At 40.6% G+C, this 72,089-nt stretch overlaps 1 protein-coding gene, 1 long non-coding RNA gene and 1 pseudogene across 5 annotated transcripts in view; 2 read left to right on the top strand and 1 right to left on the bottom strand.

Annotated features, from left to right (window-relative positions):
- Positions 1-13,778, bottom strand: part of LOC143853885 (uncharacterized) — a 22,323-nt pseudogene extending 8,545 nt beyond the window's left edge. The window contains exons 1-2 of the transcript XR_013237297.1: positions 13,686-13,778; positions 11,293-11,342 (exon numbers count right to left, since the gene is read on the bottom strand). The product of XR_013237297.1 is annotated as an uncharacterized LOC143853885 (transcript). The remainder of the gene's footprint in view (positions 1-11,292; positions 11,343-13,685) is intronic.
- Positions 13,779-18,690: 4,912 nt separating this feature from the next.
- Positions 18,691-71,149, top strand: QQT1 (P-loop containing nucleoside triphosphate hydrolases superfamily protein). Of its 3 annotated transcripts, none has more exons than XR_013237686.1 (11): positions 18,691-19,069; positions 21,692-21,816; positions 40,990-41,034; positions 41,156-41,235; positions 41,392-41,466; positions 57,226-57,329; positions 57,699-57,855; positions 57,969-58,056; positions 69,958-70,030; positions 70,168-70,947; positions 71,120-71,149. XR_013237686.1 is itself a non-coding variant. In XM_077365248.1 (11 exons), exons 2-11 carry the CDS (start codon positions 21,725-21,727, stop codon positions 70,856-70,858), a joined length of 900 nt encoding a protein of 299 aa, XP_077221363.1. In that variant the 5' UTR covers positions 18,693-19,069; positions 21,692-21,724; the 3' UTR covers positions 70,859-71,149. The 3 variants fall into 3 exon arrangements, 2 of the variants coding, with proteins under 2 accessions (XP_077221361.1, XP_077221363.1); XM_077365248.1 differs by having other exon boundaries at positions 18,693-19,069; positions 70,168-70,298; positions 70,804-71,149; XM_077365246.1 differs by having other exon boundaries at positions 70,168-71,149.
- Positions 65,860-69,107, top strand: LOC143854600 (uncharacterized). The gene is made up of 2 exons (XR_013237552.1): positions 65,860-67,445; positions 68,139-69,107. It is a non-coding gene; the product is annotated as an uncharacterized LOC143854600 (long non-coding RNA).
- Positions 71,150-72,089: the final 940 nt, after the last annotated feature.

The following is a 72,089-nucleotide window of genomic DNA, read 5'->3' as shown; positions in this document are numbered from 1 at the left end:
TCACCCCCTCGTGCATTACTTTGTAAAGGAAATTGCAGAAAACTAAAAGAAAGGCGGAGGGATTTATATCATAAGTTCTGAGGCAACGTGAGCCAGAGAACTTGTGATGTCACCACCTCGTACCTTTCTTTGTAAAGAAATTTATAGAAAAGTAAAAGAAAGGCGGATGGATTTATATCATAAGTTCTGAGGCAACGTGAGACGGAGAACTTGTGATGTCACCACCTCGTACCTTACTTTGTAAAAAAAATTGCAGAATAGTAAAAGAAAGGCGGAGGGATTTATATCATAAGTTCTGAGGCAACGTGAACTGGAGAACTTGTGATGTCACCACCTCGTACCTTACTTTGTAAAGGAAATTACATTGAAGCAGTTAAATAAATGTAATTTTGCCAGTAGATGATCGGGCATCGTAACTGCGCTTGTTTGGAAGGGAGGAGCTCAGAAGTTGCCGAGATTTCGACGACGTAACGGCATTGTTTTGAAGTCAAGGCCTTTGAAATTGTTGAGATTTCAACAGCGTAACGACGTTAGGTGGCCGAAAGGACTTTGAATTTGTCAAAATTTAGGTAGAACAACGACGCTACTTTGAAAAGTTGTTCGCAGTTCTGCGAATTTCGGCATAACAACGGCGTAAAATAAAAAAAAGTCACTCTGAACCTTCAGAATTCGGCCGAGTGCCGACGCCCGGCGTGAGCTACCTAGAGTTTCTCTACTTTCTCTCTTCTAGAAACAGAATAGACTAGGGTTTTTATCTGAAATTGGGCAGGGGTTCGGGATAACAGAAAAGGGGGGGTGAAAATATCACCAGAGGGGGTGTTAAAACCAAAACAAGGGGAGAGAGAGAGAATTTGTGTGTAAAAACACTTAACAGGCTAATTTAATCAATTTAATTTAGGGTTGGAAAATGATAAAGAAATAAACAAGATAACCCTAAAACCCTACTCGAGTGTGTAGGGTCAACTTGAGCTTGGAATGCCATTCAAGTTGCCTACGTACCCAAGCCTCACTAGGATCAAAGTCGACGTAGTTCGGTGCACCTAAACTAAGCTACTTATACCTAACTCATCTATGACACCGATATAGACTAGACTCAACTGTTTCAACAGTTTATGAGAAATTAATTAATTCAAGTTGATTAAGTTTTATTATCTTAGAACTCCATCTAAGATGCTAAATGATCCTATCTAAATGCAAGACACTCCCTAGACCAATGCTGGTGGGTCCTACATCCTAGGTTATCTAGACATGTCCTATAGGAAAAAGGGGTTAACTAATGAAACCTAATCTATGGCTCAGTTGCTATCAACAGCATCCAGTCGTGATGAGGCTAACTGGACTCCTAACTCTAGGACACCCTAAAACCTAGAACTCAACGAGACGTAAGTGTTCCTAAATGGGGCTCTAGTTCGGTTTTGAAATAGTTGCCTTGTAAATCAGCCTAAAGATCAATTGAAACCCTAATTCATTGAACATCTTATTTTTCTTATGTAAAATGATTTTTCTTCCACCAAGTTTGGATTTCCAATGTTCCTTTGATTTAATTAAAATTCATAAACTATATCCTCGCAAAAAACCTTTGGTTTTAAACTAGTTGCTTTGAAAATCGACTAAAAACCCGATTAAAACCATAATTCATTAAACATGTTATTTTCTTCATGTAAAATGATTTTTCTTCCACTAAAATCAATAATAACATGAATTGGCCCATCATGAATCATATTATAATCATGCAAAATAAAATCTTATGAATTTTCTAGAAAAACATGGAAGAACAAGAAAGGAATACTCCTAAACATGTTACTAGTTTTTATCCAAAAAAAGTTTAGGGCACTAACCTTTGATCGCAAATCCAGGGTCTCTAGGGCTTGTAATCCGAGATATACGCTTTGTCAAGCCCTTTCATACGCAAAAAGAAAACCCAAAGTTGTCGAAGAGAAGAGCCGCTTCGAATAACAATTAAGAAGAGATGAAAGAGTTGGATTTGTATCACTTGAATTTTGAGAAATATTGTAAATTCCTCCCCAAAGAAGTGGACGAATTTTCTTGGAGACAGTAAGGGTTGGACGAATTTCCAAGAGAGCTTCAAAGGTTGATTTTAAATCTTTTTTGTAGAAAAAGCTAGGGCAAAAAACAAGTATAGCAACTTCCCATGTGAGAGTTGTCATTCTTGTTTTCTTTCTAATTCTCTCCACTAGCTTGCTTTTCCCTCTTGTTTCTTAATTGTTTGTGTTTCTAAATTCATCATGAGAAGCTATCTTAATGTCCAAGACAATCTATATTGTATAAAAGAAGGCCTCTCATGACTTTTCTGTAAACTTTTTCATAAGAAAGCATCTTTTTCATAGATTCTTTTGGAGATTCCCGTCCAAAAAGCACTTCCAAACTTTAAAGCCCAGTTTTGACCTATTTAGGATAAGAATCACGAAAAGTTGTAAACTACAAAGTTGTAGCCTTTTGAAAGATCTTTCCAACGCATATTTGTACTTTAAATTTGACCAATCAGTTAAAGAGTTATGACAATTTTAATCGGCTGGAATTTCCATTCAAATGGCACTGTCTGATTTTAAAGCTCGTTATTGACTTATTTCGTAGAAGAATCACGAGAAGTTGTAAACTATAAAGTTATAGCCGTTCTCGAGATGTTCCCAACAAGTACAAGTATGGATTTTTTGGACAAGTGGTTAAAAAGTTATGGTCATTTTAGTGATTTGATCATATTAGCCCTTTTCTCTTTTTCATCTTTTATTTTTATCAACCAAATCTATTCAATATAGGGGAAGCCCATCATGTGGGCCGACCCACACATGTGACCGAACCACACATGTGGTTCCCACATGGGTTTAGCCCATGGGCTTTTGTATTGCGAGCCTTTTTAAGTGTATTATGTATCAAACCAACTCTTTTGAATTTATAATGATGGGCCCATACTATGTAATGCACATGGTGGGTCCCACACACATGGCCAAACCTCTCTCATCCCTTGAAAAAATCATTTTTGCCCATATAGGCCCAATTCACCCATCTCACATCAAAAGTGACCAAAATACCCTTAACCGGAATATCCTTTAAGGATGAAGTTAAAAATGGCAAGTAGGTAACGAAGATTTCAAAAATAGAAAGTATTGAAATTCACTTGAAACGAAGGACAACATCAACCACGAGAGACCTTCGAGATTTGTGAACCAACATTAAAACACTTAAAATGAGACGAAATTCACTCTAAAATGCAAGAATGCCTAACCTAATGCCGATGACTGACTTGAGATTTAACAGATCAATCAAACCTTTTGCTTTTTAAAGGGTAGCAAAATGGGGATGTCTACATTGCCAAACAGTGTAAATCTATCATGTTTAGCGTATATGTTGAACTTCTTCATTTTATTTTCCGTTTCCGTCAAACCATAGATCCATGTTGCACAGCTCGTAGGCTGAATCTATGGCCCCACATTTTGAGTCCATGCCAAAGTGACTTATAGCAATTGAAGTTAACAACCAATCCTTCATGACATTACAATGGCTGATGATGCACAACCAATAGGCTCAATCAATGGAGCAACATTTCGAGTCCATGTCTGAGTTTGCAACACGTAAACCTAGACTAAGTTGAATTTCCATCCAAGGAAAAATGTCAATGACTCCCCTATGAAAGAGACATTCCAAAGCCAAAAAAGTAATTGTGAAATTGAGCCATAACCTATCTGCCATCACTCTCTTTCTATTTAAAAATCAGTAAGTTGTCAAGCAAACTCTCATTCTCTATAGAAACATAGAAAATGAAAATCCAGCCAGCTGAGCAAACGCAAGAGCAAACAGAAAGAAGCTTTGAACCCAAACCACTTCATCAATACTTTCATGTAGAAACCACATTCCGTAGCGCACTCTTCGTCTGTCTCAATGCATTGTCAGGTAATAAATAGAGTTTACGAGAGAATTGACGCATTTGTGTTCTTCGTTCCCTATTTCTTCACATTAGCATTTTAGGTATGCTTTCTGTTCAAATTATATAGTGTAAAAATAGAGTTTTCAGGAGAATTGATTTATAGAGAGATAGAGGAGGAGGTTAGGGAGAGAGTAGAAGTTACGAGAGAGAGGGGAGAGATATGGAGATAAGAAGGCCATCTTTGCAAAAGATGTCTTCCCATTGACAGTTGGAGATGGATGGAAGCCATGAAATAATATGTTCTCGGTTTTTTAAGATGTTTTTGAAGGAAATGGTGAGATGGATGGAGCAGAGGACAAGAGAGAAGACAAGGAAGAACAACTTTATTTCCATGGCCATTGCCATTAACACTCAACAGAGAGAGGTGGGTCTTTTTCTTTTTTCTAAGGAAATCTCTGTTGAGGATGTGTTTAGGCAAAAACAGTCGGCTTATTTTTTTGCCGGTTAAGAAAAGATGGGAAGTGTGAAGTGTAAGGTGCATGGAGGCTGTGAACAATGTTAGATGGAGCTACGACTAACGATCTTGGACATCCATTAATTGAAATTTGTGGCGTACTATTTTATTTTGATCCAACCAATAAAAGCAATCAACTCTTTTTTGTTGGTCCTACCTTGGTTAGATGATCCTAGCCCTTGATTTATTGAATGGATCACTTCAAGATAGTTGACTAGATTAAAGGCTCATGATTAGGCGCACATCCTCATGTCGGACCCATTGGAGATCATTAGGATTGATCCTAACAGTGATTGTGAAAGATCCCACATCGGAAAGGGAGGAAAAGTTACTAGGCTATATATGTGGATTTCTCCTCTCCCTATGTCGACGTGTTTTCAGCATCTCCAAGGGGCGGGCCCCGCGGAGTGGGTCGGGCACGGTTATTGCTGCTAGAAAACAAAACCGAGGAGAGTAGATGACCCAGAACCAGACAATATCTACACAGTGGGGTCGGGGCGTGACATAATGGTATCAAAACGGGACCTCCCATCCAGTACGGTGTGCCAGCGAGGACACTGGGCCCTAAGAGAGGTAGATTGAAAGATCCCACATCGGAAAGGGAGGAAAAAGTTACTGGGAGATATATGTGGATTTCTCCTCTCCCTATGTAGACGCGTTTTCAGCATCTCCAAGGGGCGGGCCCAGCGGAGTGGGTCGGGCATGGTTAGTGCTGCCAAGTTCAAGAGGAAAAAGGTGGTAGAACAAAAGTCTAACCTAAATGTTCAGAAGAAGACTTTCAAGAAGGAAAACTGCTACAACTGTGGAAAGCCTGGCCACTATGCTAGTGCTTGCAAGGCACCGAAGAAAGAGTCTATGGCTGTAGTGGAGAATTTTGTGGCAATGGTGTCAAAGGCTGTGGATCCCTCTAAAGTTTCGGACTGGTGGCTAGACACGGGTGCTACATTTCATGTCTGTGCCAACAAGTCCCCATTCTCTACCTACACTGCACGATAAGAATCAATGGCTATGGCAGATCGGTCTTCTGCTGCTGTTCTCGGGGTCAGAACTGTGGTAGTGGAGCTCACATCTGGCAAAACTCTTACACCGAAAGATGTGAAGCATGTTCCTTCAATCGCCAAGAATCTGGTATCAGGGAGTCTTCTTTGTGATACTGGAATGCGCTTGGATTTTCAAGGAGGTAAGGCGGTGCTATCCTTTAAGAATTTGTACTATGGAAATGCATACAAGACTAATGGTATGTTTAAGATGAGCGTTGTGACTCATGCCCCTAAATTAATAAGGGAATGAAGTTTCTACTTACTCCTCTGAGTTGTGGCACAATAGGCTTGGTCATGTTAACTATAGAAAGTTGCATGACATGTGTAAGCTAGGTCTTCTACCCAACTGTGGGGGTGAGAAACCATGCAAATGTGAGGTTTGTGCGCAGGCCAAGATCACAAGGAAGCCTTTCCCCAGTGTCACTAGGAGTACAGAGGTGTTGGACCTAATTCACTCTAACACATGTGACTTCAAAAGTTTTGTTTCAAGAGGTGGCATGAAGTACTTTATTACCTTCATCGACGACCGGACAAGGTTCTGTCATGTCTATCTACTGAAGTCCAAAGATGAGGCTTTCGATAAGTTCGTCGAGTTTCTAACTCGAGTCGAGAAGCAGTTGGGATGTTCAGTGAAAAGACTTCGAAGCGACAGAGGAGGTGAATACCGCTCTAAAGATGTTGAGACGCACTTCAAAGAACATGAGATTGTCGCTGAAACGACCTTATTCTCCTCAGTCAAATGGGATAGCAGAAAGGAAGAACCGGACTTTGACCGAGATGGTGAATTCTATGCTTCGGACGTCTGGACTTCCAACCTGATATTGGGGTGAGACGCCATCTTGAACAGAGTTCCTTATGCCAAGATGTAGATCTCTTCGCATGAACTCTGGTTGGAGTATCCACCATATTTGGGAATGCTCAAAGTGTGGGGGTGTCTGGCTTATGTTCGAGTGCCAAATGTTAGAAGGCCAAAACTTGCAGCCAATGCAAATAAGTGCCTTTATAGCAGAGTTGACAAAGGCAAATTTCTCTCAACATAGTTCAACATGAAGGATCTTGGAGATGCTGACACAATCCTTGGGATTAAGATCTTAAGGACTAAGTTTGGGATTGTTCAATCTCAATCTCATTGCATAGAAAAGATGCTGAAGAAGTATGGCTACTTCGACTTACCAGAGCTGTATGTGCCGTATGATTACAACAAGAAGCTTGGACCCAACACTGGTGGGACGATCAGACAGTTGGAATACTCGAGGGTGATTGGCAGTCTGATGTATGCCATGAGCTGTACAAGACCGGATATAGCCTTTGCTGTTGGGATGCTGAGTCGGTTTACTAGTAATCCGGGAAAGACACATTGGGATGCAATTCAGAGACTAATGAGATATCTGATAGCTACCCTTAGTTATGGATTACTATATTCTAGATATCCGGTAGTGGTCGAAGGTTTTTCAGATGCTAGTTCGTGTTCAGAGCCGGATGAGTGCAGATCGACATGTGGATTTGTTTTCACCCTGGGTGGTGCAGCTGTGCCGTGGAAGTCTAAAAAACAGACTATGATAGCACATTCATCCATGGAATCTGAGTTCTTTGCCCTTGCAAGCGCATGAGATGTGGCAGAGTGGCTCAGAGATCTCCTGTTGGATCTTCCGTTACAGAAGGAGCAGCTGACTGCGATCACAGTGTATTGTGACAATCAGGCTGCTAGTGCTGTTGCCGAGAACTCGTTATTCAACGGAAGAAAGTGGACAATTCGGGTGCATCACATCTATTTATCTAATTTTATGAGTCGAGGAATCATTGCAGTGATCAATGTTCGATTATTAGAGAATGTTGCTGATCCTATGACAAAAGGTCTGAAAAGGAAGTTGGTCCTGTAGACATCCTCCAGAATGGGACTTATGTCCATTTGAGGTATGGTTATTTACATTTGAATTATGGTAATTTGCATTTGGGAATGGTCATTTGTGCTTATATCTACCATTGTAATGTCATTTATGGTTCAAAGACTTGTCTACTAAATTATGGCATTCATGGTTCAAAGAATAAAGCACAAATAGACTGATTCATGGTTGCTTGCATTTGTTGCAAAGTAGACTGTTTGCATGTGTTGCAAATCATATTATGTGCATGTGTTGCACAAATGATTAAGTGCATGTGTTGCACAAGGGTCAAATTGCATGTGTTGCAAAAAGGACTATATGCATTTGTTGCAAAAAGGACTATATGCATGTGTTGCAAAAATAGTATCTTACTTGTCGGAATGGGTCTAATGCCTCGGTAATCTATTTGTATTTGTATTTACTATTAAACTATATTAGTGGTTCAAAGCTTAGTTTACCATCAAATATAGTTCATGGATCAAAGAATGAAATACAATTGGATTTGTTTTGGTGCACTTTAATATAAATTGTTTGAGACTATTCCTATGTTAGTGCACTTAACCTGTCGGAGTAGAGGATGATTGTAAGCCTTAATGAGCCCAAAGCACTTTGTGTGCGTGATGCCCGGCAGGTGCATGCCCTGAGGGACTCACCTTGTATGGGATATCACCTCTTATGTAGTCTGAGGAGCCAAGATTGCTAGAGCCCATGCAGAAACATGAATGAGTTGGCATTAGTGCCTTAATGAGTTCTGAGTATTTTGTATACTCTAAGGAGCTCACCTATGTGCGGGTGGAGATTTGCCATCTCCTATGTAGTCTGAAAGATTGCTAGAGCCCACACAGAAACCTGTCATAGTAAAGAGGTTGGCTTTTAAGCCTTAATGTGGTCCGAAGTACTTCGGGTACGGGGTGTTGGACATGAACACACTAAAGGACACACCTATGTTAGGGTGGAGACTGTGTGTCTTCTATGGAGCTAGCATACTCTTAGAGCCCTCACAGAACCAGGACGAGCACTTTGTGTTTGCTATTTGTTTAAGGCAAGTTTGTGAGTAGTGTGATAGTTCAAGGTTTGGTCCACTATGCACATAAACTCTGGATCTAGTCATGTGTGATTACTGAAAAGTAGAAAGGTGCTGGTTCAAGGCTAATTCCACCATGTACTTACACTACAATTCAGATAATCTATTTGAAAATTCAAGTCTTCGGACATTTTCATTATGCACAATGTAACTAGTGCTCTCTAATACTTGGTTAATAAGTTTGAAACTTGTGGGGGATTGTTGGATTTTGTTCCAATTAATCAGTTTCAAATTATCAAAATAAATTAATGAGGCTTTAATGGTTACTTTTCATAGTCATGGATGTGGACCCCGATCCGGGAGAGAGGTGAGGGACGAGCCCCCAGCGGCCTCTAGGATCATCCACGTGTGAAGGAGAGCTCTACCAAGGAACTCTCGAAATGGATGCCACCCTCATAGAATAGCACGAGTGGCGATATAAAAGAGATACCTTTCGATTCGGGAACAAGTCCGGATTCGAAACGTACCTAAACAAACTCAGAGTCGTCATCCACGGTATACGGCCATGGATCCTTTAAACAAAAATATGCTCTGTATACCATGGATAACGAGAAATATATATGGGTTCGTGCCTGATTACGAATGGAGAAGGTCTGAGAGCACCCCCAATTCGTCCGAGTGCAAGCACTTGGTCTCTTATGCCATTTATTAATAAATTTAAAGAGTTTCGGGCAAAAATCATATGAAATAGGAACAATTCTCAGGAATCGTCTACCTAAGCATGCATTTCCTGAGGATAAAGAAATAAACATACACAAAATGAAATGAAAAAAATGTGTCACCTAAGCAACGCTAGGTTATAAGTGACATGCCTAATGGGGGTCTAAGTTCTGGTGGACATACACATGCAAGCTACAGCTAAAGGTATAGTATCAATACAAGAAAGTAAGAAAACACATCAAAACATAAAACACAAATCAATCTTATATATGACAGGAAAAGACATCCTAACTCTAATGCGACTTGACTCGGACCAAGATGGCCGTCCATCCTAGCTGCTCTACGTATCCTGGCCTCGGGAAAAATCGGAGTCAACGTAGTTCGAATGACCTATTCTAAACTACGATGCCTAACCATCTAGAACCGTTATCCTAGACTCGATCCACTAGACTCGACTGATTTTTAAAGCTTTTTACACAATTGTTTAAATTCATGTGAATTGTAATTTTTAGGACTCTCTATATGCCCTAACTAATGCAAGTTGATTAGCCTTAAGCTAATGCAGGTGGGCCCTATATCCTATGTGTAACTAGGCTGTGCATCTTAAGGAAAACAATAGGATGACTATATGCTTCCTAGTCTAGCCATCAGTTCGATTAAATGTCTAACCGATCGACTCGAGGCCTCCTAACTCTAGGGACACTCACACGACAGGACACACCATATCAATACAAATCAAAATAAACCCTCTAACTCTAAAACACATCAAACAGCTACGACAGACTCCTAACTTTAAATGAAGATCTTTTGAAAAAGGTTTTGAAGAAGCTTTGTATTTTTTTGAAGATTTGAAATGTTTATTTTTAAAGGTTTGGCTGGACTTGGGATGTGGTTCCCAAGCTGCACTACGTACCTCGTGGAAGAGGATCAAGCCAACGTAGTTCGGAACGAACTCTCAAACTACGCTTCTAAAAGAAACACTCAACACTTTAGATTTTTTTTTAAGAGTTTTTGATGCTTTCAAATGTTTTTGATATTTTTAAAGTTTTCAAATGTTTTTGAGTTTCAAATTTCTAATGTTTTTGGATTTTAAAGCTTTTCCAATGCTCTGAATCTTTAAATGCTTTCACTCCTACTGGGAACACGCAAGCATAACCACAAACTAGGGCAAAGCCCTGAAGCAAAAGGGGAAACCCCGAATAAGCAACGAGTGTCAAAGACACACAAATAAACCACAAACAAGTAAAGAAGCATCCCAAGAACAGAGAAAACAATCTAAGACCCCAAGCAGGGAAGGCTCTATATGACTGAGTTAGTCTCTAATGGAAAAACTCCTAACTAATAACACTGGGGGGGAGTACAAATGAGTCAGAGACTCTCTAATAACACTATCAAATCAAAGACTCGCTCTAAAAGAGGAGGCCACTCTAACATGAGGCTAGGTAAGCCTCCTAAAGGGGAAACTCTCTATATGAGACAAGGCTTGTCTCTGAGACACAAATGACGTAAACAAGGGATGAGACTGGGCAAGTCTCCTATATACAAAGGAGGCGTATGCTATTTGGACTAAGCAAGTCCCCTAAGGATGGGCTTGGGCTAGCGCCTTCATCGCCCTAATCTGAGAGGGTGATTTTTGAAAACTCATGGAAAGATCAAATGCTGGAGACAATCCAAAACTCTGATGAAAATCACGCATACGGGAAGAGGCTCAGAAACGAGACTCAGATATCAACACAAAACCTGAGGGGAGAGCAGGAGAAGAAGAGAAGAGTGGGGCTCTGAGCGCGCGGGCTAATGTCCTTATAGAAACATGGGGATATAGACATCGATTTTCAAGAAAAGAGACATTTCCATCAAATATAGGCTAAGAGCCTCAAATCCAAACCAAACTAAAGTGAAGAATTAAACCCCTCCTCACAGATCAAAGACCAAAAGCAAAATGAAACTTGTCCCAGAAGTATATCCGAGAATCATATATTCAACAACGGATGCGACTTTACCATTACCCCAAAGACCAAGTTCTATTATTCTTCTTTTTCAATTAGAAATAAGATCAAACAAACCTTGCTACTGACTTTGCATTAAGATAAAAAATGAAGGGCAAATTTCCAATAGAAATCAAGATGAAGAGCAACAAGTTAGGGAATCAAAGAACAGTGAAGCAAGCCATGGCTAACACAATTCATTCGAATGAACTAAATCAAAAGATAAAGTAAGCTGGCGATTACCTCTTCTTGGGTGTGATACAGTGATGAACGATGGCTGGCCGGCGATGAAGCTATCGGAAATGAGCTGCCGGAGATCGCGGATATCACCAGAATTGGTAGAAAATTGCTGGAAATGATGCTCGAATGCGATAAAATTTGATTGAACTGTCAGCGAAACCCTTTTCTCTTTTTATTTTATTTTCTCTCTATGTTGGAAACCTCCAAAATGAAATGAAACCCCCCCTAAAATCTGCGCCAGAATGGAGCAATAGCAATCCGGCTCATTCCGATCATACGCTGAAAATGGGAGAAGTATAAAGGTAGGTGGATTGAGGACTTGATGATGATGGAGATTAGGACGGTCAGATTCCGGCAAGATTCCTGCCTGAATAAATGGAGGTTGATGCTGGAAAGGGGGTTTTGATGTCTGTGGTGGAGTGGGTTTGGGTGGAGGCCGGAATCCATGGAGATGGTGGTCGGAGGTGAAGAATTGAGATGATCGGAGATGATGGTGGAAATGGGCAAAGGCTGGATCGAAGGGGATGGCCGAAGGTATTGAATAGGGTTTAATCGGTGTTGAAGTGAGGTAGCAGACGAGCTTTGGTTGTCGAAAACGGCCGGCTAGATGGTCGGAGAAAGGGAATCCGAGACCCAAACTCTGCAACTTCTCCTCTTCTCTCCCTGCTCTTTAAGTGAAGAAGAAAAACCCTCTGTGAATGACAATGATGGAGGTGGGTGATGATGATGGTAGCAATGGGGGATATGAGTTCTGGAAAGATGAGGAGAGGGTTTGGGGATAATGGTGGTAGAGGTGGAAGAAGATGGAAGAGGGTTTGAAGAAATTAGGAAGGGATCTTAGTGGTGGGGAAGGTGAAGAGCAGAGAACGGTGGTGGGTGATGGTGGCTGCAAAAAGAAATGGGTTGAGATGGGTTTCAAGCGGTATTGAAATAGGGTTATGGTGGAGACAAAAATGGAAGGGTGGCTGGAGGTTGAAGATGGTGGTGCCGGATTGTGGGTTCGATGGTGGCTCAAGGTGGTCGGATTCCGGTCAGGGTGGCCGAGGAAGATGATAGAGTAAAGGGATTTTGTGGAGGTGGTAAAGGGTAGTCGGATTTACGGTTTTCTCACTGGAGAAGACGAAGATTGGAGGTGGTGGAAGGAGGTGGCGATTGGGGTAGAGGTGGTGGCTGAGGCTGTGAAGGTGGTTGGGTGTGGCTTCGATGGAGGCGATCGGAGATGGGGATGGAGGTCGGAGGTGGGGAAGAAGAAAAAGAAGAAGAGGCCGGAGATGGCACGGCCGGAGATGGTGAAGATGGCGGCTCCTCCCCTTCTCTCTTCCTCCTTTGCTCCAAAATGAGGCGCCTCCCCTCCCTTTTCCAGAAAATGGGTTCTCCCCCTCAAACCCTAATTCTTTTTCTCTTTTAAAGAGGAAATGATGAATTCGTACCCCCTCTCTTCTCCTAAGACAGCCCATTCTAGTGCATTTTTAATACCCTTTATCACACAGGGGGGTGCCTCGGGTAAGACATGGGCATAAAATTATTTTCCCTCTACATGCTCCTAACCCTATGATTTGATCCAATGGCCCATAACGATTGCTTGCAAAGGAAGCAACATAAATTTCCAAGAATGCCCTCTTGTACATGGGAAATGACATTTTTCACCTCCGCCCTTCTGAACTTGCACCACGGCACTGCCTTAGCTCGTTCACTAGGTAAATGTGCACGGATCTTGACAAAATTTCATAGGGACCCTGGTGGGACCCTAAGCTAGCCTAAGGTGCAATTTGGGGCCCTAACATACTGATTTGAAAAAGTTAAGCACAAAACACGGAGGTATAGGGCACGGTCAAAATGGGGTGTCTACAATGGATAAGTGAATGAGTTGTAGCAATGAATCTATGTAATGGCTCACATTAATAGGTTCATGAAAGCTTTGACTTTTTGTGAGCAACTCTTCACATTCCATGAACCTTTGGATTAGCCATTAATTCATGGTTTTGAGTACCCCCATTAGTGATGACTCTTGGGATTAATTAGAGATTCATGTATGACTCATAATAGACTTTGAATCTACGAAGAGTCATCTAGAATTCTATGAATCCATTAATTGTCACATTAAATGGGTGTATCTCTTCAAGGAGTCCCTTAGTTTTTCAATGAGACCTTTGGGTTGCTATTTGAACTATATATATAGAGCCCTCATTTTAGCATCCAAGGAAATGAAAAGGAGACTACTCAAGAACCGCAAGAGAAATAGAAAGTATTCAATAGAGAGCTTGCCTTATAGGATTATTGAGTGGTGCATTACAACAATCCATTCTCCTGCTGTTCCTCGAGGTGGTTCGGTCATGTGATCCTTGCATTGGAGTAGGGCCGAATAACACTTTAAGGTGGGGCGTTCAAGGACGTACGGCAGTATCGCAATCAAGATCGTTATTAATCCATCCTTCATTCAAGTCAGTATAATTATATATTTTTGCACTGTTTTTCATTAGTAGATCCATTGTTTTCACCCGCTTGCTCCAACAGTCTCCACATATAGGAGCAAATATTAAAAAAAAAAAACATACTGTGGATCCTACATGTTCAAAGATCTAAAACATGAAATTGTTGGCCCCACCAAGGAGTTGTGGTGTGTGTGTGTGTGTGTGTGTGTGTGTGTGTGTGTGTGTGTGTGTGTGAGAGAGAGAGAGAGAGAGAGAGAGACGTTTTTTTTTTCTTGGGGGGGGGGGGGCATAGTTAGCAAAAACGTGATTTGGCAATAAAACGGGATAGCAAAAATTTTTGGTTAAAAAAAAAAACAGAAACACAAAAAAAATACATTTAAAAATTTGAAATTTACAAACTATAGTAAGGGTAAACTTGGAAAGTTGGCTAAAAAACGTGTTTAATACATTTAAAACGTCTTCTCCTTCACTCGAAAAGTTTTAAACGGCAACCCATTAAAATGAGTCCCAAACAGCAATTTTTAAAGAAAAAAAGCCATTTTTGCTAACTATGAGAGAGAGAGAGATAGAGAGAGAGAGAGAGTAAAGTTAGCAAAACGTGTTTCGGCAATAAAATGGGATGGCAAAAATTCGATTTTAATATGGTTTTGGTTAAAAAAAAACGTAGTAAAAAAACAGAAAGACAAAAAAAAAATACATTTAAAATTTTGAAAATTTCAAATTATAGTAAGGGTAAAGTTGGAAAGTTGGCAAAAAAACATGTTTAATACATTTAAAACTTTTTCCTCTTCACCCGAAAAATTTTAAACGGCAACCCATTAAAATGAGTTTTAAATGGCATTTTTTGAAGAAAAAAAGACATTTTTGCTAACTATGACTATGAGAGAGAGAGAGAGAGAGAGGTTATACTGGCTGTACCGATTGCAGCTTCACAAGCCAGTAAAAGGGGGGTTGTTAGAGGGTGCATAGGAGCTAGACGAATTGGAGATTTTCAATGGTGGGCATCCGGGACTGTAACATTTCACCATGCTCCAGTATTCGCTATCTTTGGTGGTCCACTCTGTGACGGCTTTCACTCTCTATAGGTTGTCCCTTCCATGACTCGAACACCGGACGAGGCTGCTGCTCTGATACCAAATGTTAGGTCCCTAACCAACACGCCAAAAGCTCCAGATCATGGTACGCATAAGGCAAGGCCTTTTAATATTGTCCCATACTAGGTTGGGTCTCACACCAATCCCATACCTAGGCTAGGCCCCACTTAGGACTGTAACGGGCAGGAACTAGCCGAACCGGGGATTTTTGGTGGTGTTCAGGAGACGAACCGAAGATTTTCAGTGGACAGGAGATGAACTAGGGATTTCTGGTCGTGGGTTGGAGAGAGAGAGAGAGAGAGAGAGAGAGAGAGAGAGAGAGAGAGAGGAGAATGAAACGTGCTAAGAATCAAGAATACCACCTCTTGGGCAACTTTCGTAATCCACCCAATAATCTCACCCTAATTCCGCAGGGAGACTCCATTCTGATAATTATTAGTAATCCAAATGCATGAAATTGTGGAAACAGAATGGGATACCTATTCTTATTCCGAATTTCGGCAATCTAGACGTGCCCCCTTCGATTTTTGTGGCTAGGTGGCTAGGAGGCTTGTCATTGGCTTTGCTTATATGTCTTTTATCATAGATAAAAGTTTGGAGGCCCACCCCAGGGCCGCATTCCTTTCCGGGTTAAAAAAACAGGAAAATTACATATACACCCCCTGTGGTTTGGCCATTTCCGCTTTAAACCCTGTGGTTTGGAAGTTACCAACGACGCCCCCTCAACTTTTCGTGGGTTTTTTAACGTGACAGAGTGGACGGAAAAGGGGAAATGACTGTTAAGCCCTCGTCTTCCCCAAACTGAGAGTAGGGTTTTCGTACTTTAAAATTGAAAATTAGGGTTTGATTCAAACCCTTGTGTATTTATCGACATAAACCCTCGATTTAGGAGTTTTATATGTCTTCATTCGCATCAGTATCATGATTTGCACATAAACCCTAATATTTCAGGGATTTTTTTGTTTTTATCATTATTTTTTTCTTGAAATGTGGGTTCGATTTAGCCATGGAGTGGGCTTTCATTGTTTGTGGGGGAGGCGACGGCGGCGGGAAATGGCGTAACCCTAATCCCTTTGCAAATGGCTTAAAACCAGTGATAAAGGGCATTTTTGTCTTCAAAATATTAACCATGGTTAGTTTTACTCTTTCCCTCAGGTTAAACTAACGGACCGTCAACGGAGGGGGTCTACTTTAAAATGTCAGAAAGTTGAAGGGGTGTATTTGGCAACTTCAAAACCACAGGGTTTAAAGCGGAAAATGGCCAAACCACAGGGGGTCTATCTGTAATTTTCCCTAAAAAAAACCTAGCCAGACTGCTGATACAAACTTTCTAGCTAGGTTACTTCCAAAATATAGGCCTGATTGACATATTTATTTGTTAGAAATACTCATTTATTACAACACAGACACTGCACACACTACATTTTATTTATCGTCATATTAACTATCTAAAATCCATGCATCAAATTTTAATTGATACACTACATTATTCATTTCAATTAATTAGGTCCGGTGATATTGGCATTACCATGTTTTGATAGTTTCACTAACTCATCTTGCTTTTTATTATTTAAAATGCAATCGTTATTACTGGGCCCAAAAAGCTCTCAAAAGCCAATTAAAACAGAAAAATCAAGCTAATTTTGTGCAATTTTTAAAACACGGTAGTGTCAATATCTATAGCCTTTATTAATCACATCATTACAGGGATGTTTTAGAAATTAGCTTCTAAAACGGTAAAGGGTGTGTTTGGATTTCCAGGAATCGGGACTCGGTATTGTAAATTAACAAACAAGAAAATGTAAGAGACTAGCACTCTACAATTGTGTATCATTCATATAAAAACCCGAGAATGTATGAAATATTTATTGAAAACTTGATTCCATTCTGGCGTTGGTCTAACAAAATGCTATAATCAAATTTACGATTGATTCCGTAGATAAATTCCAGGCTTACCGCTTACACAAACACTAGAATTGGAATCATTGTCCGTTTACAAGGGAAATTGGATTGGAATGTGATACCGATTTGTGATTCCCGTAATCCAAACGCACCATTCTTAATGATGTTTTGCAAGAATTTAGGGGCAAAAATATGATGGGAAGTGATTATTTTGCCTTTTTTTCTTCCCCTGCCACCCCCTTGTAGTGTATTTAGCTACGTTTGGTTGCCATAATTTTTTTGATTCTTGGGACTTTTGTGGAATTTCCACAGGAAACCCACGTTTGGTTGGTGGGCCCAAAATAATCCCAGGAACCAAAATAACCCCGCACGAAACCCCGGGAAGGAAAAAAAAATACTCCCAGGAACCAAAAATAAGCTTGCAGAAGAATTGTTTTCTTTCCAACATTTCAAGCAACCAAACAAAGCATTTTTTTTCCCACCATAGTCCGGTCAACCAAAATGGGATTTTTATTTTACTGGGATACTTCCAGGGAGTTTTCTTCCCACCAATCTCCCAGGGAATTTTTTGTTCCGCAAAAATCCCAAGAAATAAGAAAATTCCGGCAACCAAACGGAGCCACGACAACGGGCCCATGCGGATTTAATCAATAGTCACGATTAAAGGCCTCTTCATTTTCGACTTTGAGTAATGCTTATATTTTCTCCCGGCTAATGATGAATTCGCACCCCTGTAATGTGAATTGACGCGTTAAAAAGCGCTAAAAGGCTCCCACGGGTAGGGCTGGCAACGGGGCGGGTCGGGGCCGGATGTTGGGGTCCCCTACTCCTTCCCCTCTGCGGGGAATTTCCCCCCTCCCCACTGCGGGGATGGTGGGGAATCCCCCTCCCCTCCCCACGGGGAATATCTAATCCCCATCCCCTCCCCTTCCTCGTCCCGCATCTTTCGGGGACAATCACTTTACTTTCTCATTTTACTGAGAGTAGCCACACAACCCACATAGGCTAAGATTTTGTCTTATTCATTTTATTAACCTGGGGACAAAGGTGGTTGCTCTCAGATTCATTTAATTGATCACTAGTCCTTAGCAGATCCCTAATTCCCAATCCCACTTGCGAAAAAGTACTGTACGTGCCACACCATAGGAATATCCAAACCGTCCATTTGATGGGCACACCATACTACCATAGGCATAGGATGATCCAAACCTTCCACTTGATGGGCACATGTAGGATGATCCAAACTGTCCATTTGATGGGCCACAACGTAAATAGGTTGTGGCCCAAAAATCATTTCCATAGGATAATCCCAACCCTCTGATCTATAGAGGAATTGCATATTATGGTACCTTCTACAGATCAGAGGGTTGCAATCATCCTATGTAAATGATTTTTGGGCCGCAATCTATTTACGTTGTGGCCCATCAAATGGATGGTTTGGATGATCTATAGTGTGGCCTGTAAAGTACTTTTAAATTGTAGCCTATCAAATGGACAGTTTGGACCATCCTATGGCGTAGCCCGTACATTACTTTTTGAAAAATAATGGACTATACGAGCGCACACCATATAAAATCTCATCACTCATCAGAGAGATGTTGCCTTTATTTGGGGAGGGAGATTTCAAAAAATTTAATGTTGCCTTACAGTGATGGTTCGAGGGAGAGATTTTAGGGATTTCTAAGGGTAATATACTAATATAATGAGGGACAATGCACAATGGATTATGGGTAAAAGAAAACATAAAAAGCTATGTCAGGGACAAAACTGTATTAATGGAAATTATGAAAATTTTGGGAGAATCTTGTAGATATGTTTTGATCCAAGGGGTTTCTAGTAGTTTTCCCAAAAAAAAAAAAAACACTTAAAAAAATATAAGAAAAAAATGGCATTAATGTGGGGCGGGGCGGGGCTAACTCCATCCCCTTATCCTCCCCTTCCCTGCACCGGGGAATTTTTTAAATCCCCTTCCCCACTCAAATCGGGGAATCCCCTCCCCAAGCGGGGCGGATCCCCGCTTTTCCGGGTGAAATTGCCAGCCTTACCCACGGGCGCATACTCTCCTTTCAAATGGTGCGAATTATCGTACGGGGTGTGCGAATTTATCATTGCCCTTTCTCCCAATAACAAAGCAAATAGCTAAGAAGCGAAGTGTGTAGAATATTTAAGAAGTTTACGAAACTCTCGCCGTGAAATTATTGATAAAAGATTACTGTTTCTTTGTATAGATTTCTCTGCTATACAAAGAAATTCGCAGTGTGTTGAGTTGAATTCTTTCCCAAGTTCAGTCACATCTTCATTGAAGAAGAAACTATTCAGTTAAACTCTTAAGCTGTATTGAATCATCTCAAGGTATGTCCCCTTAGGGTTTTTTTTTTTGGTTTTGAATAAAATTTTATATGGGAAACTGCTTCTCAACTAGGTAATCTTAATGCCCATATAAAAAAAATGCCTACAAAACTGTCTTGTTGAAGACGCACAAGACCTGTTTGACAAAAAGCCTGAACTAGATCTCTTCTTAAATTTTATAATTTCACTGCTAGGCAACTTCCTAAAACGTGAATAGGAAAAGATGGTTGGGGTAATAAACATGAATGAGTTTTGGGGTTTCCCAAATGTTGCTGAGTTGGAAACCATAGTCTATGGTTCATTCATTCATTTCATATTGCATATTCAGATTTTATAATTGTATTATGTAAAAAAAAGAGACAACATAAATATAAACTTTGAAAATGAATGATTTATATTGTCAATAGGGAGGGGTCTTATGGCTAACTGACTGTGGAGGACTGTTAGGTTTTCTTGAAGGCGTAGGGGTGCCAGTAGAGTGGCTCAATGATAGGCTGCTTTGCTTTTTATAGGCAACAAGATTTGAACAAAAACGGTTACCGAATTTTATTCAGGGATTGAGCCTATAACACTATAGCTTAATGGTCTAGGGTTTGTTCTTCGACTTAGAGCTCGGAGGTTCAATCTCGGCTTATCCACAAAAAAAAAAAAAAAAAAAAAAAAAACAAGCATCTGAACAGGAGAATACTTTTGATCATTAAAAAAAAAAAACAAAAAAAACTGGGAGAATACTTTTCCAGGATTTTTTTTCCCTTTTTATGTTTATTGTATCAAACAGCTAAATAAGTTTTCTCGAAAAATGATGCAAAGGAAAAAATTCTTCATAGGAAAAACTTTTGTTTGTGGAAAGATCTTTCCCGTCAACCAAGGTTTTAAATTTCGGCCGAAACGTGTCGTTTTGGCCAAAATATTTCAGTTTTGGGTCGAAATGAAATTTACAGGAAATAGATTTTTACAAGATTTCGGCGAAATTTCCACCTGTGGCCGAAACCGAAACCGAAATTTAAAACCTTGCTGTCAACTAAACAGCCTGATAGGTTGGTTTGAAAAAGATTATTTCCCCCACAAGCACTGTACTGTGAACAATTTGTTTAGTGGAAATATGGTCATTCTCCAAGAATTCGGTTCATTGCTGCTGCTTCTACCATGATCGGATGGTCCTAAACCCTCTATCAAGGCCAATAAAGTAGGCATTCTCTTTGGATTTTGGGAAAACATTCAGCTATCATTATTTCTTCCTTGATCTTGCCATGATATCCATTTGACATCGGACTTCGATACGCTATGTTGCATGGTGGTGGCCATCAAATTGGTCCCTATTGCCAGTCACATGCCCTCCACAATTAGTCTGAATCGAAGGGGATTTGCTCAACACAATTCGATGGACTAAAGAAGATTCTTGTCATTTGTGGAGATTGAGAAGCTACTTTCGAGAAGCGAAAGAAATTGGTGTGTTGAAGAGTGTTCCTTACCATTCAAAAAAAAGAAAAAGAAAGAGTGTTCCTTCACTCATATTCATTTAAGGCTGATATTTTAGCAAATTTTGGAGTTTATTGTACAAAGTTAGTTGTGTGACAATTTATGCCTGAAATGCAGTTTTTTTTCCTTTTCCCTTTTTTTTTGTTCTTGTTGGTTTTTGGCCAGGTCCCTTTCACTTTTCTTTTAAATAAAATTTCGGTTCCAGAAAATAGACAAAATCTTCTTAGTCCCCAATTGTGGAAAATCCTTTAAAATCCAAAGGTAGCATGATGCACCTATAAAGCATGACCTCTTACGGATTGCTTAACACCTCTTCTAAACACGGGTTACTTTATCTATACGCTTGAAACAACCACTTGAGGATTTGAAACATGCTAAAACTCATAATTTTTGTTGTAGTCGTCGACTCGTCGCCATCATCATCATCATCATCTATTCCTCTTTGTAATTTACACATCATTCTGATATCATTTGATGAAACCATTGTTTAAAAGTTTAGACTCAGTTTAAACCAAGCTAATGAAAATTTTTTACTCTCCCAAGTGAGTTTCTGATTTATATGGTTGGGAAAATTCTGGACTCGGACTAGAACTCAGCCAAAGTAAATTTGAGTAGACTCAGGAGAGTTGAAGATAGACTCAGAATTTTTTTACAAAGTGGATTAAACTGTTAGAACCATCCAATTGGTGATTGTTACGGCATGACCTTTATCCATCATGGATGTCACAATATGGTTGGCTAGGGTCATCCAACAGTACAACCACATGCATGCGTAGTAGTTTACAATGCCGCATTTGTCACAGAGAATTAGGAAAGAATCTTCATTTCAGCACGCTTAAAAAAATATCCCATATAAATAGGGCATCCAATTGGAACTCGACAATATTAGTTGTATACTTGTATATAATCTTTTTAGCAAGGTATCCGAACAACGTACAATATCCCTAATGATATATGATGCACATCCATTTAATTTTCTAACATTGTTCATATATGATGGAATGCAAGTTATTGTTTTTAATTCAAGCAGGATCAAAATATTTTTATTTAGCAATCATATGAACTCTATGCAAGTTATCTGTGAAACCATGATTTGGCTTGATTATTGTTAACCTTTTGCAATAACTTTGAATTTGTTAAATACAGAGGTAGTAGGGGTTTCGAAGATATAGAAGAAGGATGGTCTTCGGTCAAGTAGTTATTGGTCCCCCAGGCTCGGGAAAAACAACTTATTGCAATGGCATGTCACAATTCCTCAAACTCATTGGAAGGTAGTTATTAGTGCCAGTTTTTTGTTTCTTTGAAATGGTTATTTCTCTCGATAGTTGCTTTTACTATTAGGACTGTAAGAAGGACACCATATTCTGTTTCAATATGTGTGTCATAACTTTCTTATGCACTTTTTAAAATGTGATCTAGTTGCATTGTTAGAATTTCGTGCATCTGAAGGTTCTTGCTCTTGACCCCAGGGGTGTTACATTGATTTTTTTTTTTTGGTGTATATGGGTGGGGTGGGGTGCTGAGGGAGTCTAGTTGGCATTGTTATTTCTCTCGATAATTGCTTTTACTTATTGTTAGGACTGTAAGAAGGGCAACATATTTGTTTCAATATGTATGTCATGACTTTCTTATGCATTTTTAAAATGTGATCTAGTTGCATTGTTAGAAGCTTGTGCATCTGATGGTTCTTGCTCTTGGCCCTAGGGGTGTCACATGGCTTGTGTGTGTGTGTGTGTGTGTGTGTGTGTTAGTTACACAAAATTGCAATTTCCTACATTGGTCGAAGGAGATGCGTAGAGGGTGGGACTTGAGTCACCATGCTAACTCCTTGGGGCGAATCGACCTTGTGACCGACTAAGTCTTGATTCTTGTTTATATTTTCCAACTGTTAACCGTGTACAAGACAAAGTGAAGAGTGGAAGCAACACTCAAAGAGAAACTATATTTTTAGAAAAATATTATCATATATGCCTTTTAGCTTCTAATTTTGTTTGAGTTATTCTTACTCAATCTACTGATTAATAGAGTCCAATTTTTTAATTGTTTTAAAAGTTAATTATTTTATTTATTTTTGTTAGAAAATCTTCTAAAATTTCATCATTTTATACCATTTCAAAGAAATAAAAATAAAAAATAAAATTCCATCACTATTGTACTCCCCCATTATAAAATTAGTAATGTACTGTTTTCCCCCCTACATTTTGTGTTTATTTGAAGCCTATGTATGCATATATGGTTTTATACATTTCAGTTTAGAGTGCACCTTATTGTTCTAAACATGTGAGACAACACATGTCGTTACATGTTTGATCTCGTTAAACCATTATGGATGGTTATCTTGTTTATGTGATGGTTTCTAAATGTGTATTTGTGCATATTCTAGCATTCCCTGAAATTTTATCTTAAGTTTTCATCATTTGCATGGATTTTCATAAACTTACATGCTTTTATAGGATTTCCACCAAAATTTATAGCCGAAACCGACATGTTTCTATTTTTGCGCCGGCCGACATGCATACCAAAACTGACATTTAAAACCTTGGATGAATCAGTTGGGACAATTAGAAGATCAAGAGTAGAAACAATAGTAGGAGGCAAGGATGGATCATGCCTAGGATCAACGATTCAGATAACAGAGGAGCATGGGTGTCGATACATTTGTCTCCTTTTTTTTGGGAATGAGATTATCCCGCAAATACAAATATAATGGATCTAGATTACAACTTATCTATAGAGGGATCATGATTTTAGACAAAAGATACACATCCAAACACACGTAGGACAATAATAGAAGATGAACAACCAACATTAAGGCAAGTAACATGAGATTTATAATTTAACATAGAAGAAGGCAAACATTTAATCAAATAGCGAGCAACAAGGACAACATTGCATCAAAAACATTTATGTATCTGCATCTCTGTTAGGAGAGAATTGGTGACTTGAAGTAAGTGGCGGTGCTTCCTCTCGGCTACACTATTCCGCTGAGGGGTGCAGTGACATGAAGATTAAAATTCTTTGCCATTATCCTGGAAATATAATTGAAGATCATGAGCACAAAATATTCACCTCCATTATTAGCATGGAATATTTTAATAGTACATTGAACTTGTGTTTGGGCCCAAAGGTTTTATCTGATTGTGAACTTTTGAACTATCTTTCATCAAGTAGATCCAAGTCATATGGGGAGCATCATAAATGAATGAACTATAGTAACGATTACCAACACACGAAGTAATGGAAGCAGGTCCCCAAACATCAGAATTAAACTAACCAAAGTGGATTAATACATCTATCATTGAAACTCTTAGGATATGTAGATTCATGATACTTAGCAACTCACAATTTTGACATTTAAAGTTATCACAAGGAACAAAATTAAAACTTGGAATCAAAGACCTAATAATACTAGACAATGTCAGATGTCCAACGCGACTTTGCCATGACGAAGGTCATCTTTATTTAACTCGCTATCAGTTGTCAGATAGAAAGCAGGTTGGTAGATAAGTCTCTACATGTAAACTAGATAGGAGGGGTATGTGAAGAGGAAACATGTGTAGTTCCCTTACAAGAACTCTTAGTAAGGGTACAATTGGCTAGTCTACCATTACAAATAGATTTCAAACTATCAAGAGAAGAAAACAACTGTAACGTACCAAACATATGATGATTGGCTATTGATGTCATTCTAAAAAAAGCTATTGAGCCAATCACCTAGGGGATCTGAGATGGAGAATGAATAATATGGAGATTCGTTGAAGTACCTTATGAGGCAAGAGAGGCGGTGCGGTCTATGGAGTACCCTAGAGGCGGTTTGTCTTCTGGACAATATAATTATCTGCATGGGCCACTTGATTTATATCACCTTTTGTAGATGACTGAGGAGCTTCAGGCTCTGTAGTATTCTGTAAAGTCCTGCCTATGGATGAATCTGAAGAAGCACCATTGGCCATAGATGATGGCTAATCTTGGAGATCCCTACACCATCCCGTGGAGTGATTGCTCGTATCACTATGGAAGCACCTTTTTTTTTCACTTACTGTTCTTCCTCTACCTTTGCCACCATCCCAAATATAGCTGGTATTCCCTCTGCCACCAAAGTCATTACTTCGACCTCAACCTCTACCCCTTCCGTCTGATCCTCTAGAATTAGATACAAGGAAAGATTTATCATGAATTGTCGATGTGTTATCTATAGCTATTCTTCTATGATCATTTGTCTTAAGTAAAGTAAATATAGTATTGAGTGTGGAAGAGTAGAAAAATTAAGAATTTGAGTTCAGATGGGCTCAAATTCTGCATTGAAGCCGACGAGTAACTTGAATATCCTTTTTCTCTTGATATTTCTTGAATTGTTCAGCATCTATAGGGCAATGGAATCAAATATCTTTAATGAATTCTAACTCCTCTCCCAAACATTTTAAGTCAGTGATACTCCTGAAGTGACTTACCCTGACGATGCTTCTTAATGAATTGTCGATGTGTTATCTATAGCTATTCTTCTATGATCATTTGTCTTAAGTAAAGAAAATATAGTATTGAGTGTGGAAGAGTAGAAAAACTAAGAATTTGAGTTCAGATGGGCTCAAATTCTGCATTGAAGCCAACGAGTAACTCGAATATCCTTTTTCTCTTAATATTTCTTGAATTGTTCAGCTATAGGGCAATGGAATCAAATATCTTCAATGAATTCTAACTCTCACAAACATTTTAAGTCAGTGATACTCCTGAAGTGACTTACCCTGATGATGCTGTGAAATTTCTTGGTATAACTGGTACACGAGTTATATTTTTCTGATCTGAATACATCTCAAGTGCCATATCCCATAGTTTCTTTAAAGTCGAAAATACGCACTTATGACCACTCGAGATTCTACGGAGTTCAATAACCATGATATTACTACAAGGTTATTGGACCCTAATCATCATATTTGGGATCTTCAGGTTTATGAGCTTACAAATACCTTAAGAGCCCGTTTGGATGCAAAGAAGATTCTGATTTGGATTTCTCACATTTGCAGCCCTTTTTGCGTTGTAATTTGGATCCGGATCAAATTCTTGGATTTCCAATTCAGCAACTGACAGTGAAAAAATTCAGATTTCCAAATATGCTGTGCAAATAAGAAATTGGAAATCCACAGATCTGGCAGTTTCCTTCACCCTCTTTGCTCCTCAACCTCTCCCCTCCAATAGGAAGTACCCCCTTCTCTCTCTCTCTCAACATGAGCTGCCGGATCGATTCATTTTGTATTCAAAACTCAATTCCAAATCCAAATACAATATATGAGGTATCCAAACGGGCCCTAGATGTAGACTTCATCAATCCATGGCTTTCTGTCACAGATCTGATATAGATGGAGCCATACAACCTAAGAAAATAAGAATCCCCATGCTATGGCAATGCCTTAGGTTCTCCTCAAGCTCCTGGGTTTCAATTAGGGTTGGATTAGATCTCTCCTTGAGTCTTGATCTATACCCTGATTCATTGGTTTGATACTATGTGAATGAAAGAAGAAGAGAAGAATGAAGGAGACGCAGTGGGAGAGGAGAAGTTGTGAGAGAGAGGGAGAGGAGTTGTGAGAGTGATTACCAAATGTGGATGCTTTAGGTTCTCCTTGAGCTCGTGTCTCGACTAGGGTTGGATCAGATCTCTCCTTCAGTCTTGATCTTAGAAGCACGAAACAAGTGCGCGATCTGGGGCGGGGGCGGGGAAGCCTGGGTCAAGAAGAGTCTAGGTTTGGAGCGTCGTGGGAGTGTTCATGTAATATTTTCTTTATATGTTTTTTAAAATTCAAATACATCAAAATATAGTAATTTCTAACCATCTTCACATATATCTTTCAAATTTTAAGTACATCAAAAGGCAATAATTTCTAATTATCTTCATTTTTATACCCTTTGTTGGAATATGTAACTTGCCTAAGGGCATTTAGGACTTTGTACATTCCTTTATGTTTTAGTATAAAGATATGAATCAGGGGGAGATTACCCTAACTCATTCAATTCTCTCTCTAAACTCTCGGTTAACATGGTATCAGAGCCTTAGGGTTTTCTGATCCCTAGGGTTCTCTATCAGCCTCCACCTTCTCCGCCACCCTCACATAGTCAAACCCCCCCTTCCCTCTCGTCGCGAAATCCTAACCCCAACTCCGGCCAAACTTTCATCAGAGGCACACCGGTACGCTGTCTTTTTCCTGTTGAGAAAGAGTCGTCTCCATCGACCCGACGGTATCAGCCCTCCCTTGCCACTATCTTTTTCCCCGCGCATACCCCCTAGTTCTCCCTTTGCTCGCCCCGTTGCAGTCTCCCGTACCTCCTGGCCGGAAAAGTTCTTTCAGGAACGAGGATTTGCACCCCCCCCCCAAAAAAAAAAATTTTCCCAGGAAAATATTTTCTGCCCAGACTGGAAAATTTTTCCAAGAACGAGGATTTGCCCCCCCCCAACAAATTCACTTTCCTAGAAAATAGTTTCTAGTGCTACAATCCGCCCCGCCCCTGAAATTTTTTTTTCCAGCCCCCAATTCTTAGGTTTGCAGGTAAGCCCCCCACCCCAGTTTTTCAACCCACATCATTTTTCCTCCTCTTCCTCTCATCCCTCGGTAAAGCCTAAAACTCTTTTCTTCCTCTTACTATGTGTTAGATCTTCATCTCCTATCCTACTTTGATTCTTGTTTGTCTTTGTGACTCCTCTGTGTGCCTTATGTCTTCCCTCTTGTCACGCTTCGTCAACGACCATCATTCTTGGAGCCGCGTCTAGCTTTCTTGGCGTGTCCTAGTTTGCCCACCTATTCAGTTATCTACTGTTATTCGTCTTGATTTGGCTTGTCTGTTTCTTTCTTGCTTGTTGTTATGGAGGAGGTGCTTGACAATCCTTCCACAGGAGTGGCTCCTGGTGTTTGTCCGACACCCTCTTTGACATCTTCTTCGTCATCATCTCTCTCTGTGGATGGATCATTCCCACATATCACTACTGTTAAGTTGGATGGGGCAAACTAATTTACTTGGAAAGCAGCCGTCGAGAAGTATCTTATTGTCGTGGGAAAGCCCACGTCATTCGTCGTGATCCTCCTACGACGGATCCCACCTTTGATCGATGGGAACAGGAGGATGCTCTTGTTTGTACCCTTCTGTGGCAGAGTATGGCCCCTCACGTGTCTGGGTCATTGATGCTTCTGCCTACTGCGAAACGGATATGGGATCAGGTTACTGTTCTTTACTCTGGCGTGGCAAACATTAGTTAGATCTGCTCTACCTATTCTGAGTGGGTGCGTTTCCGCCGTGGTGATCTCCCTCTTGCCACCCATTACAGCCACTTCGTTGGCCTATGTTAGCAGCTTGATGTTTACATGCCGCTTACCACGGATCTCACAGAGGCTGCCCGTCAGAGGGATCAGATCCGTGTTGTGCAGTACCTTGAGAGTTTGGGTCCAGAGTACATGCATCTTCGTTAGCAGATTATCGGTTCTGGCGATATTCCTTCCCTTACTGCGGTTTACTCCCGCGTCCAACAGTGCTCTCCTGGTGATCTAGTGATATCTGTTCCTATTCATGGTTCTGTGCTCGCGACCTATGATGGCAGTATTCGTCCGCCTCGTGGTGGAGCCTCCTCTGGTGGTCGTTTTGGTGCTGGTCGTGGCTTTTCTTTTTGCACTCACTGTCAGCGCGAGGGACATTATATTGACCATTGCTATACCCTGCATCCCGAGCTTCGTCAGGTACGCTCGGCTCACATGGGTGTTACTACTACTTCTGCTCTAGATTCCGCTCCCTCTGCTTCTGTTCCTGCACTAGCGGATTCCGCCTATACATTTTCCCGTGCCGATTATGAGGAGTTCCAGCGTCTGAGGCTCAATTCTCGTCCTCCCTCTGCAGGTTTCGCCCAGCCAGGTAGTTCACCCACTACCCTTCTATCTAGCTCAGGGTCATGGATCATCTCCGCGTGCGTGGTTTGGGAGATTCAGTGAGGCAGTCATGCACTATTGGCATGAAACAATGCGCAGTGGATCACTCACTCTTCAGTTATCACTCTTCAGCTGGTTGTATTTTGTTGATAGTTTATGTGGATGACATAATCATCACAGGGAGCAATTCACAAGGTATACAGCGTTTGAAAACCTTATGGCAAAAGGAATTCTCTACTAAGGATTTGGGTTAGCTCAGGTATTTCTTGGGGATAGAGGTTGCTCGTTCTTCTAGAGGCTTGTTCCTCTCACAGAGAAAGTATGTCTTGGACTTGTTAAAAGAAACAGGCAATCTTGGAGTTAAACCATCTTCTGCACCCATGGATCCTAATGTGAAACTCGTTCCTGAAGAAGGAGAGTTGTTGGAGGATCCTGGCAGGTATCGCAGGCTTGTCGGTAAACTTATATATCTCACGGTTACTCGGCCAGATATTTCATATGCTGTTGGAGTTGTCAGTTAGTATATGAGCTCTCCACGTACTTCTCACTGGGCTGCGATGATACATATTCTCAAGTATTTGAAAGGGGCTCCAGGGAAGGGATTTATGTTCAAAAAACATGGCCATATGAAAGTTGAAGGCTTCTCTGATGCAGATTGGGCTGGATCCCCAGCAGATAGACGGTCCACCACTGGGTATTGTACATTTGTAGGTGGCAATCTTATTTCATGGAAGAGTAAGAAGCAGGATGTTATAGCTAAGTCCAGTGCAGAGGCTGAATATAGGGCAATGGCACAGACAAGCACAAAACTTATTTGGCTACGTTCACTTCTCTCTGAAATTGGCTTCATTTCATCTTCTCCTTCGCAGCTTTATTGTGACAACAAAGCTAAATATATATTGCCAATAATCCAGTCTTCCATGAGCGCACCAAACATATTGAAGTGGATTGTCATTTTATCCGTCAAAGAATCCAGAAAAGAGATTTGTACTGTGTTTACTCGGTCAGGAGACCAATTAGCTGATATGTTTACAAAGTCCTTAAATAATTCAAAATTGAGTGATATATGTAACAAGCTAGGAATGTATGATATCTACATTCCAGCTTGAGGGGGAGTGTTGGAATATGTAACTTGCATAAGGGCATTTAGGACTTTGTACATTCCTTTATGTTTTAGTATAAAGATATGAGTCAGGGGGAGATTACCCTAACTCATTCAATTCTCTCTCTAAACTCTCGGTTAACACCCTCTTTCCTCATGCCTTCTAAAGATGCCTTTTTCCTCGCTCCAACGAAATATTTTGAAGAGTTGAAGGGGTTTGATTCTAGGAAGATGGTGATAGTGGGACTGATGGTGTAATAGCAGCAGGTTGGGAGCGCCATGGGAGCGGTTCTCTTCCTAAGGGGCCCCGAATCGCGGTTTTGACTTGGGAGCGGCACCCATGAGGAAGGTTGCTGCTTCTAAGGTTTTGATCTACACCCTGAGTCAATGATTTGATACCATGTGAAGTCATGAGAGTGATTCCCAAATGTGGGAATCCTCTCATTTTATTCATTACTGATTCAATATGGAGAACTTACATTATTATTATTTTTGAAATGCAGAACTTACATTATTACCATTATTGAAGTGAAAAGACAATACTTTATGTGATATATTCAACAGTGGAGACTTTTCAGTGACAATCACGAATTATGGGCTAGGGTTTTCTACTCAAAATACTAAAATAACAATGTGTCTTATGCACGAGGAGTGGGTGAATGTTGGAGATAAGGAATCATACGTAACTGTTAATGTATGTATATGCCTATGGGCATATTGATCTTTTGTATATCTCTCGTTACATATAAATACATAAGTTAGGGGGAGACTCCAACTCACTCTTTCTCTTTCTTTCTCCCTCTTTGGTGGCTTCTAACATGGTATCAGAGCCCTAGGGTTTGAAGCCTTAGGGACCACCTTGCAAGCCCCATTCCTCCTCCCATCTCCTCTCCCATCTCATCTCATCTCCTCCACTCCCTGCTACAGTACCCGCTATAGTGACCTATCTCATTGCTCGGGGGAAGATCTCTATTCTTTGTCGTGACCCCCTCCTTCCAGTGATCCCACTTATGATAAGTTAGAGCAGGATGATGCTCTTATCCGTACTTTCCTCTGGCAGAGTATGTCGCCTGAGATTTCGGGGACCATGATACACCTTCCCACTGCTCGCCAGGTTTGGGATCATACCGTTACTACCTTCTCCGGGAAAGGGAACCTATCTCGAATCTGTGCCACATATACTCAGTGGATGAACCTTCGCCGCGGAGACACTCCTTTCTCAACCTACTACAGTCAGTTTGTTTCCCATTGCCAGTAGTTGGATGTTCTTATGCCTCTTACCTCTGATTTAACTACGGCCGCTCAACAGCGTGATCAGATACGTATCGTTCAGTTTCTCGAGACTTTGGCTCCTGAGTTCCTGCATCTCCGTCAGCAGATATTGGATCTGTCACGATGCCCTCTCCTCAGGAGGTTTACTTGCGTGCCCAGCAGTGTGCTCTTAGTGACTCTGTGTCGGCCCTTTATGTTGATATTACTGCCACTGTTGCCTATGGTGTAGGTGATTGTGCTATACGTGGTGGGGGCACCTTTGGCCGTGGCCGTGACTTTAGTCATGGTGGTCGTGGCAGTGGATGTGATCTTCTTGCAGGGCGTGGTGGCCGATCACACCCATATTGCTCGCATTACCGTCGTGAGGGGCACTATATGGAAACTTGCTATGTACTGCACCCTGAGTTTCGTCCTTCCTCTGAGGCTCGTTTTGGCCGCTACGCACATCTCGCTGCACCAGATTCTTCTGAGTCTCTACTTCGGTTCTGCCCAGCACTGGGCCTCAGGCTGATGGGGTTCTCATGTCTCGTGTCAACTTTGATGAGTTACACCGTCTCAGGTCTACCAGCCATCCCCCGACTGCGACTTTTGCTTAGCCAGGTAGCTCCCCTGCATCTCTTCTTACTAGCTCCAGCTCTTGGATCATTGATTCTGGAGCCTCCAATCATATGACAGGTACTTCTTCCTCACTGAGTTCATTTCGTCGTATTTCTGATCAGTCCATCATACTTGCTGTGGGAGTTCCACTCCTATCTCTGTTGTTGGTGATATTTCTCCTCGTGTTGGACTTACATTGTCCTCGGTTCAATGTGTGCCAAAGTCCCCCTTTAGTTTACTCTTAGTTAGTCAGATTACTAAAAATCTCAACTGCTCTGTATCATTTTATCCCTCTTATTGCTTCTTTTAGGATCTCGACTGGGAGGACGATTGGCTTGGGCCGTGAGATTGATGGGCTTTATCGTCTGGACTATAGCCCTCCTCGTACCATTTTACACAGCTCCAGCGACGCATATCAGTGGCACTACCGTCTTGGACATCCCAGCCTTGATCGTTTGCGGCGAACATCTATCGTTTCTTCTTCTGTTACCCCTTTTTCGTGCGAGGCCTGTGAACTTGCGAAACACCTTAGGGTGTCCTTCCCCTCTAGGCCTGTTAGTCGGGACTCGTTTTGATTTAGTGGATTCCTCCGATGTATGGGGTCCCTCGCGGACTACCTCTGTTTTTGGACATCGTTATTTTGTCATTTTTATTGATGATTAGTCACGTATGTGTCGGCTTTATTTACTGAAAGATCGCTCAGAAGTGTTCAATGTTTTCTGTACTTTTCATCCAGAAGTTACTAACCAATTTAATTGCACTCTTAAATGCCTTCGCACTGATAATGCCAGGGAATATTTCTCAAAATCTAATGGTTTTGAGGAATTTCTTTTCACTCGTGGTATCCTACATCAATCTTCCTGCGCTCACACCTCTCAATAGAATGGTGTTGCCGAACGGAAAATGCGATCATTATTGGATGGAGCTCGCGCTCTTCTCTTCCAGATGCGAGTTCCTAAGTCTTATTGGGGTGATGCAGTTCTCACTGCTAACTATCTGGCCAATCGGTTTCCTTCCTCGGTTCTAGGTGGCTCATCACCTTTCTCAATTTTACGTCCTCATGATGAGCCATTTCCTCTTACTCCTCAGGTATTCGGATGTGTTTGCTTTATCCACAACCTTGGGCCTGGTTTGGATAAATTAGATCCTAAATCTGAACGATGCCTTTTTCTCTGCTACTCACGCACCCATAAGGGTTATCTTTGTTATAGCCCTCGGTTGGGTCGATCCTATATCTCGGCAGATGTTACCTTCTTCGAGATTGAGCCCTTCTTTCTGAGCTCTTCGGATACAACCCCTCTCTCTCATTCTTCATATCTTCCACTACCGATTCCCGTTCTTCCAGACCTGGTAGTCTGTCCGTCTCCATCGTCTCTCTTACCTTCCCCTTCTGTGGTTCCTGTTCCGGAGACCTCTCTTCCCTTACAGGTACCTGCTCGGGCTCCAGCTCCAGTCATTCAGAAGACTTATCAGCGCCGCCATACCTCTGCAGCTCATCCATCTCCGGCAGCGTCATCGGCAGCCCATCAGGAGCTCCCTCCTTCCACATTCGAGGTATCTATTGACTCTCCATTTGCCTCCCACACTCGTTCTCATAGTACTGCTCATCCTATATCGTTTGTTGTTTTATATGATGCTCTCACGCTCCACAGTTTTGTGTCCTCTCTATCTTCTATTTCTTTGCCAGAATCCTTGGCTGCCGCACTTGATCACCCGGGGTGGCGCGCTACTATGGACCTTGAGATGGATGCCCTTCATGCCAATCAGACTTGGTATTTAGTTCCTCTGCCTCCTGGTGCACGCCCTGTTGGGTGTCGTTAGGTCTATACGGTGAAGTATTTGCCTGATGGCTCTGTTGAGCGCCTTAAGGCCGCTTGGTTGTCAAAGGGTACACTCAGACGTTTGGGGTGGACTATGGTGAGCCATTTTCTCCTGTTGCAAAGATTCCTTCAGTGCGTGTTCTACTTTATCTTGCTGTCAATTAGGGCTGGCCTCTACATCAGTTGGATGTAAAAAATGCTTTTCTTCATGGTGAGCTCACAGAGGAAGTTTACATGGAGCAACCTCCTGGGTATGTTGCTCAAGGGTAGATGTCATCCTCTGTGTGTCGATTAAAGATATCCATTTATGGTCTCAAGCAATCTCCTAGAGTATGGTTTGGAAGGTTCAGTGATGCCATTATGCGCTTTGGTATGAAGCAGTGTGCAGGTGATCATTCTGTCTTCAGCTGTCTACAGTTGGGTGTGTACTCTTGATAGTCTATGTCGACGACATCATCATCACTGGCAGTGATACAGTTGGGATTCAGAAATTGAAGACCTTCTTGCAAAATGAGTTCTCTACCAAAGATTTGGGTCGTCTTAGATACTTCTTGCGTATTGAAGTTGCATATTCGACGAAGGGGATCTCTCTCTCTCTCTTAGAGGAAATATGTCTTAGACTTGCTTGAGGAGACATGTTATCTTGGAGTGAAACCTGCCTCAGTTCCCATGGACTCAAATGTGAAGTTACTACCTGAAGAGGGAGACTTGTTAGATGACCCAGGCAGATATAGGAGGCTGCTGGTTGGTAAACTTATCTACCTTACAATCACACGCTCAGATATCTCCTGTGCTGTTGGTGCTGTCAGCCAACATATGAGTTCACCTCGTACTTCACACTGGGCAGCAGTTCTTCAGATTCTTTGGTATTTGAAAAGTGCTCCAGGTAGAGGGTTGCTATTCAAGAAATATGGACATCAGAAGATAGAAGGTTACACATATGCAGATTGGGCAGGATCTCCAGCTGATAGGAGATCTACCACAGGATACTGCACATTTGTGGGAGGTAACCTTGTGTTATGGCGAAATAAGAAACAAGATGTTATCTCCAAATCTAGTGCAGAGGCGGAGTATAGAGCTATGACACACACAAGTGGAGAGCTCATTTGGTTACACTCTCTCTTGTCAGAGATCGGCTTCTCCCCATCATCTCCTTCTCAGTTATATTGTGACAATAAGGCAGCGATTCACATTACTACAAATCCAGTTTTTCATGAGAGAAGTAAACATATCGAGGTTTATTGCCACTTCATCCGGCATCGGATTCAAAAAGGAGAAATATGCAGAGTGTTCACTAGATCGGTGGACCAATTAGTGGATATGTTTATCGAGCCATTGAACAAAGTCAAATTGAGTGATAATTGTAGCAAGCTAGGAATGTTTGACATACACATTCCAGCTTGAGGGGGAGCGTTAGTGTATGTATATGCCTATGGGCATATTGGTCTTTTGTATATCTCTCGTTACATATAAATACTTAAGTGAGGGGAAGACTCTCCTACTCACTCTTTCTCCTTTTCGTCTTTCTTTCTCCCTCTTTGGTGGCTTCTAATAGTAACAAAATTAGGAATTGGATGCAATGTATTATGATGCTTTCCTTTGCGTAAAGCAACCAGAATATCAATGTTGCTAGGAAGAACATGTTCAATAGGAGTAGAGCCAGAAGTAGGAAGACTAGACTTAGAAGTTGGATAGGGAAGAGTAATACCAGTTGTACTTGGTTCCAAATCATCTATTTAGAGTGGAGGATCCAGTGCTGGCTATACTTTTTGCCATCTTAGATTCACCAGTAACTTTTCAACCCCTTCAAACCTTGTAGATGGATGAGAATCAGTCATAGGAACTGGGATATGATGCGGATACCTCTATTCCATGCAATTACTATTCTCCCCTTCAACAAGGTTTTAAATGTCGGTTTTGATATACATGTCGGTCGCCACTGAAATGGAAACACGTCGGTCATAGATGGATGAGAATCAGTCATAAGATTTTTTTGTCCGAAAATATAGTTTTACCCATTTTTAGACGATTCTCTAACCAAAACAATATTATAATCAATTTTTGACTTAAAAAAAAACCGACACTGTCAATTGGTAGATCAAGCAAGAACACACATATAATAAAATTAGAAACTAGCATGCATATATGATTAGTATGCATTTCAAAATATTCTTCCAATTTTCAGAACCTTAAAATGATGAAAAATGAAAATTCGTTTACTAATCCATGTACAAATGCATCAAATCAGACGCATTTGCACCATAATTTAAGAAATAAGAAAGAACATACAAAAGAAGCACTTACTAAGCAAAAATGTGAGAACCTAAACTTCTCTATGCACTTTGGTCAAAATATCGATACGGTGACCGAATTTTTGTAATTTATATTCTAAAGTGGTAGTGGCTTTATCAACAGACCGAAATGTTACTGAAATCTATACATGTGACTGTAGAATTTCGTTTCAGTGGGGATGAAATTGAAAACATGTTGGCTGTTTTGTGTCGATTTCAACTGACATTTTGAACCATGTCCTTGAAGAGGGAGGGGAGGTGAAAAAATAGAGTGAACTAAAAAGGTGACAAGCATAGTGGCATCAGTGTTTTAAAACTCCCCTGTTTTAAAACTCCCCTGCGTCCGCGTTGACTCCCCTGAGTCGACTCCCTTTTACCTTGGCCGCGTCCGCGTTGCACCGCATTCCACATTTTGCCCTACAGAGTCAATAGAGACTCCTTTGACTCTCCCGAGCTATGATCACATCAACAGAGTACTCAGCCGCGTTCTTGGCCGCATCCGCGACGAGTCGACAAGGATTTTTCTTGGCCGCGCTGCACGTCGAATCCGTGTTTTAAACACTGAGTGACACACCATTTTCCAGAGCACAAGATCAAGGTGTCAATACCCCCTTTGAGTGGGCGAGCAACCAATAAATATCCCACACAGAGCTTTAGGACCCAATTTACCAATTTGGACCCCACATATGAATTAAACCGGCGCACCCAAACACGTGAGGAGGAAGAACAAAGGGTGGTTGGTCTATACACAGAGCTTAATAGGGGACTTCAACTATAGTGTGTAAGATGGCATCCGATTTATCAAATATGTGGCTGTATGGTCCACATCAGCCCAAAACATTTTTGGCATGTACATTCTTAATGACAGTCCACGAGTAACCTCCAATAAATAACTATTTTTTGGTCTTGCAAGTTCATTCTGTTGTGGGGTATAATCACAAGTACTTTGTTGTAGAATACCATGATCTTCTAGATATGCCTTGATGTCGCCTTCAAAGTACGCTTTGGCATTATCAGCTTTGAATATTTTTACTTGTTTATCAAATTGAGTCATCACCATCTTGTGAAACACCTTGATTATATTTGGTACTTCACGCGAGTATGTCATATAAAGCCAAGTATATTGGGGAAAAACATCTACAAAGTACAAACGATATAACATAGTGATAACCACCCATAACCACAATTTGGGAAGGACCTACACATTGGTATGCACAATGTGAGATGGAAAAGAGCTTTTATTGCTAGATGGATAATTTGATTTACAATATTTAGCAATTGTCACGCATGACACTGACTAGACTCAATGTGGAATAGAAGCAAATAACATGGGAAATAGATCGCTGAAAGACTGAACCCACCCGAGTGTGCTATAATTTTATTCTTTCTGTAGTAGCACCAAGACTATGACTAATGAACTAAAGAGTAAAAGAACATAGGGGTGGAGAATCCATGACATAGAAGCCACCAACTTCACATCCACTGCCAATCATCCTCTCCTTAATCAAGTCCTAAACACGCAATGACGAAGAAAAAAGTCACCACAATATAATTTTTTGTTATGTAACTGTTTGACAGTAAATTTGTAGATAACGGAAGAACATGCTTAACAGATGTGAGAGACGACAAGTGATCGTTGATCTTGATGTCACCTTTTCCTGCTATGGAAGAGAGGGATTCATCTGCTATTTTTACCTTATCTCTCCCAAAGCACAAGGAATAGGAAGAAAATGAGGTGGATATACTTGTCATGTGATCATATATACCCGAGTCAATAACCCCAGATGAACTGGGAGAGGAAGAAAGATTGACATGATGAGCAGAGGCTTGTTGTGTATCTTAGTTCGTCAATGGTGTGGAAGAAGGGGCACCTTCAAGTTGGAAAAGGAATTAACGGGCTTTCTATCTCATTTTGTGTAGCAGTTATTACATTAGGGTGTGCGTTTCTGTGTGTGTGTGGGGGGTGGGGGTGGGTCAACAAAGGAAGCCCTTGTGTGTGGCCAGCACTAACAGGCACAGAAATGTTTGACGCGGTAGTAACATTGGCAGTCAACTAGGAATTGTGGGATTTATTCCGGTTATTCCTTTTTGGTCGGCCAACAATATCTAGCAAGTCTCAAGAAATGCTTCTTTTATCTTCATAAGAGCTATTGCGTTAACGATATCATGGGCAATGATTCTGCCTTTCTTTAAATTTGTATCTGCTTATGAATTGTGGGAAGGATGGAGGGAAGTGTGCTCTAATTCGGCCCTCATCCAAAAAATTATTCAAGATTAGGAGCCTCCTCCAAGGGGTTTTCTAAAACTGAACTTTGATGGTTCTAGCCTAGGGAACCCTGGTCCTACAAGGATAGGGATTGTTCTTAGGAATGATGTTGGGGAATTAATCTGGGCCTTTGCAGGGCCTACTGGCATAGGGGATGCATGAGAAGCAAAAGTTCGAGCAGTTCATCAAGGAATAAAGCTATTGGATCGTAATCAAATGGACAAAGTTGTGGTAGAAGGGGATTCCTTAAATGTCACTCGATGCCTAAAAGATTCGCAAAACCACCCATGTAGATTCGATAGTTTCTTTGACGAGATGAATGATAGAATTGGATCTTCTCCTATTATTTCCCATCATGTTTGGAGATCTACTAATTCAGTGGCTAATAATCTTGCTAGAGGAGTCTCCAAAAAAGCGCTGGCCTTGTTTGACACCCTTCCTCGATTCTTGTATTTATGTATGAGCCATAAGCTCGATTTCTTTCTTGTAAATTCTTTGTACTTAGACCATAGATGCAGGAAACGCCTAAGGAGGAGGGAAACGCGTTTCCGCGGAAAACCGTTTCCGAAACGGGTACGAAACGCTCTTCGGAAAATTGTGAAACGCCTGTGAAACGTATGTGAAACGTTTGTGAAACGTCGGTGAAACGTTTCTGAAACGCGTTTCCCATTTCTTGGAAATGCGTTTTATTTCCATGGAAACTCGTTTCTTGCAATTTTAAGACTTTAAAAGGATATATTAAACCCCCTTTAGTTTACTGTGGATAGCCCTATCTAGTTTAGAATTATATATATTATATTCAAGATTCTAGTACAAGCATTTTCCTATTAATGTGTGTTACCATCACATTTATGTGTTTCACTAGCTTTTCCTTTAGGTTTCACGTACGTTTCACTAGCGTTTCCCAAACGTTTCCCAAGACGTTTCCCAATGCTTTTCACGTGCGTTTCTCTATCGTTTCCCGTTTCTCGTTTCCCCTTTGATTTTTTTCACCCGTTTCACGTTTCCGTTTCACGTACCGTTTCCCGTTTCCGTTTCCCGAACCGGTAACTATGACTTAGACCATCTCAGTCTTTCTCTTAATATATTTTCCGGCTACCTTTCAAAAAAAAAAAAAAATCTAGCAAGTGTCCCTCATATGACGACTCTTCCTACAATAATCACATCTAACTATATCTTTTTCATCTGGAACTCTGTTATATCTCTGATTTCCTCTCTTATTTCCAGTCAATGACGTAAAAAAAAGTAGCTAGAGCTGCATGCTTGGAAGATGAGTAGAGCAAAGTTCCAAAGGAGCACATCTCTCTCCAAGAAGCAGATTGGGCATAGCAGATTTTTCAATTTCTTAGCTGGCTGAATGCTGAATATGGGATAACGAGGGTGCATTTAGTCTCCATCAGTAGGGGTGCCCCACTGCAATAACAAGTAGTGATTCAACTCTTCCAACAACCCTTGAAAGAATAAGTGGCAAGATGCTTCTCTCCCTGATGAAGATTTGCGATCCCTTGCCGAAGATGATATAACCTGGGAATAAGTTCGAGCAGTCTTATCCCAAATCTCCTTGGCACTCCGCAAGAATAAATATCCACGACTAATACCAAGTTATGATCTACAGTAGGGTTGATCAAGAAAGATGAAAGAAGAAGAGAATAAAAGGAAGAATAAAAGGAGAGAGAGAGAGAGAGAGAGAGAGAGAGAGAGAGAGAGAGAGAGAGAGAGAGAGAGATCATCTGTGCTTTGTGAATTTTGTTTTACTAATTCATTTAGAAGGTGTTGACTAAAATGCCCCTATAGGGCTACGATATGATGTTGCTCAACGGTGACTGTAGATCTAATGTACAACCCTATCTGCATCACAATCTATACATCACGGCCGTCATCAGGCAGTGAAAATCACTGCTAATTAAGGTATCCTATCAACACACCCTCGCTTTTCCTAAAAGTCTGCATCTGCCTCAGCATTCTATCCGCATTATACCTTTTTAAAAAAAAAAAAATCTCTATCCGCTTTACCAAAAAGCAACCTGGATATTGATTCCTCAATGGCATGTGCCACTCTTCGAGACCGAGAATACTCTTTCCATATTTCCATCCACATTAAGAGCCCCCCTCCATAATAAAAGGACCATCATAAAAGGAAGTGAGGATATTAGTTCTAATTTTATAGCCAGCACCTCCGCTTCAATAGTCCTTTACCCCAATATGAGTTGAGTAAACTAGCCTCACTTTGCATATATTGTTTTCCTTTTTTTTATTTGTTTGGGCAAATGGTAGGATTGTGTTCTGTTCGCCATCTGTGCACAACGTAAAGGGTGTCCGGTTGGAGGGATGTTCTATATATTGCAGTTGAAGGGTTATTGTGAGACAACCCAATTGCACCAAGGATATGAGCCTTTGAAGGAGCTGAGAAATATACCTCAACTTCTCAATGTAATGATTTTCTACATATTTTGTTATTCATCATGTAAGGCATGATTAATGTTATGTGATAACAAAAATGCAAGTTATATCTTTCCAACCAGTTGAGCTTTTCAAAAGAAAAAAAAAATCTTTCCTACCAGTTATTCTTTTTCATTCATATGTATGCTTTTACAATTGATATGGTTTTTCTCTTTTGAATTGTTTCTTCTGTATTCATATTTATACCCAGTACATTCCTCATAAAATAGCTGACATTCTTTACAAAGTCCAAATTTCCACTTCACTAGAAGCTCTAAATTTTGCTTAAACTCATAGAACTGTAACAGTGATCTAGCCTTGGGATCAGAATACAACATCATTATGACGGATAGTCATAACTTCTTTGATTTCAATAATTTACAGTTGGGCGGGTTTTATGAATGTTTGGTCTTTGGGGGATAATAATTTGGTTCTATAATTTGCTTGCTACTTAACTAGGTTAAAGACAACTTTGGTTGGTATCTTGATTAAGACCTCTTTCTACGAGTCTGCTATAGCCATATGAGTTAAAATAAAATTTTCAATTATGTTTCGTCTACGCTACCATGTTTGAGATCTTAACACTGCTGAATGCTTATGACATAATTTCTTAAAGCAAAATCATAGTTTCATGAAAAGTAGAAGTTGTTGGTAAAGGAACCGATGTATCAGTTAAATTGTATTCCATATATATTTTATACCGTAAGCCAAATATTTTACATTATTGACCATGAAAAGCACTATTTATCCTTGCAGGAAAGTAGCTGTTATCAATTTGGATCCTGCAAACGATGCTTTGCCGTATCCTTTGAATTTAGGGTCCCACTTTTGATTGGATTCAACACTCAATATGTGATCAAAGGATACATTTGTTGGTTTTTTCTTTCCAGTGCTTCATTGGCTTTCTTTACATGAGATACAGGTATGATTGTGCTGTGAATATTGAGGATCTCATAAAACTAAGTGATGTAATGGTTGAACATTCTCTCGGTCCTAATGGAGGTCAGTCCTCATATTTAGCAAGTTCTTTTTTCTTTTTTTTGGGAAGATGATGTGGTAATGGTTGAACAACGTGTTTTGTCAAGTGTGCACTTTTACATACCTTGAAAACTTTTCAACAAAACCATAACATGTGATTTATTGTATCATGTGTACTAGGTCTTGTTTATTGCATGGATTACTTGGAGAAGAACATTGACTGGCTACAATCCAAATTGGAGCCTCTTCTTAAGGGTTAGTAAATTATGGATTCGCAGTTCCGATACATGATTTGGATGTAATTTCTCATTTTCTTTTGATCCACTTTAAGAGTCCATAAATCTTGTGGTTTTGGATGATTGGCTTGATAGGTTTCAATCCAAGTATATTCTTTACTGTAAAAAGTACTTATGCTTTTTGCTATGCCTTATTGTTTGTGGACCGAGTAGACTTATGCCGAGTTAGACTAGGAACTCGATTATAATTGAAATGGGAAAAATAGAAACCGATCTTCTTTATTAACTTAATAATACAGCAACACTACAAAAATGCCCCTTAGACTGGAAATACAAAAATACCTTTGACCAAACATGTATTATAGTACCAAGCACTTAACTCCCTCCCCTCAAGGGTGCATAGATGTCCAAGATGGTCAGCTTCTATAAAGAATCAAATCATAATTTTTTCTCCAATTGCCTCAGGATTTTTGCAAGCTAATTTTCTAGTAGGAGTAGAAACCTCTAACTAATTCTCCCTAACGAAGTGGCGATCCACTTCAATATGTTTAGTTCTTTATCCAATTCGGTAGGTTTAGTTCATTCATGTAAAAATGATTTGAAGGCAATATGAATTGCTGCCTACTTATCACAATACAAATTCATAGGAGTTTTCTAGAGATTCCTATGTCATACGAACGATATTTCAACCAAACGATTTTGAAAGTGGCATTTTCAAGTGTAGGAACTTGATCGAGGAAATAACTATTTCATCTATTCTACTTGACATCTATGTTGCCTGGATAGAAAAAAAGGGCATGGGATGGGGTAGAACTCTATTAACTCTCAATAGTTGGATGAGTGCGTGATGGATTCAAATTCGCATTTCGAGATCCGACACAGATTCGAGGTATCGGATTCGTGAAACCCCAAAACGTAGGATTTGTATATTCAGTAATGTTAGATGTTGTATGTGTGCTTAAGGGCATTTTGGTTATTGTATTTCTTCGTTTTATATAGATACATTGGTGAGGGGGAGCATAGCTCTCTAACTCACTCATTCTCTTCTCTCATTCTCTTCAAGATGGTATCAGAGCCCTTGGGTTGTGATGCCCTAGGGACCACCATTGGAAGATCGCTCTTCCTCTTCTTCCTTTCTTCTTTTTTTTTTTTTCTTCCTCTTTCTTCTTCTCCTCCACCTCCACTCCTTCCACCCTCCACCGCCACCCCCACAGATTCGCCACCCCTCCTTCCGCTCGTGACCCTACCAGCCCATCTCCCACTGCCGCAACCCTCCAAGAACCCCACTCTTCCCGCCGCGACTCTCGCTGACCCCCCTCCACCTCCACAACCCTCCCAGACCCCCCTTCCACCCGCGACTTTTCCAGCCTCCATGACCTTCCAGCTCCTCCTCCACGTGTTGTGACACTCCCTTTCACCTTTAACCTATCCTCAAGTTCTTCCTAAACCTTAACACTCTCATTATAATCCTCCCTCCAAACTAAACTCCTCTCCAAGGGGCATTTAGTCCCCTTCTCCTTCATGAACTAAATCTTTCTACCTTCTTTTACTCCCTCCCGCGACTGCGATCTCTCTTCTTCCTTGCTAGTCGCACTTTGTCTATCTTTCACTTGGCCCTTTTCGAAGCCGCGGTGTGCCGTTTGGGCCATTATGCCGTCTTTTTCCCTTGTTTTCCTTCTCTCTATTAGTTGTTTTTCATGCCTTTTATTTTGATATCAAAGGTGCACACCAATTGTTCGGTGAAATGTCCAAGTGAGGTGTTATGCCTCCGATTTCATCTCCTAACTTCTATTCTCATCCTGGCTAGTGTTCATATGTCGATTGCTGCTATGTCTCTCCATCGGCTCCGTGGTATCATAGCTGGGCCTGTCGTATGATTCTTCGCCTCTCTATTGTTTATCTTACGCCGTTGTGATTGGATTCTCCCTCTATCTCTACCTTCCTAGATCCTCCAGTCCTCATGGGTCCTCTTCGCTCGACCCCTATTGCTAGATTGACTCCACCTTCGGCTTCCTTTTCTAGTTGTTCCCCTTCCGTGGAGGCTTCTTTCCCACATATGACTTCCGTCAATCTCAACGGGTCTCTTCTATCCATCACAACAGTACTCCCTAGTGCGCAACGATGTATGCGAAGCCGTGGGTCTCGTGACCCCTCTATCGATCGTTCTGTTCTCAACGCGTACGTTGGTGGTGACCTTAGTTGTAAATTCCGTTCCGGTGGCCATTCCGTTTTGGGCCACCGAAATGGAATTCGGGTGGGATTTCGGTCATTCCGGTCGAAACTTTTCGGTCACACAAATCCCCTTTCTCTAAATTTTAGTGGGATTTCTGTCATTCCGGTGCATTCCAACGGCCATGAAATGGTCATAAACGGTCATAAAATGAGGGTAAAAGGGTCAAAAAGCAATCCCAACAGATATAATGGCATTGTCGTATTTTTTTCAAAAAAATTGTGCATTTTTAGTCGATTCTGGGGAAACAGGGCAATTTGCCGGAATCGACCGGAATGGGCCGGAATGGACTAGAATGACCGGAATTCCGGCCGGAACGGAAAATATGCCCAAACCGTTCCTGATTCCGAGTCGGAACCGGAATTCCGGTCCATTCCGGCCGGAACGGAATGGAATTGATAACTAATGTGGTGACTGTTCTGGCTGTGGCGGTCGTAGCTAGTGGTCAGGGCCGTCGAGGCCGTGCTAGTGATCGTGATTCTCGAGGCGGGCGTGTCACCGGTGGGCGTGGGTGCCCTTTCTTCATTCATTGTCCGGCAGTGAGGCATACTGTCGATACATGCTATACCTCTACCTTCTCCTCCACTGGCATAGTAGCATATGATGGTTCTCTCCTCGTCTCCAGGTTCGACTATGATGAACTTTTGCGCTTATGTGCGCACCGCCAGCCACCTGATACGACTTTTGTTTTGCCCATCACGGTAGTTCACCTGCTTCTCTTCTTACTACCTCCAGCCATTGGATTATTGATTCAGGGGCCTCCAACCATATGACGGGTGACTCTACCTCTCTTTGTTCTTATTGAATATCATGTATTAGGGTAGTTTAGTCATTACTTGTAGTATTAGGGTAGTTTAGTCATTACTTGTAGTATTAGGGGTATTGTCGTCTTTGTACACTATTGCCCTAATTTGGGCCTATATATTCATTATTTATATGAGGAGCTCCTTACTGGAGACTCTCCATCCCTCCATTCCTCTTCCTCTCTCGAACCCTAGCCTCATTCCTAACATGGTATCAGAGCTTCAGGGCTCATCCTCGAGGGAAGGAAAGAAGAAGAGTCTACACCATTCTTTCTCTCCCTCGTTATCTCTTTTGCCCATCTTTGGGGTTATCACAAACCCCCTGATTATCTCATCCATCTCTCTCTTGCGTCTGTATGTGTGCAAACCCTACTTTTTCTCTTCCAAAATCCCTAAAATTTCTCCCTCTCAGATTCTCTCTCTCTCTCTCTCTCTCTCTCTCTCTCTCTCTCTCTCTCTCTTGCATTGCGATGTTGCGCTAACATTATTCAAATCCACAAAGAAAAATCAGAAAATCCTAAAATTCTCTCTTCTCAATCCCTTGTATTTCTCTCCGCATGATGCTAGATGGGTCTTGTGATTACATCTCCTCTCTTACGATTACAAGTTTAACATCATGTTGCGATTAACATACTTAGCTCATCTTGTTGGTATCTTCTCTTCTGTCATCTTGCGATTACCTCTTTATTTGCAGCCTGCGATTAAGTTGGTTTATCCAACTTGCTATCACTTTTCCTCAGCATGCGATTACTTCCTTCATCTCAATCTTGCGATTCCTTCATCCCATGCGATTATTAATCGCAGGTTGTTCTCTCCTTGCAATTGTTTTTGTGTTGTTTTCTCACAATACTCAATGCGCATTACGGCTACCCTCTTGGTTTGCTGTAAATATTAAACAAAAAAAAACAATAATATCTTCGATTAAACCTATTTTTGGGTCTTCATTATCTATTCCTTCTTTCTCCTTAACCAAATCTCCATTCCAGCTCCTATTTCCTTCCTTTCTTTCTCTTTTGAATTCATTTGGGAAGAAATCTTCTTACCAAATCCCTTTTGGCATCCTCTAAAATGCTAGATCTACTCCCCAAAACCCCAACTCTCAAATTTTCTCTTTTCTATATTTTTTTGGCTTCTATGACCTTTGTCTTCATCTCCAAGGTGCATCCTAAGTGTTTGAATGAAATGTCCGAAAGAGATTTGGTGCCTTATAAGTCTTCTTTTCTTTGCAAGTTGAAGGTATTCGGCCTTCAACTTTAGGGGGAGTGTTGTCATGTAGTTCTTTGTTGTCTTTTCTTGTCTTTGAGTTGTCTCTTGAGGGAGTGTTGTCCTCTTTGTTTTCTTTTCTTAAGGGGGAGTGTTAGTTTTGTCTTGTTTTCTTGTCAAATTTTTTTGTGTTGTCATCTCTAGGCTCATGTCTTGCCCAAGGGGGAGTGTTATCGTCTTCTCTTTATGTTTTTCGTCCGTCTCATTGGTGGTTGTTTTTCCGTTGTCAATTTCTTTTCTTGTTTGTTGTTTCTTATTTGATGTCCTCTTTTGACACAGTTTTACGCATTATTGTCCGGCTTTATGCCTTATCAGTCACTAGGCGATGGTTTTCCCATCGTTGGTCGGTTCACAGGCGGCAATGTTCATGTCGTCGACCTTCTTTCTAAAGGATGGTGTCCCCATTGTTGGTTAGCTCTCTTTAGGCTACAGTTTCACCATTGACCTCCCTTTAGACGATATTCATGTCGTCGACATTCTTTCTAGACGATGGTGTCCCCATCGTTGGTTGGCTCTCTTTAGGCGATGATGTTCATGTCGTCGACCTTCTTTCCAAACGATGGTGTCCCCATCGTTGGTTGGCTCTCTTCAGGCGACATTTTTCCCGTCTACCTCTCTTCAGGCGATACTGTTCATGCCGTCGACCATCTTTCCCGACGATGGTGTCTCCATCATTTGTTGGTTATCTTCTTTATCTCTTCTTATCTCCAGGTGACAATTGCCCCGTCGACCTTGTCTCTGAGGGTTTCCCCATCGCTTGTTCCTCTTTTATTGGCGCTATGCTACTTAGGTGGTGTTCCCGCTCGTGGTGCTTCGCCGTTACTAGTGTGCGCGCCTTTGGTATGCCTTTCTTGCTCGATAGTTTGTTGCTATTTCCCTGCCGATGTGTCTATGTTCGATCCTTCGTGGTTTGCAGATCTATTCGCTAGGCTCTCTTTCAGGGGGCCATGTTCTGTTCGCTTTCGCCGTAATGCTGCTTCAGGGGAAGCTGTTCCTTTTTTGTGGCCGCTAATCTCGACGATTGTACTCTCATGGTGACCGTTATCTTTTTTCTTTTATGCTTTTCATTATGTATGTATTCATCACACAAGCTTGAGTGTTATACAAAGCTGGATGTGTGTATGAGATTATTGTACTTTTTGTTATTTTAGTTGGTGGTTGTTTTCTTTGTAGCAAGCTGGAGTTCCATAGTATATACACTTCAGCTTAAGGGGGAGTGTTGAATAACATGTATTAGTGTAGTTTAGTCATTACTTGTGGTATTAGTGGTATTGTAGTCGTGTACACTATTGCCCTAATTGGGGCCTATATAATATATATACATCATTTACATGAGGAGCTCCCTAGTGTAGACTCTCCATTCCTCCATTCCTCCATTCCTCCTTCCTCTCTCTAACCCTAGCCTCATTTCTAACAGTTCTTTTAAGCCCTTTCAGTCTACCTCTCTTACTATTACTCTTGTCGATGGCACCACTACACCCATTTCTAGTATTGGTACCATTTCCCCTTACTCTGGTCTTCCATTGTTCTCAGTGCTTTGTGCTCCTCAATCCCCGTTTAATTTACTATTTGTTAGCCAAATTACAAAACGTCGTGACTGCACTGTCTCTTTCTTCCCTTCTTATTGTGTTTTTTAGGATCTATTGATTGTGAAGATGATTGATTCGGGCCGTGAGGTGGATGGTCTCTATCGCCTTCATTGTTTTCCCCATCGTGATGTTCTGCATAGCTCAGTCGATCTTTATCAGTGGCACTATCGTCTCGGCCACCCTTCTCTCCAAAAGCTTCAGCAGTCACCTTTTAATTATAGTCATATTTCTTTATTCCAGTGCAAGTCATGTGAACTCAGGAAGCACCGTCGTGTGTCCTTTCCATCCCGAGTTAGTAGTAGAGTCTCTATTCCTTTTGCTTTGGGGTATTCTGTTGTATGGGGTCCCTCCCGGACCACGTCTCTCCTTGGTTATCGCTATTTTGTCATATTTGTGGATGATTTCTCCCCTATGACATGGCTATTTCTTCTCAAAGACCGCTATGAGGTGTTCACTACTTTTCATACTTTCCACGCTGAGATTAGTAACCAATATAATCACACTCTAATGCTTGCGCACTCATAATGCTAGGGAGTACTTGTCTTTTGACTTTCACGATTTCTTATCCACTCATGGTCTTGTTCATCAATCCTCTTGTACACCTCTCAGCAAAATGGTGTAGCCAAGAGGAAACTCCGATACTTACTTGATATGGCCCTCACTCTTATCTTTCAAAAGCGAGTCCTTTAAACCTATTGGAGCGATGCCATCCTTACATCTAGTTTCCTGGCTAATCGGCTCCCATCTTCTGTCTTAGATGGTACATCCCCTTTCTCGGTCCTACATCCTCCAGGAGACCCTTTTCCCATCATCCCACGAGTCTTTGGTTGTGTCTGCTTTGTTCACCACCTCTCTCCTAGCCCGGATAAATTGGCTCCTCGGGCAGAGAGATGTGTCTTTCTGGGCTACTCCCGTACCCAGAAAGGTTATGGATGTTATAGTCCTCGGTTGCACCGGCTATTTGTTTCCACTGACGTCACCTTCTTTGAGTCTGTCTCTTTCTTTCGACTCCCATTGAGAGTAGTTCAGGCCAGACGCACAAGTCCCTCTTCCAATCTTTGTTCTCCCTGACCTTGTTGAGTCCGCTTCACCCCCATTGCAGGTGATCTCGGCTCCTTCGACTCCTTCAGCATACAGAAATTGAAGGCGTTCCTGCAAAAAGAATTTCCACCAAGGATCTAGGTTGCTTAAGATCATTTCTGGGGATTGAGGTAGCTTACTCTTGTAGTGGCCTTTTCCTTTCGTAAAGGAAATACGCTCTAGATCTATTCGATGAGACCGGCTCTTTGGGTATGAAACCAGCTGCTGTTCACATGGACCCAAATACAAAGCTACTTCCAGATAAGGGAGAGTTGTTAGATGATCCTGGCAGGTGTTTGGTGGGAAAGCTTATATACCTCACAGTGACTCGCCCAGATATTTCATTTGCTGTAGGGGTAGTTAGCCAGTTCATGAGTGCACCACGTAACTCTCATTGGGCAGCTGTGATTCGGATCCTTCGCTACTTGAAAAGCACACGAGGTATTTTGAAATGCAGACTGGACAGGATCCCCAGCAGTATGGAGATCCACCACTGGGTATTGTACCTTTGTTGGGGGAAATTTAGTGTCATGGCCAAGCAAGAAGCAAGGCATAGTATCCAAATCTAATGTAGAAGCCGAATACCAAGCCATGTTACATACTAGTGGAGAGCTCATGTGGTTGCGCTCACTCTTATCTGAGATTGGGTTCTCTTCCTCATCTCCAGCTCTCCTACGTTGTGATAATAAGGCCGCTATCCATATTGCTACCAACCCAGTTTTGCATGAGCGAACCAAGCATATTGAAGTGGACTGTCACTTCATTCGTCAAAGAATTCATATGGGTGAGATTAGCGTCACTTTCACTCGATCAGTGGACTAGTTAGCCGGTGTATTTACTAAGTCATCGAGTAAAGTAAAAGGGGGTGATATTTGTAACAAACTAGGAATGTATGATTATGATATATTCATTCCAGCTTGAGGGGGAGTGTTGGATGGTGTATGTGTGCCTAAGAGCATTTTGCTCATTGTACTTCTTCCCTTTATATAAATACATTGGTGATGGGGAACATAGCTCTCTAACTCATTCATTCTCTTCTCTCATTCTCTTCAACAAGTAATTTTTATTAAATTAAATAAAAATTTTAATACTTTATATATATATATATATATATATATACACACACACACACACACACACACACACACTAGTAAGAAACCCATGCGATGCACGGGGCGAAAAAGAAAAAAAATATAGAAGACATTAATCGTGTATAAAAAAAATAAATGATACTGACCGTGTAAAGAAAAAGTAAATGAATTTTTTTTGTAATGAAAAAAAAAGAGAGTGGATGATATTAATAGTGAGGAGATGCCACAATTCACCTTTACAACGGGGAGCATAATCCTACGGGTGGGTGAAAAAATCATCTCCCTAATAGTGTTACCCAAAAGAAAATGATTAAAGTGATTACCTACCAAGGCCTCTATTACTTCAATAAGATTCAAGATCTGTAAAACCTAAATTCCATTATCTCATAAGAAAACCACATGGACTAATGCCCTGTTTGGAAAAACAAATCTCTGGAAAAATTACTTATACAAACTTTTCCAGAAAAGTCTTGCAATATGAGCATGGATTAAAGGAAACAGGAAATTCCAACAGGCTTTCGATTTTCTCCTGGAGGTACATTTTTTTCAGGTGTAAGCAAATAATGGAAAAGTATAAAATTTTGTAAAATTTCTTCGTATCCAAACTGTGCCACAATAATTTCATTTATATATGGTAATTGACCACACAACTTCTCTTTGAGGGAATGAAAGTTGAATAACAAACAATCAAAACTGAAAAGAAACTGAGAGGGAATGAAAGTTGAATAGCAAACAAACAAATGAGTTGAGCAATGCCATGTGGGAGAACAAAACCGAAGAGTTGAGCAATGCCTATGAGGTTTACATGTATAAGTTGTGTGTGGGGGCAAAATTATAATCCCAAAGTAAAAAGCTCATCTAATCCAGAAATTACATATTCATGAAATAATAGCTCATTGACAAAATGCTTATTAACAGCATGAGAAGCAAAAGGTCAACTTGTGTGAGGCATGTTGATGAACCTGATCGGCAAAATCGAATGAGATCTTCATGTGGCTCTTCTGCAAAAAAGTGTAATTGCAAATAAATTGTGAGGCATTGTGTGGAGACAAAACTTTAACAAAGAATACACTTGATGATAGTGAAGATGCAAAATACATCAATTATTCAATGAAGAATCATAGGAATAAATGACATTCCAAAGTAAAAGGATAATAGAAATCAAGAGAATTGTAGCAATATGCCTCTCCCACTTTAAAGTTGAATTCCTCATCTGAAGAAGTAGAAGCAGACTTTCATCCGTACCACATCAGAGGTGATACAAATCACAGACACAAAAATGTATCTCAGAAGCTTTTTGAAATTTTGACTACCGAGTTAGAAAATAGGAAATTTGATTTACACCAATGAAAAAAACTTTTCAGTGCCCAGCAACTATTTCTCTTAATGATATGTATTGGAATTTAATAACACAACTTAGCCACAGTGTAAATTATATTAAAAAGATGAAATAAAAAAAGAAGAAGGAAATAACAGCCATAATAATCCATGCTCCTTTTCCTGTCATAGCCAACATAATGTAGCAATTAATAGTATTACAATCATATATAAAAGAAAACAACAGATGCATGAAGAAAGAGAATGCAGCAAAACTTTTGGAATCTCAATTGAACCCTCTGCAGCTCCTTTCTCTAACCTGTATAGATGGTAAAGCTCTTCATCTTAGAAGCTCTTCATCTTGAAAACCTAAAGAAGTACATTTCTACCAGCCATATGTTCTCTGAGTTCCATTTACATTATTAACCTCATGAAAAGCAAGCAGAAAAAAAACATAAAAAAGCTTAACCCTATTAAAATACCCTAACCCTAGCTCCAATTAAGATAAACCAAAACGGTAAAAAAAAACCCTAACCCTAAAATCATGGAAGACAACTTAACCCTAACCATAAAATCTTGGGAAAAAAATGAAGGTATTAAAATAAAAACCCCAACCTAGAATTAAGGGTATTAACCTTAACCAAAAAGTGAAGAAAATGAACGGCTAGCTTACCTCCTTGACGAAGTCGAAAAAGAAGAGATTAGGTGCAGATGTGGAGAAGAAGAGGTTTCGAAGAGCGCCATGTTCGGGACGTCTGGAGGGAGAAAGATGAGTGGGGTTGGAATCCTAATACATATATAAGTAAACGTCTTCCCGAAGCTTTTAGAATTCTGAAACGTTCGAATTCTGACTTTTGGAATTCCTTGATCTTCAAAGCGGCTAGACACAGAGAATGTGTATATCGCCACGGGATATAGATTGTGTGTATATAAATTGGCTATACACAGAGGATGCGTATATCGCAACGACATCTCGCGAGAAAAAGCAACGATATGTCGCGAGAAAAAATCTCTACAGAAAATATGGAGAGAAAATCTCAGGCCGATATTTCAGGCGTTTCGCTGGACATCCTAATTTCGATTGCTATTTTTTCTCTCTCTTAACGTGAGGGCGAAAGGGAGAGTGACACGTAAGAGAATCTTTTTTTTTTAAGTCACTTTCGAAATAAAAAAAACGCAGAAAATATATGCTAAGACGAAGGAGAGGCTGACATGTCAGCAATGAACAGTAAAACGCCCTTTCCTCTTTAATATAATAGACATATATATATTTGTAGGGATTTGCTTGGGACCATCACTGGAGGCATTTCGCGGATGGGCTATTGCATGTGAGAGCAGCCACATAGGCTAAGATTTTGCCTTATTCATTTAACTCATCTGAGGTGGCTGCTTTCACATGCAACAGGCCCATCCGTGAAATGCCTTCTACGATGATCCCTAGAAAACCCAACAACAACAACACCCCCCCCCCCGCCCAACCACACACACATATTCCTGAACAATTTTAGGGGGAAAGGTCAAGGCATTAGGGATTAAGAGATTCGAAGAAGGGGGATTGCTGTTAGAGGGTGGAGGGTCGAGGCACTAGGTTTTTTAATAAAAGCGGAGGGGTTATGCTTTTATTTATAAAAAAAAGTTAAAAAAACTCGTTTAAAGGGAAAATACACAGGATTCGCATCTCAACAATGTGTCAGATTCACCTGAAAAAATATGATTCGTGCGGGACATGGCTACAATAAGAATCCGGTTGTGTCCCATGCGAATCCATGTCCGAAACGCATGTCAAAACATGTCGACATGGATTCGGCATTGGAGGGAGGGGGGTAAAGAATCCATGCAACATAGATGGTAAATGGTCTTTACTATGCATATGGATGCAATTTTAATGCGGGGATAGAAGAATAAATAGGTAGTCTTTTCTAAGGGCTACTCATATTTGGCGCAAGAGCCCGAATGAAATTGGATCTTATTTTACCCTATTATTCTAATATTAATTTGCTGAGAAGCCTGATAGCCATAAGACCACATTTGGTTGATACATGATAGTATGCATTAAGCATGGAGTAGAGAAGGATAATAGACCCATCAAAAAAGTTTGTGCTATTTACTTCTTGTTAGAAGGAGACGAGATGAAAATGAGAGAAAGAAAGAGTGAGTTGAGGATAGCTCCCCCTCACTGATGTATTTATATAAAGAGAGAAGAGTACAATGGCCACTATGCCCTTAGGCATCAACATACACACATACTTCTAACACTCCCCCCTCAAGATGGAATGTATATATTATGCATTCCTAGCTTGCTACAAATATCACTAAATTTAGCTTTGCTCAAGGGTTTGGTGTAGTTATCAGCTAGTTGATCTGTTGACCGAGTGAAAATAGTGCATATCTCGCCCTGTTGGATCCTGTGACGTATGAAATGGCAGACCACCTTTATGTGTTTGGTACGCTTATGAAACATTGGGTTGTTATCAATGTGGATAACAACTTTATTGTCACCATACAACTCAGCTGGGTAAGATGATGAAAATCAAATCTCAGATAGAAGGGAGCGCAACCAGATAAGCTCACTACCAGTATGTGACACAACTCTGTATTCTGCTTCAGCACTCGACTTGGATTCAACATTTTGTTTCTTGCTTCGCTAGGACACTAAATTAAAACAAAGGTGCAATATCCAGTAGTGGATCGTCTATTAGCCGGTGACCCTGCCCGGTCAGCACCACAAAAACCTTCTAACTTCATATGGCCACGTCTTTTGAAAAGCAGTCCTCTCCCTGGAGCGCTTTTCAAATATCTAAGGATCTGAATCACATCTGCTCAGTGGGAGGTACGAGGAGTACTCATGAACTGGCTGACAACCCCCACGACATATGAAATATTTGGGCGAGTGACTGTGAGGTATATGAGCTTACCAACTAGCCGTTTGTACCTGCCCGGGTCTTCTAACAAGTCGCAGATGGGAATAGCAGATGGTTTCATACCCAAGGATTTAGTCTCATCTAGTAAATCTAAAACATACTTCCGTTGTGAGAGAGAGAGAGAGAGAGAGAGAGAGAGAGAGGCTACTACCAGGGTAAGCTGCCTCAATCCTAAAAAAATATCTAAGGCGACCAAGCTCTTTTGTGGAGAACTCTTTTCGCAGAAATACCTTCAACTTTTGTATGCCAGCAATGATAATATCATCAACATAGACTGTGAGAAGGACATGGACAACACTCGACTGATGACTAAACACCGAGTGGTCAACTCTACATTATTTCATGCCATATCTCATGAGGGCATCACTGAACTTCCCAAATCAGGCTCGAGGTGATTGTTTGTGACCATAAAATGATTTGCGAAGTTGGCATACTGAGGAGGACATACACGACAATCCCGGCCATAATAGCGTAGCTCCGATGAAGAGACAAAGCATAAGAAGACATAGGATCACTACCCATGAGGAGAGGAGAGGTTAGGAGATGAAGGCGGAGGCACAATAGCTCACTTATACATTTCAGCAAACACGCAATGTGCACCTTTGATAGAAGAGAAAGGGTAGGAAAAACAAGGAAAGTGGAAGTAAACAACAAAAGATAAAGGAGCTTAGATTGGCCCAAAAGACATACTGCGGCTCCGGAGAAGAGAGATAGTGGAGGGAGGCGTAAGACTACACGCCAAAATAGAATGGCAATCTAGTGCATTAGGGCACTAGGAAAAATAGAAAAAGCTGCGAAGGAATAGAAAATTGTTTAGGGTTTTAAGGACGTGAAGTAAAATAAGGTGGGGGCAGGGTTTAGGAACATATGTTGGGGTAGGATAGAGGGTGCGATATTGATTTGGGTAAGGGAGAGAGGATGCAGCACTGATTTGGAGTTGGAGGGGGCACTATTCATTGTACTGTTCACGGGTACTATTCACGATATTGTTCACGATACTGTTCATAGCACTATTCATGGTACTGGTCACGGGTTAGGGTTAGGGTTTGGAAAGGATGGATTTGGTGTTAGGTTTTTCAGAGAGAGAGAGAGAGAGAGAGAGAGAGAGAGAGAGAGAGAGAGAGAGAGAGGGAGGAGAGGTGGAGGCGAGGCGAGGCAGATGTGGTCCCTAGGGCATCGTAACCCTAGGGCTCTGATACCATGTTAGAGGAAGAAGAGGAGATGAGAATGAGAGAAAGAGAGTTGAGGATAGCTCCCCCTCCCTTATGTATTTATATAAAGAGAGTATTTATATAAAGAGAGAAGAGTACAATGACCACTATGCCCTTTGGCATCAACACACACATATACATACTTCTAACACTTTCCATGCAAAGTGTTTGCATAAAGATTAAAGACCACACATTATGGTTGCTTTCTGTTCCAACTGGTTCGCATTGAGATCAGTTGATTTTGTTACTTGTGTTACAACCATTGTTGTAAATTCCGTTTCGTTTCGTCCGGAATGGACGAAACGAACCGGTTTCGTTTCGTCCGGAATGGACGAAACGAACCGGTTTCGTTACAATGCCGGAACGAAATTCTCCATTCCGGCCGGAATCGTGCATAACGGCTAGTTTGACTAGATTTTGCAGATTTTACAACAATGCCCCTGAAACCTGGTGCGCACCACGCGTACCCGACAAGTCCTGCTTCTTCCTGCTGCTTCTCTTTCCTCTCCTATACTTCTCTCTACTTTCCTGCACTCAGTATTTACATGTAAATGGCCTGCTTCTTCCTGCTGCTTCTCTTTCCTCTCCTATACTTCTCTCTACTTTCCTGTACTCAGTATTTACATGTAAACCATTTAAGTAAATGTCTTTACTATTTTATTGTCCATTTACTTAAGATTTACATGTAAATAATGGAATACCCCCCTTTTGGATTTATTAAAAATAGTTTCAACACCCAAATCTAAAAGGAAAAAAAGTCAACTCTCCAGTTCTAATACAAAGTTCAAAGAAAAATGGTCGGGTCAAAATTTTAACTTTCTTAACTTCCAAACGGTGGGGTATTTTTCAAATTTTAAAAATTCATAAAATCTATTTTGTCCAAACATTATTAAATCCCAAAAGTCCGGTAAAAAAAATCTCATAATTTGGTCTCTAAAAATTATTCATCTTGTCAGGCACTGGTCAACACACTGGTGACAGACTTTTTTTCTAATGAATGATGTATTGATGCCTCATGTTATGAAATATGGAACTTAATTACTTATGAAATGAAGAGTAATATTAGAATTTTCCATTTTGGTGATGTTATTGTTATTTGATTGCTCTACAATTTTTTTTTTAAATTTTTATAAATATATAATAAAATATTAAAATATATTATTATATTTGGCGTACCCGAACGCACCCGCACCCGGCTTTTTTGGCAAATCACGTACCCGTGTCGTGTCGTACCCGCACCCGTACCCGTGCTTCATAGCCTGGAACGGCTCTTTTTGGTTTTTTATGTTTTTCTATGTATCAGACTATCAGTTGGACTTGTGCAAGACTTTATGTGTTTAAGTAATGAATATGCCTTTTGGGACACATATTTTGGACTATTTATTAGTTTTTCATCTTTTTCTATTGATTTTTTATTTTTTTGGATTTTTCTCATATTTTTTAATATATTTTTTGTGTGAACGAAAAGTTTCAACCGAAATGCACCGAAATGACCGAAATCCCACCGAAATTTCGTTTCGGTGGCCAAAACGAAATGGCGACCGAAACGGAATTTACAACTAAGGTTACAACCGGGTTTCCATGTGATTCAAGCAACAACTTTGTTTTTCTTAAGCTAAAAAAGAGGGATGATAAACTCACAGGAGCCCTTGTAGAAACAGGCGACAAGGGCCGCACCATTGGAGCCATGTCATTGCCTTCTACTGTTATCAGTGCCATTATAAATGCACTGAGGATGATGTGGCTCCAATGGTATGGCCCTTGTAGCCCGTTTCCACAAGGGCTCCTGTGAGATTAGCATCCCTCAAAAACAAAAACAAAAAAAATTGTTCTCTACCCTCTATAAATTCTAGAACCCTAGATACTGTACTGCATTTTGTGGTATTCCGAGGCTAAAACAGGTTCACTCACTATCTTAACCACATAAATCTTCCATAACTAGAAAATTCTATCGTTAACTTCTTAATACCCCGTCCTTGTGAACTATCTAATACTTTGGCAATCGTAAAACGGTTGCTGGGGAATGGTTGCTGCACTGTTTGTTTGTACCTAATGTCTCAAAATGATGTTTATTGAGCTTCTAATTGTTATTCTATTGTGTTGTCATCATATTTCTTTGTTATTTCAATCAACTGGTTCGCAATTTTGTAAATACTAGTGAAGCTATTCAAGTTACAATTACCTTAACATTTCACTTGCTAATGAAGCTATTGAAGTTACATAATACCTTAACATTGCCCTTTTTCTCTTATTACACTGTCTTTACCTTGCAGATCACTACCTTCTGTTTGATTTTCCTGGACAAGTTGAACTTTTCTTCCTTCATTCAAATGCAAAGAAAGTTATTTCCAAACTCATAAAGAAGATGGACCTTAGGGTATGATTATCCATAGAATATTGCAGTGGTAGTTGTGTGCATTGTTTTAAATTTTGGCCAAAATCTGAAATTTCGCTCGGGTCCGAAATCAATAAATTTCAGATTTTGGTTTCAATTTCGACAGAAATCAGGTCATTTTGACCGAAATTCCGAAATTATTAATTTCGGCCGAAATGACCGAAATTTGCAATAATAATAATAATAATAATAATAAAGGGTTTCGGTAGGGACCGAAACTGAAACTGAAGTTTAAATCCATGATTGTGTATAATTCAACACAATTTTATGAAAATGACTACGTTTCGCATAGGAGTATTGCTTCAAAATGGTGTCATGGTCTCAATGTTTTTTTTTTTTCATGTTTTGCAGTTGACTGTTATGCACTTAGTTGATGCCCATCTGTGTAGTGATCCTGGAAAATATGTGAGTGCATTGCTTCTCTCACTATCAACCATGTTACATCTGGAACTGCCACATATCAATGTCTTATCTAAGATCGATCTAATAGAGAGCTATGGGAAGCTAGGTATGGCTAGGGCCTTGTATTCTGGTATATATATAAGTATCTCATCATTCTGTTTTGGTGCGGTCACATATATTGAGCACTCTGGATCCTTAATGTGCCTGTATCTATTGCAGCTTTCAACCTCGAATATTATACGGATGTTCAAGATTTATCGTATTTACAATACCATCTTGATCAAGATCCTCGCTCAGCCAAGTACAGGTGTGATATTCGGTTGAAGATTTTTTATAACGATTTTTATGTAAATCGGATCCTTGCAGCATTATCCTTTTCCCTGAGTTGGTTGACAAGATGACTAGTCCATTATTTTAAGCTTGTTGACAAGATGACTAGTCCATTATTTTAAGCTTGTCCATTATCTTAAGCTTAAATGGCATTCGCCATGATAAGTAGTATTCTGCTCCTAGGTGGGGTTGGATTCTTTGTCATCTATGATGTTGACATTACAGTATCATTGTCTTTGTACTTTTCTCTTCCATAGTGCGAATTTAACCCTTTCTTGTTCCCCTTAGAAGTATAGTGATAAGAGTATATATTGCTTAGAAAATCTAGAAATATATTTACTGCCTCATGAGATGAATTTTGTATTTCTGATCAAGGTTCTTAATTTCGGTTTCGGTTTCGGTCACCATAGAAACTTAAACATTTCAGTTTCTGTTGGAAATTTCAATGGAAATTCTGTAAAATTACGGAAAGTCGGAAACATATGGAAACATATGCTAATGATAATATTTTAAAATAAAACTTCAGGAACTGCAAGAATAAGCACAGATGCACACTTAGAAATCATCGCATAAGCAAGCCAGTCATTAAGGATATAATAACTTCCAACACCTAGTGAGATGCGCTGATAATTCAGTACACACCACATTTCACATGTAATTCGTGATTTCAGATAAATATTTATACATAATAAATACACCGCATTTCACATGTAATCCATATAAGCTAGGCAATTTCGCGGAAAGCTATTTCACGGCTGACTTTTGCATGTGAGAACAGCCACACAAGTTGACTTTTTTTGCATGTTTTGTCTTATTCATTTAATTCATCTGATGTGGCTGTTCTCACATGCAAAAGCCAGCTGTGAAATGGCTTTCTGCGAAATTGCCGAGCAAATCCTGTATAGTTATGTAATATATATTGATATAGTATACTAATGCGCTTAAACATTTCGGTTTTGTTTTTTGCATACATTTTGATTTTGGTACTGTTTTGGTGGGGAGGGAAATGGAACATTTTGGTCGTTTTATGTTGGTTTCGGTGGAGATTTAAAAATATCTTTCTGATTGATAAATGCTATTTGAGTATTTACAATGAGGACCTAAATGAGCAACAACACCACTATAGAATTTTTTGGAAGCAATTAATGCCAACATTGTGGCCATTGTTGAGCAGCACATTGTAAGTGCAGATCCTCATAAGCAATTATATGTCAATTGATTAAAATGCGGAACTCCCTGTGCTATTTCATGATATTGCCCTTGGTAGTATATACTAATACTTGTAGTGTAAAATAAGCAAATAGTGTTGACCCAGATCTGATATGAAAAGCACTGCTGAGAAGCTCGAAATTTGCTGAAATATTGGCATGATTTCAGGCAAAATGGTTTGTTCCTGCCAGAATGACCGGAACAGACCAGAATGGGGCAGAACAGAAGGGTGGAACAAAAGAAAAGGCGAGGGGGGTGTTTAAATGTGAATGAGTGGGTTCTCCCTCAAGTCAGGTCACTGGCATTTTTCTTTTCCCTTCGCTTTGATCCCTTTCTTCTCCTCGTTTCTCTTTCTTGATCAACCTCATTTTTTATCACACCTAGAACTTTTATTGACAATAAAAAAATCACAATGTTCTTCTATATTTCATTTTTTGAAAATGACATATATGTATATATATTATTATTACTCATACGAGAATTACAGAAGATAGGGACCAGAAGTCCCTCTCTGATTTACAACGTATGGGATCCAGGGGATCACCACTCGGCCATAAGAAAAAAATAAAAAATTCCTTAAGTCACATCTGTACCATCCCATCCATCGAGTTAGATACTTTGAAGGCTGTAACCATCGAAAAACCAATATACCTCCATTCCAAGACACTTGTCAAAACCTGTCCAACCTGCTATTAAATAACTTGAATCAGCTTCCCTTAAGATGAGCATTTTTGTAAGTCCGACAGAAGTCGCTCAATCTCAGATGCAAAGACCTCCTCATCAAGACTGATAGCCGAGAGTTCCTCAACGTTTGTGTCCTTTTCTTCGGATGCCCTTTTCCGTTTGATCATAGCCTCCAACTTCTGAATCCTCGACGTTTTATCTCCTTCCCATCGTAGAAGCCTCAGATTCTTTTCATCTGCTAGGACCTTGGTAAAGAAGGGGTGTTTATGCATAGGCGAGTGAGTTTCTTTAACATTGCACAACCCAGCGACACTAAAAAATACTTCCGATCTCTTATTAGCTGCCTCTTTAAAGAGCTTCCATTGTCTCTTCAAGAAGTCCCTAATGACTTCTCTCGGCGTTGGTGATAATTTGGAAGCCAACTCTTCATTGTAGACCGTAGCTTTTATCCTGCTCAGAGTTTCCTCCATCTCGGTTAAGTCCACAGTCTGCTTCCTCTTCCTACCCAACACCAGAGTGCTCGAGGAAGAGGACCGGCCTAAAGAAGTATCATTCAAATTTTTCATCTGGTCTTCTGCTAAGTTTTCTTTTCCTCTATTCTTACTATTTGCAAGGGAAGCGAAGGGACAAGAAAGGTGGCTATTCCTACTTTTGTGATTCACCGCCTCAGAATGGCCATTGACGAAGGACCAGGTGTCAACTCACACTCATTGTAGAGTACAAAGATCTCATCCTGCAATAATGGGCATTAATGGCGGCGTAGTACTCATTGCCATCCAACCTAAATCGAGGAGACCTTTTCGACTTCCCATGATGTAAAAGACTGTAAAAATTGAATACTTTAATCAAAAAGTTTGAAAATGGCTTAGGTTCTTGTCCCAAAACGGATATCTCAATTCTTCCTTTTTTTAAATGAAGGTGATCATTTCTCCGTGTAGCACCATCTCTTCAATACCATTGTCAAAGTCAATAGATAGTAGATGTAACCTTCCTCAATGCTATCCCCAATCCCAAGCACCACCTAAAATCTCCCTAGCCAGAGGCTTGGGAGACCCAGATAACCTTCATCCGTATGCGGCAAATGCTTGGGTAGCTGGGAGGCCCAACCATAACTCACAAGGGTCCTGGCAATATTTTTCTTTTTATCCTTCAGCCCTTCTGAAGGGACCTTTTTGGAAGCATCCAGTTTTTTCATGAGTAATTTTCCACAAGGGTACTCCCCATGACGGCCGGACACTTCCACTTCAGATCTTTGCTCCCATGCTAAGCTGGGTTTCAGCTTTCGAGATATAGGCTTTGACCCTAAAACTGCTCTCGGCAAATATAGTCCAGGAGTCCCAGCTTTAGTGATTCCCAACAATTTCCTTAGCCTCGCAAGCCTACCCTTCCGGGTCAACATACGTGCGAAACTAGCACGCCTGGGTGAATATTTAGGATAGAGACCCTTTAGCCTGAAACTTTCTTTAGTGGGACCCGATGCAGTAGGTAAAAGGCATTCTTGTCCAGGTTGTTTGGTTGATTATCCCAAGGCACTTCCGTCAGTCAGAGAAGGAAACAGAAAGGGGGAAGGAAAATCACCCTGCAATTTTCCTGTTGCTTCAACTGAACAATGGAATTTGAAATTTGAATTCAAATAAGCGGGCCCCAAAGGATCAACGACCCTCTTGCCCTAATTTTCCGAAGGATGTAATGAGGGCCTCATCACCTACGCCGACGGCTGCCTTTCCAGATTCGGGTTACGATCCCTCACAGATTCTTTCTCCGGGGAGTGTAGTAGCTCCGTACAGTGGGATGGCTCACAATGAGCAGTGTCGGAGCCCAACTAAGGTGCAGTATTCTAGACTTCGATTCCAACGGTGTAACACCGACCTGAGATCCGAATTAGAACAAGGGATGGGGGTAACTTCCACCAAGGAGCAAGGATTTTAGCGGACACAAAGTTTATACACCGGTTATGGCTCCCTTCCATTTTCACCTCCAGAACTGACCGAATATGTTTCCTAAGGCTTCAACCGTTGAAGTAGCCCATACGTGTAGTGGGATGCCATGGAAATTAACCCAAAGTGCTTCTGTACCTTGAACATATTCTCGGCTCCAGGTGTACAGAGAATACAATTGATTGCCCCAGACCTCGTTTCCCTTGGCCAGGATCTCGACAGTCTCCTCCTCCGATTCAAACATAAAAAAAATTACGTCCTTTGACAGGGTACATGGGCAAGAAAGGGAGGGGATATCCCAAGTTCTTTTAGCCCACAACCAAAGTTCATTAAGGGTCCCAGATGTGTCCCTCCTGCCTATCAAGCAAGCTTTTAGAGTATCCAACCTCGTTTCCACCTCCTTACCTGATATAGATAAGGACGGGATACCTCCCTCTACTGATGAGGAGATCGTCCCAGAGTCAGGCCACCGGTCAACCTCCTTACTAACATCAGCCGATGAGGCTTCCGGATTGATGTGATTCACACCAAAAGGTGAAGCACCTCCCTTTCTGTCCAAATGACACCTTCGACATCTGCCCCACCATCTGAAATTTAGGTAGTCGCAAGATAAACACCGCCAATCCCCAGGCCTCCGGATCGATTCCTCCTTTTTTCTTCCTTTCCACGTACCCCCTCCCCCCCCCCCCCCCCCCCCCCCCCACACACACACACACACCACCACCCATGAGATGGGGTTATAACTCCAGTTGGGTGATCCCGTTTTTTCTACTTACACCATCGGCAACGACTCCGCCATTTGAAATTCCAATAAGTACAGGCTAAGCAAAACCAATCCCCCACCCGTCTTAGCATTTGAAAGTGGTTTTGCGAACTCCCTGTGTTCTCTCGTGCTTGTTCCAACTCTTTAGAACATATGTGCTCATGTTCTTCTATATTTCATTGAAGTCAACTATATTAAAATTTCTTATTTTATGCTTCATTTCATTTCGGCCTCATCAATCATTCAGATACAACTTTTCTGCCATTCTTTTTTTTTTTTTTTGAAGATGACATATCTATTAATAATAGCAAAGCGTGCAGAAAAGTTGGGGACCAGTAGTCCCACCCCTATACACAAACACCCAGTAACAACATGAGAAAAAACAAAAAATAACTCCCCAGACCATACAAATCCAAATAGTACAACTGGGATACAAGATAACTCAAAAAACGCGAAAGACCAAGGTCTCTCCTGCATAATCGAGCGATGCAAGGAAGAGATCATTTCCCATCATCCATTCTGAACCAGGCGTCCCATAAAGTCAGAAATAGGAATCACCACTCCATGGAGACATCACAGTAAGCCCTCAAGCATCATGCAACGAAGGACCACAGCCCGTCAAGCGCACTTGCTATTGACAGTGATCCATCGTTTACCAAAACACAGAAACAACAACCTTCAAAACAGCTAAAAGAAAGTCCTGGTTTTTTGAGGAAGCGTACTTGGGAGCTCACCAGGGAGGGGGCTATTAGATACGTAGAAGAAAAGATCTTTATCCGAAAAATATGTCATATTTCAAAAAAAAAAAAAAAAACAGCTAAAGGAAAGAACTCCACTATCCCCGCAGGCTCACAAAAGACAAAATCGCAGTGCATTCCAGAGGAAAACCATATCTACACCCAAGAGAAAACAAACTCTCTTTATGTAAGAACCGGTAAAATATATATATATATAAATATAAAAATGGCCTCATAGGTGGGTAATCATCGGCCATTACTCATTTTCCCCAAGTTAATCGGGCATGAGGACATCTGGCATAATGGGGCGTACACGATTCGAACCCAAGTCTAAGCTAAGATTGAACGGCTTCCTACCACTAAGCCACCGCCCCAGATGTCAACAAAAACGGAATAGATATATATATATGTTAAAAATTTCCAATAGTCACTATTCACAATTACTATTCACAATAGTCACTATGCGAGATTACTATGCAGAAATACTATGCAAGTTCACTATTGAGATACACTATTTAAAAGTATTATTCACAGTAGGACCCACCGAGTACTATTCATAAGCGGGTCCCACATCAGCGGGCCCCATACAAGCAGGCCCCACATAAGCGGATCCAACACCAGTGGGTCCCACATCAGCGGGTCCCACACGAGCGGGCCCCACGACCAGCGGGTCCTACCACCAGCGGGACCCATCCCTAGTGGAAACGAAAATATCATCGCACCGACGAAAATAATAATAAAAAAATGCAAAAATACTATTGACCGACAAAATTAATAATAAAAAAATATTATTAACTATGCAAAATACTGTTAACCGACGAAAATAATAATTTAAAATAGTAAATAGTTTTTACTATGCAAAAGTACTATGCAAAAATACTATTGACCGACAGAAATAATAATTTAAAATAGTAAATAGTCTTTACTATGCAAAAAGTACTATGCAAAAAAATGTCTATAAATAGAGGAGGAGGAGGAGAAGAAAAGGAGAAGAGAAGAGAAGAGAAGAGAAGAGAAGAGAGAGAGAGAGAGGAAGAGAAGAGAAGAAAGAGAAAGAGGAAGAGAGAGAGAGAAGAAGGAAAAAGAAAATCCACTACCAAGTAAGTCTTTTATAATAGTCTCTCTTTCATGGTTGGTTCTACCACCTAAAATTATTTGAAAGCAATGATCTCTTTCAATGGTTGGTTCTACCACCTAAATTATTTAATGATCTCTTTCATGGTTGGTTCTACCACCTACCTATATTTTATTTGAAGTAATGGTTGGTTTTACCACCTATATGGATAAAGTAATGGTTGGTTCTACCACCTATATACTGAACGGTGAAATGCTCGCATAGTAACCGTAAAGTAAACTGTAAGGAAAGAAAGGCGAAGAAAGGCGAACTGCTGAGCATAGTAGCCAAAGAATGGTGGCCCACATGAATAATAACATGCGGGGCCCACATGAATAGTAACATGCGAGGCCCACATGAATAGTAACATGCGGGGCCCACATGAATAGTAACATGCGAGGCCCACATGAATAGTAACATGCGGGGCCCACATGAATAGTAGCATGTGGGGTCCACATGAATGGTAACCTATGGGGTCCACATGCATAGTAACATGTGGGGTCCATATGAATAGTGTCTGCTAGGCCCCATGATCTTGAAATATGAATTTGATAACAAATAATATGGGGTCCACAGGGAACATTATTTTGGACATTGATGGACACAGAAAGGACAAGTGTTGTCTGTGTGATATTAAAAGGACCTAGACTAAAATAAGTTGACCTATTTCACTTATTTGCCTACAGGAGCCATCTCGTCCTACTGCGACTATAAGAAAAGGCAGGTGACAGCTAGACCTTGTCTTGTAATGGTGTTCAATATAATTGTCTATGCAATGTAGCTCTGCTTATAAATTGCCTGATAAATACCTGCTTAGTGAATTTATACTCGCTTGCCTGGAATCAAATGAATTGAAATGAATGCTGGAATCAAATGAATTGAAATGAATGCAGGAAGAAAGGCAAAGGTAAGTAATTGCATACATGTTGCATACATGGGGGAAAGTGAAGGGGAACTTAAGGGTGTGGTGGAATCATCCTGGGACCTAAGGTCCAAAGGCCAACGCGAGAAGCGTGTACTGCCTTTCGTTGGCAAACCAACCAAAAAGGGAAAGTATCCCCGAGGGATAGTATCCCCGGCTCGGCAAATGCGAGACCGTAATCCAAGTCCATAACGTCACTACCTTCAGACAGGGGTAGTGGTTAGCCGTGCGGCAAGGACACCGGCAGAAAAAAATAAAAGAAAATGAAAAAGTCAGAAAAGAACTGACAGAAAAATAAATGGGGGAAAAGCCGGATGTACCTGGGGAATGTGCTGTCTCATTTTATAAAATAGTTACATGATTTTTGCTTTCTTTTGCTCGTAGCGACTCGTCGGAAATCGGGTCGTTACAGTTGTGGTATCAAAGCCCGGGTTTACGGAAACCCTGGTGCTTGTGGGTTGTGTCGTTAAGTAGGGTTAGATAGCTAATAGGTGACATATGATGTGTCACATTTCAAGGGTAAACTGGAAAAAAAAAAATAAAATTGATAGTGGTCCACCATCAAAGAACTTGTGCCCCCACTGTGGAAGGATTCACGTTGGGCAATGCTGGAGAAGAAGGGATTGCCCTAAGGCACCAGCCTTCATCCAAAACCGCCCACCTCCGCCACAATATCAACCGGTGCAAACAATCAGCAGAACCAGGGAAGAAGAAATCAGTACCGCCCTCTGACCCAAGATAAGAACGCACAGCCAGGAACTGAAAAGCGTTTCTTCGCCCTAATCAACGATGACAACGAGGTACAGGATGGGGCAACAGAAGGTCAGAAAACTTATTTATAAATTTTGGATTATGGGAAACAAGGGAATTCATAGGAGTAAAATGTCTGCCTAGAATAGAAGATTAGTAGTATTTAAGAGGCAGTGCAGATTATGATGGATTTCACAAGACGTTAATTTCTAATCAAAATTAAGATTTACAAAGTAAAGGAGATGATCTTAAATTATCATGTGTCGAGATTCTGATTATCAAGATATCTAGGTTATGGGCGTAGGAATTTCGGGGACGAAATTTTTTTAAGGGGGGTAGAATGTAAGAACCGGTAAAATATATATATATATAAATATAAAAATGGCCTCATAGGTGGGTAATCATCGGCCATTACTCATTTTCCCCAAGTTAATCGGGCATGAGGACATCTGGCATAATGGGGCGTACACGATTCGAACCCAAGTCTAAGCTAAGATTGAACGGCTTCCTACCACTAAGCCACCGCCCCAGATGTCAACAAAAACGGAATAGATATATATATATGTTAAAAATTTCCAATAGTCACTATTCACAATTACTATTCACAATAGTCACTATGCGAGATTACTATGCAGAAATACTATGCAAGTTCACTATTGAGATACACTATTTAAAAGTATTATTCACAGTAGGACCCACCGAGTACTATTCATAAGCGGGTCCCACATCAGCGGGCCCCATACAAGCAGGCCCCACATAAGCGGATCCAACACCAGTGGGTCCCACATCAGCGGGTCCCACACGAGCGGGCCCCACGACCAGCGGGTCCTACCACCAGCGGGACCCATCCCTAGTGGAAACGAAAATATCATCGCACCGACGAAAATAATAATAAAAAAATGCAAAAATACTATTGACCGACAAAATTAATAATAAAAAAATATTATTAACTATGCAAAATACTGTTAACCGACGAAAATAATAATTTAAAATAGTAAATAGTTTTTACTATGCAAAAGTACTATGCAAAAATACTATTGACCGACAGAAATAATAATTTAAAATAGTAAATAGTCTTTACTATGCAAAAAGTACTATGCAAAAAAATGTCTATAAATAGAGGAGGAGGAGGAGAAGAAAAGGAGAAGAGAAGAGAAGAGAAGAGAAGAGAGAGAGAGAGAGGAAGAGAAGAGAAGAAAGAGAAAGAGGAAGAGAGAGAGAGAAGAAGGAAAAAGAAAATCCACTACCAAGTAAGTCTTTTATAATAGTCTCTCTTTCATGGTTGGTTCTACCACCTAAAATTATTTGAAAGCAATGATCTCTTTCAATGGTTGGTTCTACCACCTAAATTATTTAATGATCTCTTTCATGGTTGGTTCTACCACCTACCTATATTTTATTTGAAGTAATGGTTGGTTTTACCACCTATATGGATAAAGTAATGGTTGGTTCTACCACCTATATACTGAACGGTGAAATGCTCGCATAGTAACCGTAAAGTAAACTGTAAGGAAAGAAAGGCGAAGAAAGGCGAACTGCTGAGCATAGTAGCCAAAGAATGGTGGCCCACATGAATAATAACATGCGGGGCCCACATGAATAGTAACATGCGAGGCCCACATGAATAGTAACATGCGGGGCCCACATGAATAGTAACATGCGAGGCCCACATGAATAGTAACATGCGGGGCCCACATGAATAGTAGCATGTGGGGTCCACATGAATGGTAACCTATGGGGTCCACATGCATAGTAACATGTGGGGTCCATATGAATAGTGTCTGCTAGGCCCCATGATCTTGAAATATGAATTTGATAACAAATAATATGGGGTCCACAGGGAACATTATTTTGGACATTGATGGACATTACCTGGATAGAAAGGACACTACCTTAAAATATGAATTTGATGATAACTGTTAATTTTTGGGCCCACTTGGTAGGGAGGCATACACGTGCAAGGTGGAACCACCCTCAAATTGGGGTATATATATCTTTGGTGGAAGTTTGATATAAAAAAATGAGACAGCAGTATAGCGCCTCAAAATGAGTGTCTATGCCAAAACAGAACGTGAATATGATTTTATCTTCAGGATGATGCCCCTCACACCCTCACTTAGAGGCCGTCCCAATATATATACATCCGAAGTCTTTACAAGGCAGGTGATACCTAACTTTGCTCGTACGACTTTCAATGTATCCAACAAGAATGGTGAAGTATTTGATTTACATTGTTTCTAAGTTATTCTATATTATATGTTGAAATGGATTCAGTTTAAATTGTATTTATTTGAAATGATTCTGAAAATCTCGAGGAAAGGTAGGAAAGGTTGCTGGGCTGTATATGAGAAGTTTCTCCTCACTATGTAGACGTGTTTTAAAACTGGGGAGGGCGTGGACCCAAAAGGGCAGTGACCCAAAAGGGCATGACCCAGAACCGGATAATAGCGGACAATATCTACATGGGTAGGATCGGGATTTCACATCATGGTATCAGGGCTGGACCTTCTATCATATTGGAAAAGTATTTGTTCAGTTTATTTGAATTGAATTCTGGTTTAGAAAATCTCTATGAATTATTATGTTGGAAAAGTATTTGAATGTTATTTGAATAAATATGGATCTTGATCTGCTGTTTAGATTGAACTATCATACCTGCTAGGTTACTATCACTCTGCTTGACGTTGATTCCTCCACCACAGGAGTTGAGGCATTAGATGGTGGAGCATTTGCAAATGAAGGAACCATGGGATAAGGGACTGTGTTATCAGAGAGTTTGTTCCTGAGTTTTTACATTTTGACGCCTTGCGTCATTTACCATGTCTATCAATACTTTGTTATGATAAGACATCTTTCAGTTGTAATAAGATTCTATCGTGGTTGATGCTTGTATAAAAAAAAAAATAGTTACATGATTTTTGCTTTCTTTTGCTCGTAGCGACTCGTCGGAAATCGGGTCGTTACACTTTATCTACTCAGGGCCTTCCTAGAAGTCTTCCCTTTCTTTTCTTCCCCGGCATCGCGCCTCTCAATATCAGTGAACATTCTCTTTGTTTCCTCCACATCTTCTTCATAATCAATCCCCAAGTCTAAAATCTCCTCAAATTCTTCCAACTGGATATCTCCTTCCTCCTCTGACAACTCTTTGTCCCTCTCCATCGGAATGCAGTCAGCCCTATTGAGACAAGATTTGATGTTACTGCTGAGTTGAAACGGCTTAAGGTTGCAGATGGTTTCTGTTTGTTTCCTTTCCAGCTTTTTATCACCATGAATAAGACACTATGATTTGGACAAGGTGAAACTCAATGTCCATTATTTTCTTTTGGTATATGGAAGCTTGGATTGAATCTGTAACCTCAAAGAGGCACAATATGCAATATTACTTGACTATTAAAATATGGGTTCATGATAACTTGTAGGATATCTTGCAAATCATAAAACTAGAGGATACTAAAAAACTAAACCCATAAAGTTCCAGCTGAAAGAATATAACATCTGTATTAAAGTATTGATTTACCTTTCAAAAGAAAAAAGAAAAGAATATAACATCTGCTATTTTGATTAAAATCACAAACAAAATCTTTCTTTTTTACCTTGTCATTTTCCTTGTGAAACAGGTACATTCAGACGTGTCCAAATGAATCAGTTGGCTGAATATTTCTCAGTTTTTCTCATCTAGGAACTGTTAATGGGAGTTTTACTACATTTAAGTTTTTTTTTTTTGGTGGGTTATATTTAAGTTTTCTGTAATTTTGATTGCAGAAAGCTCACAAAGGAACTATGTGAGGTCGTAGAAGATTTTAGTCTGGTTAACTTTACAACCTTAGATATTCAGGTACATCGGCTTCATAAATTTTTCGTGTTTGCTATCTTCATTTTCAGCAAATTTACTCTTTCCCGTTTTAGCTTTGCCATGTTGATGTTCAAATGATGCCTCTTTTTCCATTTAGCTTGACTGGCTTTGATTTTCAGGATAAAGAAAGTGTAGGAAATCTTGTGAAGCTGATAGACAAAAGCAATGGTTATATATTTGCTAGCATAGAAGGGAGTGCCGTTGAGTTCAGCAAGATTGCCGCTGCTCCCCTTGATTGGGATTACTATAGATATCCTTTACTTTCCATTTGTGAGAATATCTTTTCACATAGGCTACTGATATTGGCACTACCATGTTTTAATAATTGCAAAAACTCAGTTTGTCTTTTCTTTTTTAATGGGCTTCTTAGAGCCTTTTGAGAACTGTAATAACCTTTGACAGCTGTTTAAATAGTAAAAGACCCAGATGAGTTAGTGCAATTATCAAAACATGGCAGTGCAAATATATATGAGGAATGCTAAAGTGAAGGGCGCCCTTGCAAAAACCAGCCCCAAGGATGCCCCCATTAGATCCATGCCACCCAACGTGCATTAATTATTCCGTGTTTTTATTAAATTTACAGTTTTCAATGCTATTTTAAATGCACTTTCTGTAACGTGGATCCAATTAGGACGCCCTTGTGGCTGTTTTTTGCAAGGGCGCCCTTCAGTTTAGCTTTTGGGAATTGTATCAGCCTTTAAATTATTATATAGAATGAAGAGATGATGGGTTTTGCCTTGACAAGGGACTCGTACAGCAGCAGCAGTGCAAGAGAAGTACATGAAGGATGATGATGATTTTGAGGACTGATTGTGGAGAAGGTGTCATATGTGTTTACAGCCATAGGCAAGCATGTAATGATTTGATGCAAGCCAAAGTAGTCTCAGTTGCCTTTGGAGGTATGAATAGCAGCCTGGGAATGATCTAACTCTTCTTTTTTTTAACTTAACAGAGTTTGACGGGTGTATTATACTGTATTGTCTTCAACACTTTATTTTCTTTTTAAACTTATTAACAGAGTTAGCCTAGTATATTATATTGTATTCTATTCAACACTTTCATGTTTTGCAGGGAAATGAAATAACATTTTGCTTTGGGAGATGATAAATTAGCACCCCCTGTAGGATACATACCCGTTCTAACTTGAATTGTGGCCAGACTTTAATGCTTTTTGAGGTCGATTCACGTTAAAGGGGGTGCGAATTATCCTAGGGGAGTTGCGAATAAATCGTCGCCCCTTTGGTTTTCTCTTTGTATCGCCCCTTTGCTTTTCTCTTTGTATCTTTTGCATTTGCAACCTTTTTAAATTCAGACGACTGTACAATGTGTCTTCTTGATAATGAGCCCAATCTGAAATCGATATGTTGATTTCCTTTTTTTCCCCTTTTCTTTCAATCTGGTAGCCATCGAGATGCTATTTCGTAGCATCATTTGGTTGCCATGTGCTATGTTGTTGGCTGAAAATAGGCCGGGCTAGTTGTTAGGCCTAAAATCGGTAACAGATATGACAGTGACGTAAGAGCCGAGCCGGAGGACCAGAAGAGCCGAAGTGGAGGAGCTGAGTAGCTGAGCCCTGCGTAAAGAGCAAACGAGGTCAGAATGACCAACCCGGAGTGTTACTCCGGACAGGCCCTTCGACACTCAAGTCAGTATGAGCAAGAGTGCAGAGCTCGTTTTAGGGTGGTGGATGAAGAAGTTATTACCCTGTTTATGAGCTTTGGAAGCCCTTTTATAGAGGGAAAACGGGGGTAGTTGAGGAGTTATTACTCCAGGACAGGTGTCGGCCAGCGATAGGTTCGAGCTCACCTATTCTGCTGTAATTACCAAACTACCCCTGCTGACGCGGGGTCTGCGGTGGACCATCCTTGGGCCACGTGTCGACAGCTAATAGGCTGCTACTTTTATACCCCATCAGTTGCCCCCCAGTTCTCCGAGCCATTGTGATGACTTGGGGAAGTGTGGTGAGTTACATCTCTGTTCGGAATTTGCTGCTCGGAATTTGTCAGTTCAGCTGGCGAATCAGTCCGGAATTTGTCAGTCC

Source organism: Tasmannia lanceolata, unplaced genomic scaffold (assembly GCF_043159265.1).
Source record: "Tasmannia lanceolata isolate RefF3 unplaced genomic scaffold, GAP_Taslan_0.1 ptg000020l, whole genome shotgun sequence".
Classification (NCBI taxonomy): Eukaryota; Viridiplantae; Streptophyta; class Magnoliopsida; order Canellales; family Winteraceae; genus Tasmannia; species Tasmannia lanceolata.
Note: the sequence above shows the minus strand (reverse complement) of the source record. Positions and strands in the feature narration are given on the sequence as shown.

What these genes read in the sequence shown, in the direction of transcription:
- QQT1 (XM_077365246.1), top strand. Translation starts at nt 21,725, where the DNA reads ATGGTCTTCGGTCAAGTAGTTATTGGTCCCCCAGGCTCGGGAAAAACA. An exon ending in ATTGGAGCCTCTTCTTAAGG is followed by an intron (nt 41,467 to 57,225) that starts GTTAGTAAATTA and finishes TTTACCTTGCAG; the next exon opens with ATCACTACCTTCTGTTTGAT. An exon ending in TAAAGAAGATGGACCTTAGG is followed by an intron (nt 57,330 to 57,698) that starts GTATGATTATCC and finishes CATGTTTTGCAG; the next exon opens with TTGACTGTTATGCACTTAGT.